The sequence below is a fragment of the Lactuca serriola genome, chromosome 2 (assembly GCF_051521515.1).
Source record: "Lactuca serriola cultivar US96UC23 chromosome 2, Lser_US96UC23_V15, whole genome shotgun sequence".
NCBI classification, from domain to species: domain Eukaryota; kingdom Viridiplantae; phylum Streptophyta; class Magnoliopsida; order Asterales; family Asteraceae; genus Lactuca; species Lactuca serriola.
In genome coordinates this window covers 138,060,869-138,132,957 of record NC_136409.1, presented here as the reverse complement: position 1 = coordinate 138,132,957, position 72,089 = coordinate 138,060,869, and the positions used below count along the sequence as shown (strand labels likewise).

Genomic DNA, 72,089 nt, shown 5'->3' with positions numbered 1-72,089 from the left:
TCGACTAACCTGTTTAAAAGATCAGACTTGTAATGAATTAAATTAGGGCAAAACAAATAAATACCGAGTTACGTCAATTATGGGATGACGGCTCAATAAATATTAGTAAATGCGGAATAACCCTAATCGTAATCTTTTTCACAGAAAAGAAGTGTATGAATTACACAGCCTCCTGCTCTGATACCAATTGATAAGTTATAAAATAAGCTTGAAGATCGATTAGATCTTTATAACAGGTGAAATAATGAACACGAAAACTACAAATAACACAAGTATGGATCAAAGTGTGTCGAATGATTAGATCAACAATCCTCAACAGAGCTCGATAAACAACTTCCACTGTAGAGGATTTAAGGTTACAGGAACGATAAAGATATAATACTCTGATCTATCGTAATAATCGTTTTCTATCTTTTTGATCGCCTGCTTAAGATGCATGCAAGCACCTATATTTATATTAAACTCTATCAAGCTCTCGGTTGGACAGGCCCAAACCGGAGTTACAAAACTGGACTAATAAGCGAGCCCAATAGACGCAATACATAACAAAACGCTACCCAACAGTTAGGTGTGCTGAAAACCTAGAAATTAGGAAAAAAAAGGAAAATTTTAGAAAAATATTTCTTTTAATCTGGAAAAATGGGAAAAAAATGTGACCTAGAAATCGAGAAATTGTCAAAATAAGGGAAAATAGAAAACTTGTTTGTTTTTTATTGATGAAAACATTTTAATTTAACACAAAAAATATAAATGTATGATGTGAGTTATCTAAAAAAAATCACTACAGTTACGTGTCTTGAAAACCTAGAAATTAGGCGAAATGGAAAAAAAAAATTAGAAAACTTATTGGTTTAATTTGCAAAAATAAAAATAAAAAAAAACCTTAAATTTTTTAGGTTATTTTTTTTAAATTAGCCCTTATTAATAAAACAAAATGATCTTTAAACAAAGCAATACTATCATATTTCAGTTTACCACCAAAAAATATAACATTTGTAATTTTAAACTATTATCTCATTTGGAATCACTACAAGAAATGAGAGTATTATCGGTCGCCGCTAAAAGTGGTGTTTGTCGCCTTTAATAGTTTTAGCAGCGATATGTTCTCATTAAATGGTTACCCTCCCCCCACCCCCGGGCATTCTGAAAATAAGTATGCACTTTATTTTTCTAGCCTCTATAAACTATTTGTAGAGTCGCATCAATGCTCCGCAACAACTGAGCACGCTCGGGGTCTAAGTTTACCTTATCCAAATCACTCTTATTCTAAAAATACAAAAAAGTTAATTAAATACCATCCACAACTTAACTTAAAATATTATCCCAAGTTACCTTTGGATGCATGATTGTGGCATTACTTAAAGCAGGGAAACATTGTCCCATCCAGATACGCTTAAAGGATGTTCATCCACGTATATGGCCTAATCTCATGGATAAACCAATTACTACGCTTCCCGACATGGGAATATGTGAGCTCCCCATCGAAATCCAAATCCATGTGCTTTCCCTTATTTGCTCGTATCAGCTTTGATAGTTGGATGTTTTTTTTGATAGACCTCTTCTGTTTTTAGGAAGCTTAGCTAAAAATTATAATTAAAAATACTAGTCACTATTGAATCATGAGAAGTGAACCTCTAGAAATCACAAGTACAAAGATCCAAAGTCAGCAGTTTCTGAAGTAGAGATGGAGTCAGAAATGAAGATCAATCTGAGGTGGTGTAAAGATCCAAGACCAATCTATATGTTTGAACATTTATTATTTCTTGTCTTAATCATGATGTAACGTTTCATAGGACTTATCTTTTTGTATCTTTTAGTTAATCTGATATCAGTAGTTGATTATTAACCAGTCCTAGGAATGTCTCTAAAGTTTGTATGATGTACCTCCTTAGTCTATTTTAAGGAGTATTTTGAATGACAAGAAATATGGTGTTGTTACTCCAAAGATAGAAAATTTTCTCTGTAATTCACTTTCACTTTTCTCTCAAGTCAAGATCTTTCACAACATTCTTCTTGTTCATTTAATGTATTTACATTGATTATACTCCTAGTTTTACTTCATTTAATATTGAGTACTTTGTTTAATATTTCATTCAAATCTTGACTGTTATTATCATACTCGACTGGAACATATAATTAAGAGCAAACATTGATCTTAAAGATTAACTCAAGGTTTGAGTTTTGAAACCTTTTCCTTGCACATTGCTTCTCGTACTCACAATTGGTATCCGAGCTTGAGTGGTTGTCCTTTGAATCCATAAGTACAAATTATAGTTGATTCGAAATTACCTCGGTATTTCGATCATTTCTATGTTTAGGATAAAAGTTCTTCTATATATCGCTTCTGCTCTAATATCTTAACTTCAATGGCTGCTCCTAATTTTCAACGAATGTATTCAATGCAAATAGCAAATAGTGTAGGGTGCCCTTCTCGTGTCCCATTGCTAGTTGTTGAAGAGTATGATCACTGGAAAATAAGAATGGAAAGGTTTTTACTTGGTAATAAAAATGGTGAAGCTATCTGGAGATCCGTAAAATAAGGTCTACATGTTCCTATTAGACAAACTGTAAGAGATGCTGTTGTAACTCTCATGGGACAGGAAGAACAACATCAAGCACCTCTCACAACTGATGAAATTGAGAAATTGCATGCAAATCAAGTTGCTTTTTCCGAAATGGTGTTTGGTGCTCCTCCTTCTCTCTTTGAGCACATTAATTTGTGTAAATCTGCTAAAGAGATTTGGGACACACTCCAAGACTTGTTTAAAGGATTAGAAAACATGAAAGATAAGCGTTTTCTTCTATTGTCAACGAGTTCAACACTTTCACCACAACTCCAGGTGAATCAATTGCGTCCGCCTCTAACAGCTATCGACTCATCGTCAACATCATGATAGCTCATGGGATTGTACGAACTCCCCTTGAATACAATATCAAGTTCATCATTTGTCTTGGTAAAGGATGGGGAAACGTGAAATCGTGCCTTCAAGTTAATGGATCTAGGAAGAAGTTCAAGCTTTACCAGCTGTTTGATGAACTTCAAGGTCATGAATCAAATGTTGAACAAACCTTAAGAGAACTCTCAAGAGGTCCTCTTGCTCTTGTTAGCTCTTTCGATCCTCATGTCTAGAATGCTTCTATTTCGAACCCCTTCAAAGCTCTTATCCTAACTATCCCATCTATTCAACCCTCTGCACAAACTTTACCAACTCCTACTAGTTCAAACTATTAGTTTGATGGAGACCTCGACCCTGAAGCAATGGACTCCGAACTATGCTTTCAACAAGAGTTTGCTTTATTTTCCATGAAATATAAGCGTCCCTTCAATCCTACTCACAAACCATATCACAACCATTTCCAAGATCCTCATCAAACTAAACCCCAACCATTTCCTTAACCTTCAGAAAATCCACCTGCTTATAAAACCAATATCTCTACACCAAACAATACCTAGGAATCTCACGATACTCTAAAGTAAAAAAACCAAAAATCATTTGTTACAAGTTTAGTCATGCAAATAACTATGCCACAGACTGCTTGGCTGAAGCACGACAAAAACCCAAGATCAAGGACTCTTCATACTATGCACGTCGAACTCAAGAAATGGCTACTAGTGACAAAAACATTTGTTATTACTATGTCGAGAGATGTGGAAGGATATTGGTTATCTGGTCATGAAGATGATGTGAGTACCGGTAGAAACATGTGTCTTATGGCAAGACAAACAATCGAATGTGATGATGGCTACTGGTCATCTAGATTAGAGGAAGATTATGATGATGCTGAACCAAACTAATGCTACATGGCAACTAACGACCCACCCGGTAGAAGCATCGTTCAATAGGTAAAACCTATGATTATTGATAATAATTTTGATTTATCTCTTTGTGAACCATATCTAACCCAGATCCAATCAGATATGAACATCATTTATAAAGCCTATGAGTCTGTAACTGAAGCTGGTCAGAAGATGGAGAGTGAACTAAGTCGTCTTAGATTATGTTTCGAGGATAAGGAGCTTAAGATTGAGTTTTTAGAGCATGAACTTGTAATGTTAAAAGATGAATGTATCATTCTTAAGGAGAAATGTGAAATAACTTATTCTGAAAGAAATGTTTTAATTTTTGATAACAAACGTCTTAATGCCAAAATAGATGCTTTGCATAATTCCATAGATATTCTTGAAGAAAATGAGCGGATGACTCATAATTTCCATCATCCTTGGTCTAAAGCACTTGGTCTCGGAGGCGAGTCTCATAAACGTATTGCTCATCCCTGGAAGGAATTACGAAATTTAACTTTTATGGGAGTCATGCGGATACCCTTGTCTCGCCATTGTCATCCCTTCCTGAGACTTTAGACCGATTCTCATCCCTGATTCCTGAGTTTCAACTAATAGTTGTCAAATGTCCTTACTCCACGCCTCTTCCGCCTTTGATACCCCTGGACCTGAATCAGACCTTGGAATTTCCCCTAGCATTCCCAATATTGTATTCAAATTCTGAACCACAATCCTCCTCATAATTGTGTTGTTGAATAAATTATTCTGGAGATAACTAGACCAGACTCGGATAAATCAGATTTATAATGGGCATCTTTTGATAGTGACGTTGAAGAAGAAATCATAGTAGAATATTCATATGATTCTTGTGTTTCTGATTTTCAAGTTATTTCAAAAACAACCTTAGTGCCAATTAAACCTATGTTTAACAACTCATCTACTGGCCAAATTCCAAGTCATCATCTGACTCTAGGAAGAAACCTTCATTGAATAGGAGAGATTTCGTTGTTTCTATGATAGAAGCCAAAAATGCCCTCAAAAAGGAAATTAGGTAAAGACATGACTCCAGGTTCATTGAGAATTCCAAAAAGAAAGTATCTTGGACTGTATGCTCGACTACTAGGAACCATAACACATTTGTGCCTGTTAAGATTCTTAAAAGGCGATCCATTCCTCCTAGCACGGTAGTTCAAAACAAAGCTGTCTGTCCCATTCCGAAAAATTTTGTTGACACTTGTCCCACAAGAAATAACTCTCCTTGGACTGTTTCCGCTGTTTTTATTGCTAAATCTAATGGTATGATTTTTAAACCACAACAACTTTCAAAACCAAATGTACCATCAACAGCAGCAAACAAAGAACGATTTGTTAAAAACATTGTCACTCAAAAAATTTCAAAGAATTCAAAACAAAATTTTGATTGGAGAGCTAAAAGTGTTGAAAAAGATATTACAACTTCAAGTAACACTTTGATTCCTACAACTCCAAAAATAGTATGTCCGGGAAAAGTTGTTCTGAAATACCCTGTTGTTGAATAAGATTTCTGGATCAATGAAAAGACTTTGGCAATTTTCTTCTTTCCTAAAGGATCTCGGAACAAGCCTTCTGAGACATTGGTTGCTCAAAAGTCATAATCCAAGTATAAAGCCCGTGCCCAAGTCCCAAAACCTAACTCGGAGCCTAAAATCTCCAAAATTCACTAATTTTTGCTGGCATTTTGTGCTTTGGAACAAGGTACAATATGGTATATTGATAGTTCTTCTTCCATGCGCATGACGGGGCAGAAAGATTTTGTACGTTATCTCAAACTCTCACCAAATATTGGCTATGTGACGTATGCCAACAACTCCAACTCTCAAATCTGAGGTTATGGTGTCTTCACCAAAGGAAACTTCTCTGTATCAAATGTGGCATATGTAGCTGACCTAAAGCATATATTAATTAGTGTGTCTCAACTTATTGATGCAAATCGTCGATTTGAATTCTGGAAGAAACATAGCTATGCCATGAGTAAAGACCGGAAACAATGTCTGATCAAGTCACATCGCAACAAGAACATGTATCCTCTTGACATCAACATGATCATTGTCAAACCTCAACTATGTCTACTCTCAAAGGCAATTCCTGATATCAGTTGGTTATGGCATCGATGGTTTTCTCATCTAAAATTTTCATATATAAATGATCTTGTTTCTGGTGAAGTGGTCAAAGGTCTGCCCCTCCTCAAATTTGAAAACGATCATCTCTAAATATGGGAAGAAATCAAAGAAAGACCATCTTGTCATCATTGAAAAATCAATCTCAGAACCGTTATAGCTACTTCACATAGATCTGTGGACCCTCCACAATAGAAAGTCTATATCACAAGAAATACATTCTTTTAATTGTGGATGATTTTACAAGGTTCACCTGGGTCTTCTTCATTAGGCTCAAGTCAGAAATAACCTCAGAGCTAATCAACTTTATCAAAGGAATTATAGTTCTCGTCCAAGTGTCGGTTCGACGAATTGGAAGTGATAATGGTTTGGAGTTTACCAATGTCACCATTGAGAAATTTCTATCGAGAAAGGTATTGACCATAATTTCTCAGCTCCTTACACTCCTCCAACAAAAAGGGGTGGTTGAAAGACAAAATAGAACCCTCGTTAAAGCTGCTCGATCGATGCTTAACCTTGCAAATCTTTCACTTTATCTTTGTGTTGAAGTTGTGTCCATTGCTTGCTTCACTCAAAATCTAAGCATTATCAATGGATGCCTCAATATGACACCATATAAAGCCGTGAATAGTCATAAGCCGAGTATCTCCATTCTACATGTCTTTGGTTATCGATGCTTTATCGAAAACAATCATGATATGCTTACAAAATTTCAGCTAAAAGCCGATGAGGCAATTTTTCTTGGATACTTAGCAAAATAAAAAGCTTACCGAGTTCTGAATCATCGAACTCGTGTCCTCGAAGAAAGCTTTGATGCCACCTTCGATGCCAATTATGATCAGAATTCTGGCCCAATCCAAGTCACAAACCACATCATGGAGTCTGATGCTCCATCTCCAGGATATCCAAATTCTCAAATAATTCATGAAATCGATTATGAAACCCTGTTCGGACCATCAGAAACAGCTCTTGAATTGGAATCTTGATCAAAACAATCCTCATCAACTGTAGCCCCAATTTCACAAAATGTTTCATGTCTAACACCCATTTTTCCTCCATTTGATTGTGAAATGATCCAACCTTCACATGTTGAGGGGGAGAATGGTTTTCCCTCTCTTAAGTCAAATGTTGAAGGATTCAATGATGTTGCGGATCAATTTTCTGAATTTGATCCCATTCCTGACAACAATGACGGAAACGCCAACTTCTTTGACAATCCGGAGGAAAATGACACTAATATCTCCGGCTCAGAAGTTCAGGGGGAGCATTATCCTCAAATTCAAGTTGTTTTGGGGGAGCAACACAACCCCATTATTGATGTCGAATCATCTCTTGCAGAAGAGCTTCCGAGACTACACATCTAGACTAAGGATCATCCTCCAAACCAAGTTATTGGAAATCTAAACGCCGGTATTCAAACTCTTTATGTCACTAACATTCAAAATGAATGTAAATTCTTGGAATTTATCTCAATGGTTGAACCAAAATCCATGAAGGAAGCACTTAAACATGCTGACTGGATTACAACCAAGCAAAAAGAATTGACAGAATTTGATCGAAATGAAGTGTGGACCCTCGTTCCTCCTCCTCAGGATCATCCTATTATGAGATTGGTGTTTCGAAACCAGCTAGACGACACTGGAGTTATCATTCGAAAGATAGCTAGACTGGTGGCAAAAAGATTCACACAGATTGATGGACATGACTTTGATGAGATCTTTTCTCCTGATGCCCGTCTTGAAGCCATCAGAATCTTTCTTGCTTATGCAGCTCACAAAGACTTTAAAGTTTACCAAATGGACGTCAAAAGTTCTTTTCTTAATGGTGAACTAGATACTAAAGTGTATCTTCAAAAAACCTCCCGGTTTTGTTAATACATCTCATTCAAATTATTGCTACAAACCCCGAAAACTATTTATGGCCTCAAGCAAGCTCCTCGCGCCTGGTACGAGACTCTCACCGACTTTCTCAAGTGTTCTGGTTTTCAAAGAGGAATTTTCGATCCTACCCCATTCCGAATATCAAATGGAAAACATCTCATGCTGGTTCAAATCTATGTGGACGTTATTATTTTAGGGTCCTCCGATCCATCAATGGTCGCTAACTTTGCCAAATTAATGGTTAGTCAATTCCAAATGAGTATGAATCATGAACTAAGTTTCTTCCTCAGCCTCCAAGTAAAACAAACCAACAGAGGAATCTAGTTGACCAAGAGAAATACATTTCTGAGCTCCTCAAGAAATACTCAATGGACACATGTGCCTCTGCAAAGGTACCTATGGGTTTCGGACACAAGAAGTATAGAGGAATGATTGCATCGCTACTCTACCTAAAAACAATTCATCTATACATCATGTTTTTACATGTCTGTGTGCCAGATTTCAGGTCAATCCAAAGATGTCTAATCTTTTGGCGGTCAAGCAAATATTCTGATACCTCAAAGGTACAAAGAGTCTCGGAATCTAGTACCTTTCCTCCTACAAGCATATTCAGATTCGAACTATGGTGGTCTTTAATTGGATTGAAAAAGCACCTCTGGTGGCTGTCAATTTTTGGGAGGAAGATTGGTCAGCTAGTCATCTATGAAACAGAACTGCATAGCACTATCAACAGCCAAAGTGAAATACATTCCTGCTGCTAGATGCACCTCTCCAGTTGTTTGGATGAAATCACAGCTTTTGGATTATGGTTACCGATTTCAACAAATTCCCATATATTGTGATTCTCAAAGTGCCATTGTGATTTCACACAATGCAACTCAGCACTCCATGACGAAGCACATTGATATACGATACCATTTCATTACAGATCATGTTTTTAAAGGAAACATTGAGCTTATTTTTATTCCATCTTACTACTAAGCATTAGACAAAACCAAATTTAATGGTTTTCTGAAGAAAACGGCTACGATGTTTCCTGATCCTCAATTCTTTCAAGAGGCTTGCACTCTTTGATGTTAGCATCAGAAAGTGAAACAATTCCGAAGTTAAAATTATTTTTCATCTTGGAATCATTCCTCTCGGAATAAATAGGATCGTTTTATGTGCCTTTTAATCCAACCTCTTCTTCTAGTTTATGTTGTATAGTTCACTCAATCTCTTGAAGTTCATGACCAATATAGTCACATTGGTATTTTGTTTGATCTCACCTTGGAATCTATATCAAAAAGTGTGCTTTAAAGTGCATCTCGGAATTCAAGTCCGAAATGGTAATGTGTGTTCACCTCTTACCTTTGTCCAAGATTTGTTCCTTCATGTCTTAGAATCTCAATTTTTTTTTAAATATGTCCTCTAAGATCTTCTCTCCTTTTACCTCTGATATTTAGTCTGAGTCTGTGCAATCCCGAACTCTATATCATATACAAGTATTTTCATTCTCATCTCGGAAGTATCTTAAGAATATCCATCTCGTAACTTTCATGCTTTAAGATCTATATAACAATCCATCTCTGAACTTTCATGCTCCAAGATCACTTTAACAAATCATCTCAGAATTTATTTGCTCCAAGATCATTTTCTTTGAAAGCAGTTCAAAAGGTTTTTTCATTGTTAATTCTAAAACATTTTTTTCTTAATAACTCAAACAATTATTCTTCTTTAATGATGATTATCGTTTAATCCTTGAAAATCACACTTTTTGCACACGTCTCAATAAAGTAAACATACTATTAATCAAATGATGGTTTCCATTTTGCACGTCTTGCCATAGTATTCTTTTATGCTTGAAGGTCATCTCATTCCACATGTGGCAACATATTTAATACACTTCATATCCATATTCAGGTTACATCATTACACTTTTTTTTAACTCGACCCACTTTCATTAAACCAATAAAAAGATCACCAAAACCCATTAGATACTTTACGCTCTCATAACCTTCATCTCTTTCTCTTTTCAAATTGTTCTTCAAGCACTCATAACTTGCAACAATGGCGTCATCTCAAACCGCCCCCAAAGTCACCAAAACTGCTCCCAAGAAGAAATCCTCCAAGGGTTCAGCCTTATCGTTGTCAAATGTTCTCCTTGGATCAAATGGACTATGACGAGTCCATCCGGGTTATGATTGAGTTCATATCTCACCATCCCATCTCAGTTCCTCTAACAAATATTCCTGGTCCAACCATTCCACTTCGTCTTCTTCACACCGTCGTTGACAAAATCAAGATCGAAGATAGAATTCCTGAGGTTACGATTACTGGTAACTGTATCATACTAGATTCAAATCAAACTTTCTTAAGGGCTATTGGTATTCCAGAAAACTTTAAGGTTCTCACAGTTCAAGAACCATCGTCTGAAGAGTTTCAAACGTTTCTCAACCACATTAGGTATGCTGAAGAGTTTAATTAGAAAAATTTCAAGAAATGTGCAGTACCTGGGCTATGGATAGTTCTTATACTCCTCATTAATCAAGTTCTGTCTGGGTAACATGGAGGAACGAACACTATGAGCAACGATTGGCTCTATGTTGTCTATAGTATCTATTCTAGATAGACGAATATTTCCGACTTGACCAAAGTCTTGTGGCAAGACTTTCAGATATTCCTATGAAGAGAAAGTCTCTGGAGACATCGAGTCCATGATTCTGGGGTCTTACCATCCAAAATTTGTACCGAGAGTAGTGAGAACCAATCCCAGTCGACACAATTCCAAAAAAGGTATTTCTATCTTTCAAAGCTATTAAGACTTATCGCCTTCCGAACTAGGCATCTTCCAGACCAACTTGTAGATTTCCTGACTATATTTTGGCCACCCTACCATCCGATTCCCTTTACATGAAACATCATTTGGAGTCTTCGATTATGTATAGCCCTACACAATCTGCCCCCGTCTCCATTGAGCCCACATCGGATGTGGCCAAGCTAGCCTCTACTAGCGGAAAGAAAAAGAAGGCCGCCGAAATAAAGACCCCTCCCTCTAAACCAAAATCCAAAAAGAGAGCCAAAGTTGATACTTCCTCTCAAAAGGAAACTATCAAATACATTCCGACTGACTCTGGTCATCCTCTCACCTCACTTGCCCACTCTTCCGAAGTACTCTTCGGAGTTTCAAAACCATGTACACACACTCACGGGGAGTCTTCACAAAATCCACCCTCACGTTCCTAACAAGGTGATGTAGGTGTTGAACAAAGTTCCTTGCACCCCCCATGGAACACACCTAAGAGTCATCTTGGATATCCCTTCCTCTTCTGTTCATGCATGATTTGAGACCCATGTCTAGGATCCTATGCTTTCCGAAGCTGGGGTAGTCCCTCCAACCTTGGAAGCCACAATTGGTCTAATACCTGGCTCGGGTAAAGGACGACCTACTACTAACGATCCAGATTGGCTGGACATTGTTGGCAGGGATCATACAAGGCATCCGGAGCTCACTCAATCTCAGGTGGAATCAAGTCTCATTTCTATGAGAAATCAAGAAATTCAAAGAAACACACCTTTTTTCCATCCATCAGACGATGTCAATGACCAAAATTTCATATCGGGAGAAACTAATCAAGCCAACATTCCAAACTGCTGACACCATGATGCATTACATGCTAGTCCTGATGAAAAGGATTCCATTGAATTAATGTTCGATGGCTATAGTGTCTTGAAGCCGGAGAATGTCGCAAACGAAGCCTTACATGGGATGGACAAGAATCTCACACTCAAAGATGTTGGGGCATACTATCTCATGGACCGGATCTGGACCCCAAAATTTGGAGGGTTCAGAGATGTGGTCATGCAAGAAGCACACAAGACAAAGTACTCTATCTATCTGGGTTTCGAAAAAATGTATTTAGACCTCAAACAACAATATTGGTGGCCGAATATGAAAGCTGAAATCGCTACCTACATAAGCATGTGCCTTACTTGTGCTAATGTGAAGGTAGAATATCAAAAGCCCTCGGGTTTACTGCAACAACCCATGATACCCAATTGGAAATTGGAGAGGATAACAATGGATTTCATAACCAAATTGCCTAAGACGACAGATGGACTAGATCCCATCTGGGTAATTGTCGATCGGTTGACCAAATACGCTAATTTCCTGCCAATAAAGGAGACATATAAGATGGAAGGACTGACGCGGATCTACATAAAGGAGGTGGTGAGACTACACGGAGTATCGATATCTATTATCTTTGACCGAGATAGTAGGTTCACCTCACCATTTTGATAGTCACTCTAGAAAGCATTGGGAACTCAGTAGGATATGAGCACTGTCTAGCACCCCAGACCGACGATCAGAGTGAGTGAACCATTTAAACACTAGAAGACATGCTCCGAGCCTGTGTGATAGATTTCGGCAAGGCTTGGGTGCCCACTTGCCACTGGCAGAATTCTCATGCAACAATAGCTATCACACAAGTATCAAAGTTTCTCCTTGTGAGTCCCTTTATAGACGAAAATGCCGATTACCTCTCTGTTGGGCTGAAGTAGGAGACACCTAACTGACAAAGGGACAAGTACAAAACAACACTCTCACAAGACCCGAGATCATCCATGAAACAACTGAGAAAATCTTCCAGCTCAGAGCATGGCTCCAGGCGTCTTGAGATCGACAGAAGTGCTATGCAGACCAAAGGTGAAAGCCTATGGAATTTCAAGTAAGATATCGCGTGCTGCTTAACATCTATCCATGGAAAGGGATGATACGATTTGGAAGGAGAGGAAAGTTAAACCCACGATACATCAGACCATTTGAGATCCTTGCCAGGATCGTTCCGTTGGCCTACAAGCTACATCTACCATCGGAGCTTAGCAACGTACACCCCGTCATTCACGTGTCAAACCCGAAGAAATGCCTATCGGACGAAACCCTCGTATTTCCACTTGACAAGATTGAGGTGAATGAAAATCTCTTTTTAGTTGAGGAACCGGTTGAAATCATGGATAGAGAAGTGAAACGTATGAAAAACATCCGCATTCCAATTGTGAAGGTTCGATGGAGTGCCAAACACAGACCTGGATTCACATGGAAACGCAAGGATCAAATGATGCAAAAATACCCCCATCTCTTCTCTAGTTCTTAAGGATTTCTTTCGAAAGAATTTCGGGACGAAATTCCCTCTAACGTGGGGATGATGTTACAACTAGTAAATTAGGGTTAGATCTTAATCCGTGTACGAGACGATTCCTCCATGTAAACTTATAATGACTTAGTGAAATTCAAACTACGATGCCATTTAAATTCATACTTTCGTATATTGTGATTCAAGCCGAGACAACCTCGTTCAAGCCCAAAAATCGATCCAATAAGCCAAGACCAATCATTTTTGGGCCTTAACCCATAAATTATCAACCTAAAGCCCCTATTGGGCCAAAAGTTCTTAATTGATTTTTATGGGGCCGAAAACCCATACTTGGGCCATAGTTGGACCGAGAATCTTTCTTTTGCGCTCTTTGAACCGAAAACCATTTATTAAGCTTTAGTGGGCCAAGAATCCTTATTGGGCCAAACCAAAAATGGAACTACTCTTATTGGGCCACTCTTTTGGGCCAAGGGTGCCTCTTGGGTCGGTTATCCCACCTAAGCAAAAAAAAAAAAAAAAAGAGAAAAGGGGAGGAATTATCTATGCATGCCACCACAACATTGACTACCATGCCTCCAAGCAATTGACCACCATAAATCAAGGCAAGGCACATTTTTACAACATGTATGAAAGCTTCACTCCTCCCTCTCTACCCTCTTGATTCGACCGATCTCACCCCCAGCCTCATTCACAACTTCATTTCTCAACTCATTTTTCCTCTCACTCTCAAGAACTTCCTCATTTCCTTATCTAAAAAAACTGTGGGTGTGTGTGTATGTTCTCCAAAGAAGTTTCCTCCAAAGATCACAATCTTGGTAAGTTACAAGTTAAACTCCATGGTTTTGTTCCAAGTGTATGTTAAAATCTTTCCCTTACTCTCTCATTTTTCGTGTATATGCTTCTTAGAACACCCCTTACTTCGAGAGTTCCCTCAAGAAGGCAGTATAGGCTCGAAAATCCTTCTCCTTCTTCATCTACATCTTGAAAACCCCAAGGTGAGCTTCATACCCCTTATTTTTGAGTTTTCATTCTTTTGGGGGAGGATACAAGTCTAGTCTTGTGTAAAATCTTTGTATATTTGCATGTATTTGTGTGTGTATGCTTATGTGTGATGAAATGTTGATATTTCATGATTAGAATCCAAGAACTCGAGATTTTTGTTAAGTCTCTAGTTGTTGGAACATAGTTATCTTGGTGTTGTTTCATTTATTTTTGTTTTTTGTTAAAAATGGAAACAAGTTTCTAAGTGAAAAATGGTTTCACTTCATGTGTGTTAAAAATCACAAAAAATATGTGAAAACAAATTTCAAAACAATTTTTGATTATGAAAGCTTGAAAAATGGTAAGATATGAAAATTTACACTCAAAATGGTAATTTTTTTAACATATAAATACCACAAACACTTGTAAAAATGGGTTATTTATGATAAGTGTGGTAAAATCAGGTGATTTATGAAAAATGTAGTAAAAATGAGGCAAACCCACTTTTCCACAAAATTTGTATAAATAAATAAAATATAATGCAATTTTTGAGTTTTATGTGTATTGTGGAAAAAATCAAGATATGTAAAAATTATTATTATTTTGGTGTAAAATCTTAGGTAATATGTTATTTTTACACAAAATTTTATGAATATATTAGTCTATTTTTGAATATTTATAAAAATAATTTAAAAATAAACTTACTAAATTGGTGGACTAAAAAGACTTTTACGACACAAAAAGTAGCGTGTCCTGGTCCTATGTCATAAAACTGCAGGAATTATTGTGTGTCATAAAACTGCAGTCGTAAATATACACTAGAAACGTTACTTGTAATATTCAATAAATAGGATTCATAATTTGTGTAAATTCTGTTAAGGCTCTTGTGAGACACTCCTTCACCCTACCTATTTAGCATATATGTAAGTACTGTAATTATAACCAGAGTCTCCTGGAGGGAGAGCGGGATATTGTGTATAGATCTATACGGGGTTGACGTCCCCACACCTCAGGTGTTCGCTACAGCTAGACAGGCTAGTCTAGGGTGACAATTTTCTTATTAGAAACCGACGCCTGAAGAAAGTCAATACTGGCACTTTAGTCACATTAGTATGGTTGTAATGACCCACGTAGAGAATAACAATATTATTTTTGAATTTACGTGAAATATACACTCTACTCATTTTATAAAGTACAAAACTATGTGCCGTCTATTTTATAACTATTTTCCCCACTCGGGTCTTAGGGTTTTAAGACCACAAGTCCTCGTATGACAGAAAATATAGGATTTTATTATTCTTCCTGACCCACAAGCTCAAAGACTTGAAAAGTTCAAGATTACTCAAGCCCTACTTGCAATGAAACATAAAGATGGAAGACATGTGTCTACTCATGTCTTAGAGATGAAGTCATACATTTACGGGTTGAGAATGTTGGGTGTCGTTGTCCCAAGGAAGTTGTTTATTGACTGGGTCCTTCAGTCACTTCTTGATTCATATAGTGAGTTCATTAAAGACTACTATGTGACAGATCATGACATGACCCTATTAGATCTTCCTTATTTGCTTGTTGCTATTGAATTGGCAACGATTTGGCGCAATAGTCAAGAAAATTTGGGTGGAAGTTCTATTACTCAAACTTCCATGGGCATTGATAATGGAAACATTGGAAGTCCAGAAAAGCTTTCTTTTCCTAATGGAAAGGGATCGGCCTTGGTCAACCCGGTTGACCAAAAGGTAAAGGAAAAGGCTAAGTCTTTGATAGTCTCGTGTACCATTCCCAAAGAGTCTATATGTTTCTATTTCCAAGAGAAGGGGCATTGGTTGCGAAGCTGCACTAATTACCTGAAAGATCTGAGAGAAGGAAGAATCAAAAAGTTTGACTCTACTTTAGGTAAGTCCACCATCTAACTCTGTTAAGTTCCTAATTGTTGATTCTTAATACATGATGTGACTAGGTTGCATTTTGATGTTTGGCATGATCAAACAAAGGGAAGGAAGCTTAAAAGAAGAGTATGTTGAATCTGATCGCGAAGATGGATTTCAATCGTATGGTTCGAAGATCGGATTTTTGAACTGCTGCTTAGGAGTTATGATAGATTGCTATGAAATATGTAATAGCATAGTTTTCATTTAAAGGTGCATTGTAAGGAAAAAGTTTTCCGCATTTTATAAATAAATAAAATTTGTTTTTTGTTTTATTTTATATCTCCTTGCAATGACATTTATGGAAAATTGATGTTTGTATGTTTCTAGCAATAATAGAAATATGAATTTGATTCTTTCATTTATGGTAGTGTCTAAATTTACCCAATAAGGAAATATTATCATCACCCAAGTTTCAATTGGACCGAAACATGGAGTCATGCAAGTTGTATTGTATAATGAATGAGAATTTTCATCTTTGGAAAAGTAAGACTAATTCCTTGTTAACATGTATATGTGAGTCAAGTGAAGGACTAAGGGATCGAGTACACATTCTTGTGCATTGGTCATGCCTACCACAATGATCGATAAGACTGTTCGTCATGATTTACTAAAGTTTAGTAATTATGGTTAGACTTACAAGTTTAAGAATAATTCTGAAACATTGGAAAAGTTTCGATGTATGGCTGAACGAATAAGAAGAATCAAATTAGGCAGAAAGATAAAAGTTTATCAAATCTGAAAAGATGGGAGAGTACTTTAGTATCATGTTTTGTGATCATCTTAATAATTAAGAAACCATATCACAATTTGTCCTCTAAGGACATATTAGTGCATTCCTATGGCTAAGAAGAGGAATCATGAATTGTTGAAATGGTTAAATCAAGAAGACAAGTCATACTTCGTTCCAAAACAATTCTTAGAGTCATACTCCAAGATTGTAACTTGATTGACATATCTTAAAGAAGGTTTATAACACTTGTCAAATGTAGAGTAAATGGTTTTCTACTCTTGTAAATTTGAAATTGGTATGTTGTGATGTTTTGGATAAAACAAAGACCAACTAAGGCCAATTGTGTGAAGTGTTTGTCTTGATAAAGAATCTGCACTATCTCTTGAATATTTGTCTGTCAAGGAATGGTTCTTGGCAAAAGAGTCTTATATGTCAAGAGGACAGTGGGAGTCTAAAAGTTCCTGAAAGATTTTCAAGAACTGGTCAAGAATAAAACCTATAGTTTATCTCTAGCGCATGACTTGAGGTTTGTAACCTATCGTGTTGACATATTCCTATTTCTGTGCCCATTCCAATTAAATTTGACTATGCATCTGAGTTCTACAAATTCTCAGTTGTTTACATAACTACTTGGAAGCAATGGCAGGCCCTTGTGTTGCAAGGTGGCAAGAATTTAAGATTGCACAAGTTCAGTCCATATGAGTTTGCATTTGTCACTAACCATGTCTTGTGATTATGGTTTTGACAAATTCACATGGATAGGAACACATACACCATAAAATCTAAGTGTCATAAAGTTTCTCTCTTATTCATAAAAATGATGATGACGAAACGCTTTCACTAATTAGATTTTAAGTAGATAGCAATTGTGATATTTGCATTCTCAAAGTCGTTAGTGGAGCATGTGAGGGTAACCGGCACACTAACATGGACTTGTCATAAATGGAAAAGGTCTAAACAATTGAGACTATGATTACGACATCCCTTTTCATAGTTCTAAACTTGTTTAGACACACATGCGATCTATCTAAGGAAAGGCGTATGAGTTTGATAAAGTTTTATCAAAGCATCTTTTATCAGAAATCTGAACATTGGTAAGAAAGTCAATAAAGTATTGATTTCGAGGAGTCAGCTGATTTCTGAATACATGTCAAAGCTAGTGGGAGCATAAGTGTTATGCTAATAATTATCATGTTAGTGGGAGCATTATAATTATGATAAGTATTGCAAGTTAGCAATGTCAATTATAGAAAACAAAAGTTTCAATTGGGAAAAGTTGTTTTCTATAATTAAGGGAGAGGAAATTATATATCATTTCAATTTCTATAAGCTTAAAATTGAGATTTTAATCATCTTTAGTCAAGGATATATATATATATATATATATATATATATATATATATATATATATGAATTTTGTGTTGGAATGGTTCCACATGAGGAAATTCTATATATATTGCGTTCTCAAATTCGATTATGATTACAACATCCCTGTTCATAGTCGAATTATGAAAACATGGAAAATTAAAAATATTGTAGCAAAGGACTGGTCTGGGATCATGTCTTTATGTGAGACACCATGAATCGTGTCGCATATACTTCGGATATAGGATCGATTACATGTTCTATAATATTTATCCTTTCTAAGTTTTTCCAAATGCCTAGGGCATTAGAGGGGAAAAGGTCTAGAATTGGATATGACTAAAATGATTAAGCAATTGTTGAGGACAATCTGAGGTTTTACCAAAGAATTGGTTGTTCAAATGAATGTACTTTGAATTTGAGACTTCGTTTCATGGAATTGATCTCCATTGGAATACTATGTAATGTCTGTTGCCAAGTCTTTGTGGCTTTGTGCATAGTCATTACAAGAGGATCAATGCATGTAAGTTTAGAACCTAACAGATTTCGGTAAATGGCAGGAATTTGGAATTCTTAAACTTACGATAAGGATTTGGGATTGTGAAATGAGAATCAACGGAATTATGTTCAATTGATCTATTCCACAAAGTAAGGATCATAGACAAACATAGTGTGCATACTTGGTGTATGGCATAACTATTGTTTGGACAAACATAGTGTGCATGTTTGGAGCATGGCATGACTATTGTTTTAATTCAAGTATTAAGTTGATTATTTGAAACATTAAGTAATGAACAATGTGTAATCAATATGGTGATAAGTTAAAGGTGTTTTATTTTTATTCATAAGTTCTGAGACCATATTGGATTCGGTTATTCTTGTGTTTCACTTTGCATGTTTTGACTTCCCGAATAACTAGGTTATTCAAACTATCCACAGTCGATCATACTTTGGAAGTAGGTATTGAGGCAAGACTGTCATGAAGGGTCTCTAGTTTGTCTGGGACAAAGTGGTTGCAGTGTTTATGAGTGCTTTTGGAATGAGATTCATGTATTGGATTCAACCCATGCTCATTTGAATCACTTCATGGATTTTATCACGTGTGAATCATGAGACGATAATATCTTATATTCTTCCAATGGAGACGTGTGAGTTTTAGTTGCGCGTCAGTTGCACATTGACATATGTAAACGCAACTAGTAACTTGGATGCTATAAAACATATCGTTGTGTGTAATTTAATGAGTAGGTACAAGTGAACACTTGGCTCAAAGTTTATCCATTCCTTTTACCATTGGAGGGAAAAAGTGATATATGTTGGCCCCTCGAATATTTAGTGATGACCCTCCTAAGTGTTTGGTCAAGCCTAGACTGATTTGATTTGTTCAATTAGTCAGTTGTTATAAATCGAAAATCGGGAAACAACAAATGGACAGAGAGAATGATTATAATCCATGTCTCAGTCCCTATGATATCTAGAATGGAGGAATATATGATCCCTTATCTAATGGACACGTCATTTGACTAGGTCAGAGTTCGGCAGCGGCTTTAAGAGCTACGATTTCTAGTCGGGATCTTGGAGTCATACACAATAATAGTTTTAGACTTATTCAAGTGGGAGACTATTGGATTAGATGTATGTGCCCATAACTATTATTGGTATGTACTCGACCTGAGAGTAGCATGGTCCATTTGGGTTGCATGGCATCGGAACAATTGAATAGACAAAATGAGAAAAATGATACTTATAATTTATATTAATATATTATAAGTTCTAATATATTAATATGAAATCACATTATTTAATTAATCTTTATCAATAATTAAGTGTGGACTCTTATATATATAGGATGGGCCAAGTTCATTTAGGTTGGGCTAAGCTTTCATGGATAGTCCATAGAGGTTCTATCCCATGGATCCTATGGAAATGAAAGGTCATGGGTATTAGGGTTTACATGAATGTAACCCTAATCCTCCACACTATATAAAGAGGTGTATGGTTCATGAAATGGCACTAGTGCATACACAAAAAAAGGGCAAGGCCGATTTCATAAGAGTGAACCTAAGTAACCTTCAAGTTATTCCAAGGGTTTTTGGCATTGTGTGAACCATTTGAGTTGCAAAACTTGGGGTACTAAGCTCTTAAAGGTTCAAGACTTCTAGCTCCATCCAAAGGTATGTCATTCTACTAGATTCTTGTATTGTATATACTTCATATTATGCTAGTTAGGATGAAACCTTGAAATATTGAATATTTGAATGTATAATAGAGAAAACATAGATCCAAGGTTTATAGGGTTGCATGTACACCATAGGAGTGTCAGAATTCTCAAAATCCCTTCAGACATACAATACTAAAAAACTAACTATACTCGCGCAAGCTCTGATATATACACAGGACTCATCCTCGCTTTTTGAAAAGCCAAACTCTTTGAGTTTCTCATCAAAACAAAGATTCCATCTACGAGATGCTTTTTCAATCCATAAATGGATTTCTCAAGCTTACACACTCTATTAGGGTACTCTACATTGACAAAACCCTCTGGCTGGTTCATGTAAACATCCTCAACCAACTTTCCATTAAGGAAATTAGTTTTGACATCCATTTGCCATATTGCATAATCATGAAATGCAGCTATGGCTACCATAACCCTAATAGACTTAATCTTAGCTACTGGTGAGAGAGTCTCATCATAGTCAACTCCTGGAGTTTAAGTAAAGCCCTTCGCAACCAGTCGCGCTTTATAAGTGTGTACTTTCTCATCCATGTCGGTCTTCTTTTTGAAGATCCATTTGCACCCAACTGTCTTACGACCCGACAGTTTGTCAACCAAGTTCCAAACATGATTGTCATACATGGACTGAATCTCGTTATCCATGTCCTCTTTCCACTTTGCAGACTCGGGACCCGCCATCGCTTCGTTGTAAGTGTTAGGTTCATCCAAATTTACCAGTGTGCTATCACTGATAAATGTATCACCTTCTGTAGTAATACAGAAACCATAAAACTCAGGTGTATTCCTAACTCTTGTGGAATGCCTCAGAGGTACAGACTCGTCAATCGGCTCAACGGGAGTTTACTCCTCAGGTTGATCACTAGCATTTGAGGTTCCCTCTCCACTTGACTCTTGAAGCTCTTCATGTTCAATTTTCCTCCCACTGTTTCCTTGACTTATGAATTCTCTCTCATAAAAGACTCCTCTTCTCGCAACGAAGACAACGTTGTCACTCAGTTTGTAGAAGAGATAACCAAAGAATTTTTGTGGGTAGCCGATGAAAATACACCTCTCACTCCGAGTTTGAGCTTTTTGTGAGTCTCGCATCTTACAAAAGACTCGCAACCCCAAACCTTGATATTTTCCAACGAGGGAACCTTCCCTGTCCATATCTCGTGAGGTGTATTGGTAACCTTCTTGGTAGGGACTAGATTAAGGATATGGTGGCAGTCTCTAAGGCACACCACCAGAATGAGATTGGTAATGAAGCTCGACTCATCATGGAACGAACCATGTCAACCAAGGTACGATTGCTCCTCTCAGCCACACCATTAAGCTGTGGTGTCCTAGGAGGTGTCAATTGTGAAACAATTCTACATTCCTTAAGATAGTCTAGGTACTTTATACTAAGATACTCTCCACCTCGATCGGATCAGAGCATCTTTATCTTCCTGCCTAGCTGACTCTCCACTTCTTGCTTAAACTCTTTGAATCTTTCAAAGGTTTCTGACTTATGCTTGATTAAGTTGACATAGCCATATCTACTATAATCATCAGTAAAAAGTCACATAAAAGCAGTTAGCATCCTTTGTGGCGGTTCTGAAGAGTCCACACACATCTATGTGTATGAAGTCCAACAAACCTTCATCCCTCTCACAAGTACCAATGAAGGGTGATTTAGTCATCTTTCCAAGCAAACAAGATTCATAAATATCATCTGAATTTAAGTCGAATGATTCCAAGTCCAGCCTTTTGGAGTTGGCCTATGCGCTTTTTATTGACATGTCCAAGATGACAATGCCGCATAGATGCTTTATCCAAACTAGTGGAAGAATCAATATGCAATACATTATTTCCTAATTTGTCTACAACCATCACAGTTTCATATACACCATTACAAGGTAATGCTTTAAAATCAAAAAACACCATTAAAATTAGCGTTTATTGCACAAATTTCATTATCAAATGAAAATGTGAAACCTTGTTTGTACAAACCATGAAAACAAATAATATTTCTCGCTATTTCAGATGAGTAACAACAATTATTCAAATCTAACTTTAACCCACTACAATGAAATAAAGAATAAACTCTAATACTGATGATAGGTGAAGCTTTCTTATTCCGCATGATTAAGTTTATCTTCACATGCTCCACATCCTCACCTCTTTTTAGTCCTTGTAAATCACAACAAATGTGAATACCACAACCTGTATCAAGGACCCAAGAATTAGTATGCGGTGAGTTATTAGACAATATAGTGTGAATACCTGCATGGGTGGGTTTTAGTTTCCCATCCTTAACATCCTGCAAGTACTTTGGGCATCTTCGCTCCTAGTGCCCCTTATCATGACAATAGAAGCACTCTGCTTCTTTTATGTCGGAGGATGGAGTAGCAAGACCGACTTTAGTCTTGCTAGAAGAGGACCTATCAAGAGACTTTCCCTTGTGACCCTCGGAAGGGGTCTTCCTCTTCTTTCCCTTGCCTTGCCCGGTTTCCAGGACTGGGGCAGTAGCAGTAGGAGTGGTTACAACAGATTTACCTTTGAGACCACTTTCAGCAATCGTCAAAAGGCCTTGAAGCTTGCTCAAAGTGACTTCCTCCATATTCATATGACAAGTCACGCGGAACTGATCATCACATGGAGTTAAGGACTGTAGAATAATATATATAGCTAGCTCCTCATCAAAGCTCACATTCAATTTGAGCATATAGTCCACAAACCTTTGCATTTTCTGCAAGTGGCCCGTGATGCGTTCACCATCCTTCATCTTTATTGTAATCATGGAGCATATGATTTCATACCGCTCTTGATAAGCAGTCTGATCGTATCTTTCCATCACGTCCTGGTGCATCTCAAAGGGGTAGAAATCCTCATAGGACTTTTGGAGTTTAGGAGACATAGTGGCAAGCATGATACAAGCTACCTTGATGGTATATTTCTCATGTGCCCTAAAATCAGCAATCTCCTGTGGAGTGGCAGCAGACTCATCAATTTCCTCAGCTCCTTGTCAAGGACATATTCTGTGCCCTCCTAATGAGTAACCATTCTTATGTTCCTAATAGAATCACTAAAATTAGTTCCATCAAAGATGACTCTCCCATAAAGGTTCATGAGAGAGAAGGAGTCGGTAGGGTTTGAGCCAGAAGCAACATTGTTGGAAGACATCTGAAAAAGAAGAAAGACAAAGTTTATATTAGATATAGAGTCCTTAATATAACACCCAAAATGAAATATTAAGGCTAGGACCCAACATAATATTTTACAATTTGGAAGAGGGATGTCGTAATCCAGGTTGCAAAATATTTGAAGGTAGGTAAATGACGATTTACCAATTTCCACCATGAAATACAAAATTGATTATTAGGTTTTAGATGAATTGAAATTTCTAGATTCTTTTGAGATTCATTGAACTTTTTGATGGCATGTTTAAATCTCGATTATGCCCTTCAAGTTTGTGACTGGGATAACGATGATCACAAACAACGTGTGAATAACCATGCAAGTATACTTGGTACTCTTAATGTCATTTATCACCTAGTTGATGTGTCGGTTAACCACACACGCTCCATCAATCCATGACAAGAATTAAGTTACCCATTTCCACACTTACTAGTCTATGTTAGTGTGTCGGTTAATCACACACGCTCTACTAATGACTTGGTAAGGTGCAAAGTGTAATTTCATGGGTTAACATCAGTTTCACATTTTCCTAAAGTAACTAAGATTGGGAATTTGTAAAACATTTAGTTACTTTATATCTATCATTATACTTTTAATGAGAATTATAGTCTTTGTCCTACCCGTTCGGCTAACGACCCACCACCAGTCAATGAAGCGGTGGGTGAGAGTGGACACTCATTAAACCACCATTTTATAAGCAGTAACCTTATACCCCCTTATAGATCGGCTTCGTGAATGAGGCCTGCTAACTGTAAGACTGACTTGTTCTTATACATATATATATATATATATATATATATATATATATATATATATATATATATATGTATAATTAAACTTATAATACTATAATAGCGTAAGGGTTGAATTTTAAACTTTGAAAATTCTAGGGTTTGAAATTAAAGTTTTAATGTGTGACTTTACAAATTCCAAAACTTGAGGGAAAGTTTTGAAACTCTTCAAAAGTTTTCAACTTCATAACATATGAGTTTAATTGTCTATTAAAATGAGACTCTTTATTTTTCTATAACCTATGACTCTTAATGATTCATTTAAATGAAAAACTACTGGAATTTCATAACTTGAGGGAAAGTTTTGAAGCATATTCAAGTTCATGATTAAACTCATATGTACAAGGTAATTCAAATCAAACAAATTCCATGTAATTAGAATAATCATATTAACTAATACAAAACATGAAATTTTGACAATCACCTTGCAAATGGATGAGCATGATCATTACCATATCTTAAAAAACATATTTTTATGATTCAAAATAGTTTGGGGGTAATGATCTTATCCATTTGTGGCCAAAAAACGGTTTTTCTGCACTTTGACCAGCCAACTCGGCGAGCCCATGAACTGGACTCGTTGAGTAGCTCATTTTATACATGTACTCGTCGAGTAGCTCATTTTATACATGGACTCGTCGAGTAGCTCATTTTATACATGGACTCGTCGAGTCCATCAGTGGACTCGACGAGTTCATCAGTCAGAATGCATAAAACTCGATTTTTTTCAACTTCAAACAACAAGTAACATCAAGTATAATTGAAAACAAGTTAAGGCTCTGATACCACTGATGGGTTTTGAGCATTCAAACACTCCTAAGGTGTACATGCAACCCTAAATACCTTGGATCTATGTTTTCTCTATTATACATGCAAACTTTCATTTTCCAAGGTATTAACCTAACTAGCATACAATACTTTGATACTTAGGTAATAAAACAAGTTGGATAACATACATTTTGTTGTAGCTTGTTGCTTGGAGCTTTAAGAGCCTAGGACCAATAGTGTGAATGCCTCAAGTTGAATCACAAATCACCACTAACACTTGAAAACTTGGAAGAGGACTCTCTCTAGCTCTTAAAATCGGCCACACTCTTGTGTATATTCTAGGTGTCAATTTCTTGAACCAAATGGCTTCTTATATAGTATGGTTACATTAGGGTTACACCATCTAAACCCTAATGTGCATGACTTTCCACATTCCTCATGATCCATGGGTTTTAACCTCTATGGAGTATACATGGGTCACCTCATAGGTTAAGCCGAACATAAGGAATCACGGATCATTAGCCCACATTATAAGAATGAATGATTTACACAATCAATCCCTATATATTTAATTAGTCTCTTTTGACCACAAAATTAATTCCAAATTAATTCTTGATCAATACTAATTAAATAATATGATTTCATATTAATATATTATAACTTATAATATATTAATAAATCATACATATCCTCTTCTCAAAACTCCAAATTGTTCCGGTGAAGTGCAACTCAAATGGACCATGCTAAATCAGGTCAAGTACATACCAAATATAGTTGTCGACTTTGACACCTTATCTAACAGCAACAAGTACTCATAACACTCCTCCGAGTCGGCTGGAATATAGTGCATATTCTAAACAATAAGTTGGATGAAATGCTTTCCATCCTGCCACTTTATTCAACCACCTTAAAGCTCAGGCTCCGACTGCAGAAGCCTATGACACCCTTACCTTGCAGATGAGCAACAACTTTCATAAGGTGTTTGAGCGTCTCTCAGAGTTTTAGCATTCAGCTTTTCTTGCCTCGGTTTCCAGCCCATCTGATGCAAGAGAGGGAGAAGGCACAAGAAAAAGAGATCACTCTATCTCTTGGAAGCCCGCCTCGGAGTTCAAACTCTGAGATGAGTCCGATGATGATTCTCTTCAAATCACTCCTACGGGTACTCCATCTGATGATGATGATGATGATGATGATGACAAGTACAACACAACTATTGTGATAGGAATTCAAGCTCCAAGGAAGTTTCCGACAAAAATTCTCTCCAAGGAAGAGCAAAGGATATGGTATGTTGTCTCATGGACATCATCCCTAGTTGACGTTCTAGAAAGAAGCCATGAAATGGATAATACGAAGACTAAGCTCACGATTGATGCATTCCAAGCCACCCAGTCAACGATTCCTTCAATTCCCTCACCAAGAATAGCTCCATTAGATGAAGGTTCTCCACTTCGCAAACATGATAATATTTTAGCAGATCCCCTAATTCCTCCTCGTCCTCCAAAGTTTACCATTGATTAGAACATGCATCATGTGATTTCTGTTCTCAACAAACATCAAGAAAAAGACAAAAGTCCTATCTCGGAATTTCACATATCCGAACCGACCACCAAATAGTCTGAAGGTTGGTCCCAGGTTCAAATAGAGTAGGCCCTAGAAGAGAGCATTCAGATCCTAGCTCTCAAAGACAATCCCAATCCAATGGTAGGTCTTTCCCCTCTATGTCGTGAAGGAATAATCCATGACTTGGACATAGTGCCATTCATGTATTATGATCTACCAGCCCAAGACTCGGACCAGTCTGATCTTCACATCTCTCCATACGACAAGTTCTACAACAAATTTGCTCCTCTCCACCCAAAAGATGACCCTCAATGATCATCATAATTGAAAGAGAATGGTTGCAGACTTTCTACTGCTTGAACGCATGTCCCCAAAAAGAAGTGTGGTCTCGGAAGAGAATAACCAAGATATATGGGTTCAGAAGGAAGGGTTTGACAAAATTGACTTAGACTGTCTGTTGCATATGTACTATCTCTATCGGAACAAGTCAACACAACTCACAGTCATGGATGCTGACTTCCCCTCAATTAATCTGATCGACATACTGACCATTACAGCTCATTCCGACCTCATCAAGATGATAAGATGAACATTGATGCCTACGCTGCTGCAATGAATTACTTGAAGGATTATGTCGCTAAGTTTTGGGGATGCGACTTCAAATTGGCTCATTTGTTCGGAACTAAAAAGTTCTTGGAAAAGATTGATTATAAACTATCTGAAGCTGAAATCTTAGTCGAAGGGCCTATATATTGATGAACCGATGTTCGGATACGTATACATGCAAAAGAAGACAAACAAGAAGGACTTCTTCAAAGTCTTAGACAAGCACCTCGTACCCTCCAGATTTCTTCAGAAGTTTATCTCAAATGCAGCGAATTCAGAAGCTCCAGAGCATGTGAAGACAAACTTCATGAGTCAACTTTAATGGTATCTTGAAGTCCAAAACTGGTTGTACAGAGCTCATGTGTTCATCCAAGAAGAAGTCAACTGAGCTGACCAGATTGCTAATTTTAGTTAGGGGGAGACTTTTGAAACATGAAAAGTGAACCTCTAGCAATATCAAGTATGAAGATCTGAAGTTAATAGTTTCCGAAGTGGAGATGGAGTCTTAAGTGAAGATCAATCCAATGTGGTGTAAAGATCCGAGATCAGTCTGTCTGTTTGAACATTTATTTTTTCTTTTCTTATTCATGATGTAACGTTTCATATGACTTTTCTTTTTGTATCTTTTAGATAATCAGATGCCAGTAGCTGATTATTAACCCGTCCTAGGAACAACTCTAAAGTTTGTATGATGCACCTCTTTAGTCTATTTTAAGGAGTATTTTGAATGATAAGAAATATGTTGAATTGTTACTCCAAAGATAGCAAAATTTCTCTTTAATTCACTTTCACTTTTCTCTCAAGTCAAGATCTTTCACAACATTCTTCTTGTTCATTTAATGTCTTTACATTGATTAGACTCCTAGTTTTACTTCATTTAATATTGAGTACTTTTTTGAATTACCAAACTCAACAAGAATATCTAATTAAGAGCAAACATTGATCTTAAAGATTAACTCAATGTTTGAGTTTTCAAACCTTGTCCTTGCACATTATTTCTTATACTCATGGTCACGATAGCTTATAGTAAACGAATAAAAATAGTTAGTAAATATATCATAAAAAGACTTACCATCATGTTCGTGTTGTGCATGACCAAATCATGCTGGAGGTGGTGGATACTCGGCTCGATTACCTTTATGTCATAGGCCCATAATATCCATCATCATGTAGGAAAGTATCACCCAACTAAACCCCATATATAGCCTCTAAAATTACAAGATGTACACAATAGTAACACAATATGAATAAAAGTTAGCCTAAAAAATTACAATATGAATAAAAGTTACATATATTGCATATACAAAACTAATACACTTTCTATTTAGCACCCTACTTTGTTTTTTTTTCTTTGTTTTTTTTTTCATTATAGCATTGTAGTTTCCAAATTACATACAAATACATATACAAAAATAATACTTTCCATTATAGCATCCTATTTTATTTTTGTTTTATTCATTTTTTTCATCTATAACCTTATAGTTTCCAAATTTCATACACACAAATACGGATATAAAAAAATAAAGCTTTCCATTATAGCATCCAACTTTGTTATTTCACTGTTTTCATCTATATCATTATAGCATCCAAATTGGATTCAAACACACAAACTATATACATAATTTCATTACATACAATTACACATATACAAAATTAATACACATTCCATTATAGCATCCTACTTTGTTTTTTTTTTTTCATTTTTTTCATTATAGCTGTAACACCCCTAATTTCAAAAGTACGATTTAAGAGTTTAAAGTGTAATTCTGAAGCAAGGACTCAACGAGTAGGTACGCTTACTCGCCGAGTCGGAGCGGGTTTGGATCGCGAATTAAGTGACCAACTCGCCGATTCAGAAGCTGGACTCGATGAGTTGGTGCAGGGATGAGAAAAACCCTAATCTTAAGGTTTGCACCCTATTTAAAGGGTTTAATGTCCTCCCCTCGGCTCCCTTAGCCCCTTTGAGATCCATTAAACAATAGCTCATTTTATAAGGCTATTGGAGGGAGATTGAAGCTTTGAGAGGTGTACTAGTGGAAGACACTTGAAGATCAAAAGGGTTTGCATCAAGAAAGTAGTGTAGATCCAGAATCTACTACAGTTTTGGGCACATCTTGGAGGTAATGAGTTGTTACCTTTCCTTGTTGCTTTCTAGATTTATTCTTGAATGAGATTTGGGGCCATTTTGGTATGATTGAGATCCACTTCGGGTTTGGAGTCCAGATCTGAGGTTGCTACTTCAGATCTAGACTTGTATTGGTCTAGAAAGTCATAAAGCATCAGTTATTGGATTGTTGGTGAAGCCCTTTTTGTTTAAAACCCAAGCCCTAGTGTGTTTTGGGCCTATATCTCTTTGGTTTCATGTAAAGTTTGCGACTTTATGTGAGGGATAGATTATAGAAGGGTGGATCTACATTTGGAGCCTTAGCATGGCTCGAAAAGCCTCTGAATGGATTGAGAACTGGAGAGACTCGACGAGTCACATGGGTGTACTCGACGAGTTGTATGAACACATGCAAGGACTTGACGAGTTGGAAGAACAACTCGGCGAGTCTGTTGAAGATTGCCTTGGACTCGGTAAGTCTGTTCTTGGACTTGGCGAGTCAGGTCACAGAACCCCAACCTCTTTTGGTTAAAGCCTTGGATTAGTGAGTCGGTTGGCGACTCAGTGAGTGGGACAGGATGGGACTTAGAGATCATTGGACTCGGCGAGTCTTGGGGCGACTCGGCGAGTTAAGTTGTGTCATGAGAGTTTTCTGGGTAACGGAACTCGACAAGTTGACAGGGTGACTCGGCGAGTAGAGTCAACCAGGAAGGTTGACTTTGACTGAGGACTTTGACCTTGACCAAAAGTTGACCAGTTTGACTTCCAAGGGTACTTTGGTAATATTGGTATTTATGGAATTGGTTCTTTGGTAGTGTTTAGTGGCGGTGATCGTGTCGGAGGCCGGAGCAGCTTGGTCTTATCTTTTCAGTTAGCAAATTTCAGGTGAGTTATCATCACTATATCAATAGGGTCTAAGGCACCAAGGCCGGCCCTTTTAGTTGTTATCTTGGTTACAGTATGCTACCTGTGGTTATGATCTGTTAGATTGGTATCAGAATAGACAGTATGTTGTTATGCTCATGTGATCCGTTAGGATTGGTATGTTAGTGACCTGGTTAGGTCGATGCCTTAGTCATGAGAGATTGCTATGATCGATGATCTGTGAGATAGTTATATCTGATATCTGTACTTGTACTGTTGATGTGCTTATTGATCTGTTAGATCGGCGTCCTGGTAATTAAGACATTATTATGTTAGTGACCTGGTTTAGGTCAGTATCCTGGTATATAGGATGATTCTGTGTTAGTGACCTGGTTTAGGTCGGTATCCTGGTATATAGGATGATGCTATGTTAGTGACCTGGTTTAGGTCGTTATCCTGGTATATAGTATGATGTTATGTTAGTGACCGGTTAAGTCGATATCCTGGTAAGGATGATGCTATGCTTTATGATCTGCTAGATTGATTTGTTTGCCTATGGACTGTCATGATTTCCTGTTATATGTACACATGGTTATTTGCTTGATGTTTGGGTTGAGGCGGTCCTGCTTTGTGCTGAAGGCCAACATACCCTACGAGCGATCCGGATAGATTGTAGGCCCGTATGCCGGTCCAGTCATACTGAAGGCTCGGATAGATCCAGATAGACTGAAGGCCCGGTGCTGGCGGTCCAGTCATACTGTAGATTCAGAGAGTGGACCAGGTGAAATGAAGGCCTGTTGAGAGCAGACCAGTCATGCTGCAGACTTGAGAGGCGTGGTTGTTCTGTATTGTGATACAATATGTTATGATTATGGATGTATGTGGTTGGTATTTTGGGGGTAACTCACTAAGCTTTCGGGCTTACAGTTCAGTGTATTGTTTCAGGTACTTCAGGAGATTGTGGCAAGGCGCAGGCATGATCGTACCGCTCCTCATGTTTTATGATTCATGTGATATGGTTCTGGGGGATACTCTGATGTTTAAACTATTTTGAAAATAAGATGTATGAACTTAATGGTTTTTGTATGAAATAAAATGTTTTAAATTGGCTCAAATTTTTGGTCGTTACAAGTTGGTATTAGAGCCTTGGTTTGACTGAATTGGAGGAACATGCGTGTGAATCCAGTCTCAAATCAATGAAGGATTTACAAAATGGTTTTCATAATAAGTAAAGGAGGATGCAGAGGGTACGATCAGCCAGAGCCAGTAAGTAGACCCCAAAATACCACACAAGTCATTTGATTATGTGATATGTTAGAACAACATGCTAGTACTAGGCTAGGGATCTTCAGGAATTGCATGACAGAATTGCCTGATTTCATGATGCCTATTAGCCTAGGGTTTTCCTTATATGAAATTGACATCCTTACTGTAGTTGTTTAGTGTATGCATCACGGCTGTGCATCATCAAGATCTTATAGCCTTAGAATGTTTGATTCGACCTTAGGGTAGAATTGGATATTCGAAAGTCTATCAGGTCCAGCGTTATGTGTGGCTAGTATACACTAATGCTGCAGGGTCGATGGAAGTTTCATGGATTGGGTGGGTAGTAAGAGGCCGGGAGGCCAGATATGCACTACTAGAAAAACAACCTTTTACGACGCTCATTGCGTGTCGTAAAAGGCTCAGACGACGCGCAAATGCGCTTCAAGGAAGGCTCTGTCATAAAGGAAGACGACACACTTTTGTGCGTCGTCTATAGACGACGCTCATTTACGACGCGCATTTACGACACACAATGCGTATCAAGGAAGGCCCTGTCATAAAGGAAGACGACACGCATTCGCGTGTCGTAACCTTACGACGCGCGTGTTAATGACACGCAATGCGTATCAAGAAAGCCCCTGTCAAGAAAGGCCATGTCATAAATGAAGATGACAAATATTTTTGCGTATCATAATTATAAATGTTTAAAAAAAGTATTATTTATAGATTTACTAATTGTCAAATTAAATAATACATTAAAAATCTCATAATACAAAATAAAATACCATAAATAACAAAGATAATTCATTTCACTAATATGTCAAATACAAATCATTATTCCAATAGTGAGTAAATGTTATAAAAAAAGAACTCATTTATATACAATTGCATTATCTAGCTTACTATGTGCCAACAACTCTCTGTGTGTTCACTTTTTCTTGAGTCTCGTTTCCTCCAAAGCTTCTAGCCATGCCAAAATATGATATCTTAGGGTTCATGTCCAAATCAAGTAAAACATTGCTAGCTTAAATTCATCAAGTCCTTGGCGTGAAGTCTTAGATAGAATCTTAACTGCAATCTCCAATCCTTCTAGAAGGCCCTAAAGATCATTATTGGCCATGTACCAGGATCAACCTGCAATCTCTTATTACTTGCAGCATCTTCTGCCTGTTTGACCAAGGTTGTGCCTTCAGCAGCAACATGCTGCATTGCGTCAAAAAGATAAAAACAGATGACAACAAATACAAATAACTGCATTCTACTTTAAAAAAATAGAATCCAACTCCTAAATCACAAACCTTTTTAAACATACAAGAGACAGGATCCAATCCATGGGGGATTTTTGGAAAATAGTCTGAACATTCTTGACAAATCATCAACCTGCAAGTGAAGGGTAGAAAGGGAATTGGAGCTTGGTGATGCTCATGCTGGTAATTGAAGCTTCAAACGCCAAGCCAGGTAGGTGATGCTCATGCTGGAAATTGAAACTTGGAATTGCTTTTCCAATAGTACGTACACATACACATGAGATGAGAATAAGAAACTACTGTATTTGACTAGATTTAGCTAATAATAAGCTAAGGAAGGGGAATGTTCTAAGAAGTTATTATGTATAGAATGAGAAAGAATAATAACCAAAAATCCTGTCTTAGACTTATTAAGTTTTCACCTATTTGTCTTTCTTCCTAAAAATATTCATTTGATCTGAATAAATATTATAAAACTTGGTTCATTGAAAGCAAGTATTAAATGGTCATGGTCATGGTCATGGTCACGGTCATGTAATGTAGTAGTAGTCTTATTCAATCTGGAAAATTGCAAATTTTGTCCCACTGCCACCCAGGCGAAGAGTAAAGACGTAAATGCCCTTCCTCATAAAGCCTGTGTTATTATGATTATGCTTAAAGTAAAAGACAGAACAGAAAGAATGGGAATGGAGGTTGAGTAGCTTATGAAGTAATACTAGAAGAAATCAGCATAAAGAGTTGTTTGTATTAAGCCAGAGAAACAGGATAAAAACAAACAAACAAACAAACAAACAAAAGTCAAATGAAATACATGTATAGACAATAAGAATAAGAGAAAAGCTTTAACTTACATATCCATCCATTGAAATGGGGCTGTGTGAGATACCGACAAATCCAGTTGACAATATTCAACGCACGGTATGCCCTAACAATACAATGCAAACAAACAGATTTTCATTCATAGCATCCTATTTTCTAAATGATTATTATACTATTTTTGATCATTTAAAAAACCATTTTTCATGGTTATCCAGCTTCATAATGATATCATGCCAAAATATAGAAGGGAGAATACCCAAGAAAGAAAACATATTGACCGATCAAATTGTCAACATTTCCACTTCGCTGCAGCAGAACCAACTGTGGGAGAATAGCAATAGCTTCCAAATAGATAAAAAATGCCCAACATATCTGCACATTCCTAATAATATTAAAACTGTACAACCTTATCTATTGCTACATTTTTATATCTTTATAACACTCCAATTAGGCTAAGCTTTTTTTGAGGAGGGCATTCAGGTCTTTTGGACAAGAGCCAGTCCATGTTCTTTTCAAATCTTCTTAATAATCAATATAACCACACTTATTCTCATATATAATTTTGTAATGATTAATTGATTATAACATGTTTCAGCACAAATACAATGAATTAACTTAACTGTAGTCTGCTTATAATCTTGGCACAAGGTGAAATCTTTATAACATCGGGTGGGTCCACACTGATATTCAAACATAAAACAAGAGCAACACATCTTGTTTTCATCTGCAGTTAAAAAACATCATTTTAGAGCTAACTATAAAGAAATACACTACCAATAACAACCCAACAAATCATAGCCTCTGATTTCAAATGCATAGCTGTATTCGCAACGAATGATCACAATTACAAGAACAACAACACTAATAGCATGTTGGGTTTAGCATATAGCAACAGAAGCCTCCAACAAATCTCTAAAGCAAATTACTTTGACGATCATGTGAACTCAAACTAACAAAACTAAACCACCCACTACAAGCTTTTTGCTTAATAACTGTTGGTGCAAGTAAGCCAGGTATGGCAAAATACAGCTTTATGTGGCAAGCATACATGATTACAGGTTATCCTACTCATCTAATCAGTATTAGTGGGAAACTAATAGGTCCAACAGAAACAAGGCATACACCTTGTCTGATAGCAGATTATCTCATAAGCATATAAAATGCAAAAGGAAATCGAAAATGATGAAAGGGTAAATGCAGGAAACAACAGATTACCCGGTCCTTAGGCCGCCATTTGGAGACCAACCCACTTTCAGCAGGAAACAAGATCACCACTAGCAAATACATACTTATAAACTTCCTACCCAAGAATCTCTTCATTCAGTTTCATCAAGTGGCTTACATATACTTTTTAGCCATTGCAACTCTCAATCAACTTCCTCCTCTTGTAGTCTTTGGAAGAACAGTCTCTCTCTTCCCTCTCCTTTTTATTCTCACAGTAACTGCTATAAAAGATGGGTACGAGGATTGGAGAAGACATAGATAAGACAGAAATGAGAACAACAAAGAATCTCTTGTGACAATCCCTTGTGACATGGTACTTATGTGGACAAGTGATCCTAGTGGCATTGCTTACATACAAACCATGAATTTAGATGGAGAGTTGGATTTAAAGACACGTTATGCTAGACAGGAAACATCCTTAATGCCATTAGGGTCAATATCAGGGGTAATTAGATGTGAACAACCTAATAGAAACATATATGAGTTCACAGCTAATAGAGTTAAATGGTCATAAAGTTTCCCTTAGTCAATCAAACATTATCTTACATGGGTGTTAGGTGAAAAACACGAAATGGGTTATAGGCGTTGTTGTGTATGCTGGACAAGAGACAAAAGCTATGCTAAATAGTGCAATTTCCCCTTCAAAAAGAAGCAGACTTGAACAAGCAATGAACTCAGAAACTATCTGGTTATCTGTTTTTCTATTCATATTGTGTCTTGTTGTTGCTATTGCGATGTGTTTATGGCTGATGAGTCATCAGGATGCAATTGATACGATTCCTTGTTACAGAAAGAGCTATCTTATAAAGGGAAAGTTTCCAGGAAAACCGTATAAATACTATGGGATTCCAATGGAGACGTTTTTTGCGTTTTTGAGTTTTGTTATTGTGTTTCAGATCATGATTCCGATATCTTTATACATCACCATGGAATTGGTTCGATTAGGTCAATCTTATTTCATGATAGAAGACAAACACATGTATGATAGCAGTACAAACTCAAGGTTTCAATGCAGATCCTTAAGTATAAATGAAGATTTAGGTCAAATTTGTTATGTGTTTTCTGATAAAACTGGAACACTTACTGAAAACAAAATGGAATTCAGAAAAGCTTCTATTTTCGGGAAGCATTATCATAATCCACCAATTTTGGATAAAGAGAATCCAGGTTTGACTTTTTGACATTTGACTTTCTTTTAGTAGTTTTATTTTATAACATTCTTTTTGTCAGTTTATAACATTCTTGTTTCAATAGAAGCAGACATGAAAGGAAAGAAGATAAAATCTGATATTACTGTGGATCCTGATCTCATGGGGTTGCTTCATAAAGGGCTAACTGGGAATGAAAGAATTTTTGCTCATGAGTTTTTTCTAACACTAGTAGCATGTAACACTGTGATTCCAATTCTTAGTCAAAGACATGCTACCCCTTACAATTAAGATATACACAATTAATTGCCGGAAAATGTGAGATTTTGTTACCATATATTGAGTCGACGCACCCAACTCACAAATGATGTTCAAATCGGCGTTCCAAAACATTAATCGATGTTCCCAAACTTCAATCGGCGATCTAAATCATCGTATAATAATTACATAACCAAATTATGTAGTGAAATCACACATTAAAGCAAATTCCAGCTGTATGAACACAAAATAAAGGCAAGTTAAACAAAAGTATGCGTAGATTGCTGGAAAGGGATATAGATACATGATGAACTCACCAATTAAAATCATAAACATAGATAGTGACATAGCGAATTTGCAGCGAGAACTGAGAAGGAGAGAAAACCTTATCAAAGAATGAAAGGATGCATCTCTGTGGTATGAGCTGATTGTGAGAGAGGTGTCGTTATAGAGCTGAATGGTGATGGCGGTTTACTTGATTTCTTCAATTTTACCCCAGACCATGACTATTGACTAGCCTCTAATAATTAGGTGTACATGCTGAAATGGTGTTGCCACGTGTATATATACTCTGTGTGTGTGTGTGTGTTGAAGAATAGTTAAAATGAAAAACTTAAATGCCAACTAGAAATGGCTCTACATAAGAAAACAAGTGAACTTAAATCCACTGATGTGTTCACTTTCACCTGCAAACCAAAAAAACATAAGTAACTTTCTGCTTCAAATCAAATCAAAAGTCAAAACCAAACAAAAGCAGATGCATGCCATTGCATAGAGACCTCGAAAAGCATCCTCCTTTTGAATATCATCCCGAATTTTGTTGACATTAAGAAATTTAAGTATTGTCAAATGATGTTTTAAGTAAAAATTCTAAGAAAAAGGAAATGAGGTTGAAGTTGTAAAAATTTTGGGACTTACATGGCTAAAGCAATATGCCATGCTTGCATGAAATGCTCCGTGTGAGGTGATAAAAGTTGAGGACAAACTTATGCAAGTCTACACAGGGTGATTGCACTATTTTCAATGACTTATTAAGCCCTTCACAAATAACATCAAAAAATACTAGATGATTCAGATGATAAACAAAAAAACAAATAAATAAATAAAGGACATTTGACACTTATAAAAAAGATAACTGATACTTGTCGCCATATCGGTTACTTAGCAGCAACCTCAAGAAACTCAGCTAGGCGGGGGTGCAAATGAGTTGGACAAACCTAATAAACAAAAAACACCAAAAAAGTTAATATATAGTTAGCATAAACCATTGTTAACAACTAGGCGTAATGAAATTGGATGACTATATTCCCAAATTACCCTTGCCAGGTCTCCAAGCAATGCAAATTGATATCTCGTACAATAGTTTTGAGTCCAACTCCATCAGCGTGTGCTTTTGAGTGAATTCCTTGGGATAAACCTTCCATATATGCTCTGTTAGCCCTTTCCTTTTTGAACAAAACACCATAGCGAGACTCCAAATATGTAATAATAATCGATCGATAGAGTTTCTACATAAGTTGCAGGTGATCAAAAATGGCGGAAATCAGGAAATGTAAAGTGTACCTTTAGCGAGATTAGGGTAAAGCCATCACGAATTAGAGCCATCATTGCCTATGGGAGACCTAGGGGAAGTTGATCGCCTCTATCCACCTGCCAAAAAAGTGAATCGTCTTCCCGTAAGTTTTCGGCTCTTTCTGCCGATCTTGCCGCTCAACCGGACCAGGGACGCCGGGAAGGAAAAGGACGTTGTTCTTCACCTCATACTCGTGGATGTGCCACATCGGCTTTTCTGAGTCCGGCAAGGTTAAGAACAGTTTTTATGTTATGATGTTTTCAACTCCTATTAACCAGGCATCGGCGACTGGATGATCGTAGATCAAGCACTGTCTCATATCCTTGTTTTGATGGCGACGGAGACGGCGGCATAAATGGAAGGGGGATATCAGAGCACAAAAGAGAGACAGGGGAGGCGGGAGAGAAAAGAGTCGAATGAGTGTTTAAAAAAGCCCTAGAAATTATCCCAATGATTTTCTGATATATGAATTGTTGAGATATACAGCAGAGATGGTATCGTGATTAGGGTTTGCAGAGAAAAAGGAAGAATAGAACGAAGGGGATCTTAAAGCGGGGTATTAAAAATTTTAAGAATTTTGAGGGGATTTCATTTCCCCCCTTTCAAGAACGTGCGTTTTAGTAAAAATCATAAACCGATAATCACAGAGGACGCACGTTTTAGATAAAGTACCCTCGGTGTTTTTATTTTGTTTTACATTAGACACTAATTTAAGGGCACACAATAATGTGTGACCTAAATCCTCAAATTTTTTGAACAAATGACACGTTTTTATTGTCACTCTCTTTTGCATAACATAAATCAGTGAGCGTCGTGATTTGCGCGTCGTAAAAGGGTCTTTTTCTTATAGTGATGAGATGTTTTGCATTCCTCTAGGAGTGAGGATTTAATCGCTGGCTACATCTATGTATATTGTTAGGGCATTATGATGATACTTGAGACAAATATGGGTAGGTGTGGAAGGTAGTATGGGCCCGTACTACTGAAAGCATAGGACCCATATGTGTGGCAAGGAAGTCACAACCCCTAGGGTCGGGTTTTGGAATTGTTTCCCTGTCATTGTATAGGTTATTAGAGACCTGTTGGTGTACTGCCTGAATGGTGGTCACAAGACGTCTTGTGACCGGATCCAGGTTAGGATCGGGAGCTGGCAGCCAGGATAAGCCAGCATTGTCAGGGGATCGTGTCAGGGAGATCCTCCGGGAGGAGACGATCGAGATTGTTCGGGGATAAATTCCAAAGATGATTGGGTCTTTCAAGACCGCCATGCTTGAGTATTTCGTCGAGCGTCATGCAGACATTGCTGAGACGATTGCCGCAGCAACTTAGGCAGCTGTAATGACGACAGGAAGAGGAGCTGGACGAGCTTCCCAGGACGGGGACATGTTATTGGTACATAATCAGATGAGCAGAAGGATACGGTTTTCTGGGAGCATAAAGATGAACTGTACTTGTTATATTTCCGCGGGTTGAGCGGGAGAGTCTAGCTTGTGGGTTTATAGATTTGAGCCTCGGGGGTTTGCTCAAGGTCGAGTTATGAGTTGTGGGAACTCCGGAAAGGAGTGATGATTATGTTCAGCTGGGGTTTTGCAGTTGGAAGTGAAATGGTTGATTGGTGAATTGGACCATCGTTTGGTACGGCAAGGATTACACCCTCTCAGTTTCCGAGCTCGAAGGAGTGAGCAGGCTTGTGACCCCAGGATCAGGTGTATTCCAGCTCGGGGTCTGTTGGTTACAGGAATAGGCAACATTATTTCAGTGCGGGTGAGCTCAGGAAGGTCGACGTGGCATAAGTGTTGTGAGGTTCGGTTTTCCTTGGACCTCTTTTATTGGATGGAAAGGATTGATTGTGCGATCTATTGCACTTTTGGGACCGTAGACTATGTCTTGGGAGTGGTTGTAGCCCGGTTTAGGGTAGAGGTTGTTTCAGCTGTGGGCATTTGAGTTAGTGAGTGAGTCAGGGTGTGAACCGTGAAGAGAATGATTTCTAAAGCCCGAAGGCGGGAAGCTTGTTTGGAACACCTTTCGAAAAGGGGTTTTATGTGGGAGGACTGTGGGTGCAGTCCCACATAAGGGTGATTCATCATTGTCAGGATTTAGTGGTTAGCAACCATTAGTGGTTGACATATTAAAAGCGCCAAGAGAAGTAACTCGTTGTCGGGGTATTAGTTGGAGCATTTATATGGTGGTCTTCAGGAAGTGAGTGTAGAGTCATTCACGCATTAGTGATTGTCGGTTTCACTGGGATTCGGGAAGTGATCATCTGATTCTTAGAAGTGTGTGATGAGTCGGGTCTAGCTAGCAATGGAACACTAGTGGGAAGGGGATGGTTGTCATCAGATAAACCGTTGGGAAGTGAGGAGGATTGAGAATCCCCCAATCTTCATGTATTATGAAGGCTTAGTTGAATCTAAGTGGGGGAGTGTTAACCTGAGAGGCTGAAGTGGAAAGGTTTTGAAATGGGGATAAGTTTCACAACCTGATAGGGAGAACAGAGGTCCTATTGGCTGCTTAGTTGAGGGTTGTGTTGTCTGGGGATCGGCAAAACTCCCCAGCATAAGAACATGTCTTTTGGATGCTTGATAGCAGAAGTTGGGTAACCATGTTGGGGTCCTAGTCAAGAATCGAATTCAGTTCGAGTTTTCGGTTGAGGGTGTGCTCGACTCTAAAGGTTTTGGATTGATAGATTGAGGGTTTTGTTAGATGTCAGGGCTCAGCAGTGCATTCAGCACAGGAGTGTGGGTTACTTAGGGTGTATGGTAGACACGCGGGCCAGGGACAGACCTCGTATTTCCGAGAAGGTGGACGATTGACTGAAGGCCTGGTATGGTGGTCTAGTCATGCTGAAGACTCTGTTTATGTTGTAGATCTATGTTCGGGTATTGAGTAGGTTGCTATGCTTTGGCACTCAATAGGTATGTTCCACGTATTGAGCATGTTGCTAGGGTAGGCTGAGGACTCCGGTGTATCTTGGTTGATCGGAAGTTAGTATTAGGGGTTGGGCGGAGTTCAAAGAATCTTGGTGATCTCATCCGTTCGGAGTGTCTCCGAGGTTTCATCTTCTTGGATCGGGTAATACTCTAGTTGGGGATCGAGAATGGATCCGAATGGGTGTTTAATTAAAATGTTGGATCCAGCGGTGTTGTTAGCCGAGAGTGTGGCATGATCGGAGCAAGTGATAAACAAATGGGGCAGGGAACAGACCATGGTTTCAGGAAAGGTAGTTGGTCGATGTGAGGCTTGGGTTTAGGCCATGGAAAGGATTCCGGGAATGGAACTGGAGTTCAGAACCCCAAGAGGGCTAGAGCAGACTGCATGGGAGAGATTCCCGGGAAGGATGGTTCAGGGTGACGTACGACAATTTTGAGCGGTCCGGATAGACTGAAGGCCGGAAGGCATACCATTCAGGCCGAAGGCTCAGGGAACGGTCCAGACAGGCTGAAGGCCCGGGAGGGCGGTCCAGACATGCTGAAGGTTCTGAGAATGGTCCAGATAGGCTGAAGGCCTGGTAAAGTGGTCCAGTCATGCTGAAGACTCTATATGTGTTAAGTGGATCTATACGCGAAGAATCATGCAATAGCAATCGATGTGGTCTGGCCCCAAGTATTGATCATGATGATGGAGTTGGCTGGAGGCCGTGCGTGGGCCTTGTTGGTTATGTGATCGGATTCGAGGTGTATGGGAGTTCGAGAATAGCAGTTGCTCTACATGGTTAGTGTAGAGTGGAGTTTAGCTCAGTGGCACTTATAGGTGCGGTAAAAGTTGTTAAGTAGACTTCCTGGAAAAGAAAGTTATGTAGCTCCGAAAGGAGTGTGAGTCCTCTAAAAGGAAGGAAGTAGAGTAAATGGATGATCGAAAGTGCTCTAGTTGATGGTGCTAAGCACTAAGATTGTACCAGATGTGTGGAAGCACATACGGGTTGGATGCCCGTTGAGATTGTGGAACGGTTAGCACTGGCGCGGAGTCAGGGGAGATCGGAAGTGATGCATGGGTAGATCCTTGGATCCCGAATTATGGTTGTGGTCATGAGTTATGTGTGTAGTGGTGTTTCATCCTAGGGATGGATGGACCATCGTAGGCATGCCTGGTCTTCCAGCCCGAGGCTGAGTGGGCCAGGTATGATGTGTATGGACGTTACGGCTGGATGTTCAGGAGGGTTGCTTGGAAGCTATGAAATGTTCCATCTTGTCAGTGCGGTAAGGGTTTTGACCCAGGGAGGAAACGAGATGAGTTTCCATCGGTGCAATTTAATAGAAGTGGTGCCTGATGGGCGAGAGATAGCGGGATAATACTAGGTCAAGACCCGGTGGTTTGGATTGGTATCTAGTTTTCGCAGGTGGCGAATGAATGCATAGGATGGAAGTAAGGTAGCGTCTTCTAGTGGCACTTAGTGATCCGTGTTGTTATCAGAGAAAGGAAGCCAGTGGCCGGCTTGAAGCAATTATCAAGACCCAGCAAGGGAAGAGATGGATTTTAGGGATTCGATAGCAGTGTTTGAAGGAATCTAGGTCGGTTTAAGACTAGTGGATACATTGTGGGAATATCATTCGGAAGTTTGTGTTGCAGCAGGCTTCGAGGACAAAGCCTAATTTAAGTGGGGGAGAGTTGTAACATCCCTAATTTCAGAAGTACGATTTAAGAGTTTAAAGTGTAATTATGAAGCAGGGACTTGACGAGTAGGTACGCTTACTCGCTGAGTCGGAGCGGGTTTGGATTGCGAATTAAGTGACCAACTCGCCGAGTCGGAAGCTGGACTCGACGAGTTGATGCTGGGATGAGAAAAACCCTAATCTTAGGGTTTGCACCCCATTTAAAGAGTTTAATGTCCTCCCCTCAACTCCCTTAGCCCCTTTGAGATCCATTAAACCCTAGCTCGTGTGTATAAGGCCATTGGAGGGAGATTGAAGCTTTGAGAGGTGTACTAGTGGAAGAAACTTCAAGATCAAAAGGGTTTGCATCAAGAAAGTAGCGTAGATCCAGAATCTACTGTAGTTTTGGGCACATCTTGGAGGTAATGAGTTGTTACCTTTCCTTGTTGCTTTCTAGATTTATTCTTGAATGAGATTTGGGGCCATTTTGGTATGATTGAGATCTACTTCGGGTTTGGAGTCCGGATCTGAGGTTGCTACTTCAGATCTAGACTTGTATTGGTCTAGAAAGTCATAAAGCATCAATTATTGGATTGTTGGTGAAGCCCTTTTGTCTAAAACCCAAGCCCTAGTGTGTTTTGGTCCTATATCTCTTTGGTTTCACGTAAAGTTGCAACTTTATGTGAGGGATAAATTATAGAAGGGTGGATCTACGGATTGGAGCCTTAGCATGGCTCAAAAAGCCTCTGAATGGATTGAGAACTGGAGAGACTCGACGAGTCACATGGGTGTACTCGACGAGTTGTATGAACACATGCATGGACTCGACGGGTTGGAAGAACAACTCGGCGAGTCTGTTGAAGATTGCCTTGGACTCGGCGAGTCTGTTCTAGGACTCGGCGAGTCAGGACGTAGAACCCCAACCTCTTTTGGTTAAAGCCTTGGATTAGTGAGTCGGTTGGCGACTCAGTGAGTGGGACAGGATGGGACTCAGAGATCGTTGGACTCGGTGAGTCTTGGGGCGACTCGGCGAGTTAAGTTGTGTCATGAGAGTATTTTGGGTAAGGGAACTCTGCGAGTCGAGGGGGTGACTCGGCGAGTAGAGTCAACCAGGAAGGTTGACTTTGACTGAGGACTTTGACCTTAACCAAGAGTTGACCAGTTTGACTTCCAAGGATACTTTGGTAATATTGGTATTTATGGAATTGGTTCCTTGGTAGTGTTCAGTGGCGGCGATCGTGTCGGAGGCCGGAGCAGCTTGGTCTTATCTTTTCGGTTAGCAAATTTCAGGTGAGTTATCCTCACAATATCAATAGGCTCTAAGGCACCAAGGCCGACCCTTTTAGTTGTTATCTTGGTTATAGTATGCTACATGTGGTTATGATCTGTTAGATTGGTATCAGAATAGACAGTATGTTGTTATGCTCATGTGATCCGTTAGGATTGGTATGTTAGTGACCTGGTTAGGTCGATGCCTTGGTCATGAGAGATTGCTATGATCGATGATCTGTGAGATAGTTATATCTGATATCTGTACTTGTACTGTTGATGTGCTTATTGATCTGTTAGATCGGCGTCCTGGTAATTAAGACATTATTATGTTAGTGACCTGGTTTAGGTCGGTATCCTGGTATATAGGATGATTCTATGTTAGTGACCTGGTTTAGGTCGGTATCCTAGTATATAGGATGATGCTATGTTAGTGACCTGGTTTAGGTCGTTATCCTGGTATATAAGATGATGCTATGTTAGTGACCGGTTAGCTCGATATCCTGGTAAGGATGATGCTATGCTTTATGATATGCTAGATTGATTTGTTTGCCTATGGACTGTCATGTGATTTCCTGTCATATGTACACATACACATGGTTATTTGCTTGATGTTTGGGTTGAGGCGGTCCTGCTTTGTGCTGAAGGCCAACATACCCTACGAGCGGTCCAGATAGATTGTAGGCCCGTATGGCGGTCCAGTCATACCGAAGGCTCGGATAGATCCAGATAGACTGAAGGCCCGCTGCGGGCGGTCCAGTCATACTGTAGACTCAGAGAGTGGACCAGGTGAACTGAAGGCCTGGTGAGGGAGGACCAGTCACGCTGCAGACTTGAGAGGCATGGTTGTTATGTATTGTGATACAATATGTTATGATTATGGTTGTATGTGGTTGGTGTTTTGGGGGTAACTCACTAAGATTTCGGGCTTACAGTTTAGTGTATTGTTTCAGGTACTTCAGGAGATTGTGGCAAGGCGAAGGCGTGATCGTACCGCTGCTCATGTTTTATGATTCATGTGATATGGTTCTGGGGGATACTCTGATGTTTAAACTAATTTGAAAATAAGATGTATGAACTTAATGGTTTTTGAATGAAATAAAATGTTTTAAATTTGCTCAAATTTTTGGTCGTTACAATAGCATTGTATTTTCCAAATTGCATATAATACATACATACATGTACATACAGATACACATATTACATATACATACAAATACACTTTACATTATAGCATTGTATTATCGAAATATCATACAAATACACAAATATTTTTTTTTACATTATAGCATTGTACTTATACATACATAAACATATGTACTTATACATAATACACATCTATATATAAAAATCAACATCTTAAAATACACTTATAAGTACATTACAATCACAAATGACAAACGTATATACATATATAAAAATATACACTTATAAATACAAATACTAATACACATATATAAAATAAATAATTTTTCTGTTTTCACAATAAATACGTGCATTTATACATATATTATACACACTTACAAAAACACATACAAATACATACATACATACACATAGTACAAATACACAAAAACATATGTTATAAAGGAACCAAGTTGTGTAATCTGGCGGAAAAGGGTGGTGGTGACGGTATTCTGGTTGCTTTCCGGCCAAATTCCGGCACAAAACAAGAAAAAACCAGCTAGATGTTGCAATAATCTACAGGCTGCAACAATCCAACTCTTAAGTCGGTGGGAGAAGAAAATAAAACTGAAATCGATGGAGAAGGTGGCGAAAACCCACCTGTGGTCACCACCGATTCTACTTCATCATCGCTGGTATTATGATTCCTCGTCGTCGGGGATATGAACCGTCGACGGAATTAACGGAATTGGAGTAAGAGTCGACGAAATTGACGGATTGTGTTAGTATTCGCTGGTGGAATAGTCAGAGAAAAACGAACGAAGAATACGAAAGGAAATCAACTTTGTGTTGTGTAATAGAGAAATGAAATTGATGGGTATTAGTGGCAACAAAGACGTATCAGCGGCGAGAGATACAAATTAGCGGCAACGAGTTTTAGAGGTAATTTGTCGCGGTCTTTTTTCGAGTATCAGCGGTGACAGTCATCACCGCAAAAGGCGTCGTCGCTGTTGCTATGTACGACGTCTATTATGAGTTGTTGGATTAGGAACAAATCAATGTCTGGGGTTTATTACTGGGTTTTGACAGGGTTTATCACCATTAGCGGTGACAGACCCTCCTTTAGCGGTGGCAAACCCCATTTAGCGAAGACATACCATTAGCGGTGGCAAACCCCATTTAGCGAAGACATACCATTAGCGGTGACAAACGCTCTTTAGTGGCGACATACAACGCGAAAGTCGTATGCGCCGCTAAAGGCATCGTCGCTAATGGTGATTATTCTTGTAGTGAATAGATTTAATAGGATCGAAAATGAAATGTAGTTACGTATTCGGCTTAAAGAAAAACTCTAGTGGCTCTAAATGAACCAACAATGGACAATATTGCTACATATAAGTTTAGCTCATTCTTGGATGATTCAATCTCCAAACATCAGTCACACAACTTCGTCTTTCTACTCTCCAACTTGACGAATGTACCAATTACCAAACAACCCCGTTGACCATCCTTATCTTTCCTATGTTTGTGCTCTTTAAATATTCATCGATCAATTAATGACTTTTCATTATAATGTATATAAATAATTATAAGTCTACAGACCAAGTCAACCATAGGAATTCGCTGTCACACGAACCTGCATTATATGGTTTGTGTGTGTGATCAGTTTTTCTTGCCACTCGGAAATCTCCATTTTACTTTCAGAGATGGGCTCAAGAATCCGACAGTTACTTATAATCTTTTTCATTCAAATTTGGATAACCACAGCCCAGAATCGAGATGGTAATTATTTCATTAAATTTGTTTCCATTCTAGTTTACTTGAGGCAAGTCAAACCAGGGTCCTAGCTTGGGTTTGTGAAGTTTTATGGTGTTTAATTTGTCGTTTTTGTGATGGAATAGGTGCTGCCCTACAGGCTCTCAAGGAAGCTTGGAAGAACACCGTACCACCGAGCTGGAATGTGGGCTCAGACCCATGTCGCGATGGTTGGGAAGGCATCATGTGCACCAATTCACGTGTCACTTCCATGTAAGTCCTTCGGTCTTCGGCCTTCGGACTTCTAGGGCTATTTCCACAGGGACTACTTTGACTTTCATGTGATTGTTGTAACAAGTTTTCCCGTTTTTCATCATTAAATTCAATGAACTTTTCAGATATTTGACAAGCATGCAGTTAACTGGTGGGCTCCCGGGAGACATAGGGCAGCTGGTCGAATTGCAATACCTGTAAGTTCCTGCGTTTGATTGTCGTTTAATTTTGAGCTTGTTAGCAAATCTTTTACTATTGTTTCTCTTGGTAGAGCTCTATCTTACAACCCAGGTTTGACCGGATCACTCACTCCAGCAATCGGAAATTTGGGGAAATTAACAAACCTGTAAGTAATCATATGTTCCTTCACCCTTACAAAATTACGTATTAGCAATGGGATCCCTGCTAGTTCGTTAAAACCTAAATGTCGGATCTTTGTTTCAGAGTTCTCGTAGGTTGCAGCTTCAGTGGACCAATTCCTGACACCATTGGAAATCTTCCACGACTTATCATTTTGTAAGAAAGTTTCTTGCATACATAATACATTACTAATTACTACGTAGTACCTATTAGTAATTCACTATTTGTGTAAAAAGAAATTGTTAAATTCGGCAATTGGGATTAAATTACATGGCGTGAATATTTGAATATTTGAATTATTCCAAAAACTGAATTATTATAATGGATTGCAATTGGTTTTGGTTATACAAGAACCAATAGTCTATACAAACCAAAGAACAATTATTTTTATTTTATTTTAATTTATATATTTTATATTTATCGTTAGTTATTTATTACTTTATTAGCATTGACTTTTGAATCAAATTAATGTAAAATTTTTTTTACAAGTGCTTTTATTTCTTTTATTTGAGTTATTTAAACACACTCACAATCATTGATCTCATATCTCTGACTTTTTTTTATTTTATTTGCCACTTTAATCTTTTTTTCATTATAATCTTATTTGTTATTGCTTTTATTATTTAAAAATTAACTAGTTTACCTACGTTAATCTGCATTAACCATTATGAATTTAATATTTCATATTGGAGATTGAAAAACACATTAATTAGTTGACAAGTAATAAAGCGTTGAGAATTAAAATAATTAGGGGAGTAAAATGGAACATTATGAAAGAAATGTGGTCAATTGTATATAAAATAAAAATAAAAAAAAAATTAGAAGAATAAAAATAATTGATATAATTGACACGAAAAGCCTTTATCCAATGATAAAAGTTTTTTATAGATATGTTATTAATAATTGACCTCAGACATGCTAGGAAGACATTAGGGATGTCAACGGGACCAAACGGGAGCGGAAATGGTTGCCCCCGCCCCCGCCCCCACTCCCGAAATCCCTTGTTGCCCCTGCTCCCGGTCCCGCCCCCGGATCCCCCGCTTACACAGCCCCCGGTCCCGCCTCCGGTCCCGCCCCCGTTCCCCCGGTACTCCCGGTTTATAGGCTTAAAAATGGATTTTTTTTGCTAAAAATTGCTTTGTTTTTGGCTAAAAATAGTTTTTTTAATAACTTTTGTATATAAACAAACATGTAAGCCATTGATAAATCAAGAATTGATCAAACATAAAACATCACTAAAGTTATAAACACACACACACATATATATATATATATATATATATATATATATATATATATATATATATATATATATATATATATATATATATATATATATATAAATATAAACGGGGCCCCCGCGGGAGTACGGGACGGAAATACTCACTCCCGCCCCCGGTCCCGAAAATAAACGGGAGTTAATATCGCCCCCGCCCCCGCTCCCGCTTCTGAATTTTTTTAAAAATTAGTCCCGTACAGTATCGGGGTCCCACGGGAACGGGGTCCCACGGGGGGTTTTGACATCCCTAGAAGACATCAAATAAATAATATGTGAATTTAAACGGGACAACCAAGCATTGCTAATGTTAAATTATGAACTTTTATGTAATGTCAAAGACTCCTAATAAACTAACTGTTAAAACCGATCAAACTGATCTTATTTGTTATTGCATTTTTTTAAAATTAATTAATTTACGTACGTTAACCTGCATTAACCATTATGAATTTAATATTTCATATTGGAGACTAAAAAACAAATTAATTAGTCGACAAGTAATAAAGCTTTGAGAATTAAAATAATTAGGGGAGTAAAATGGAACATTATCAAACAAATGTCATCAATTGTATAAAACATAAAACTCAATAAAATTAGACGAATAAAAACGATTGATATAATTGACCCGAAAAGCTTTTATCCAATGATAAAAGTTTTTTATAGATATGTTATTAATAAATGACCTCAGACATGCTAGGAAGACATCAAATAAATAATATCTGAATTTAAACTTGACAAACCAAGCTTGCTAATGTTAAAGTTATACAATTTTATGGAATGTCAAAGACTCCAAATAAACTAACTGTGAAAACCGATGAAACCGAATTATTATTTTGTTGGTTCAAATCAAGTTTTAATTTATTTCAGCCTTATATGTATCAATGTTTTGAAAAACAAAACAATTTAGATTCACTTAATCAAATCCGATTAAACCTATACATTCAAATGAGCACCCGAATTAGTTGGCTGCTTTTAACAAAAACCGAATCTATAGCTAAAACTTAGCTACAGATTTTACATTGTACACCTAGGCCTATATCTTTGACTAAATGATTTTTGCTTATAGGTCTCTGAACTCAAACCGCTTCACCGGATCAATTCCAGCTTCCATTGGTAATCTTAAGAATCTTTATTGGTTAGATCTCACTGATAACCAGCTCACCGGGAATATACCAGTTTCTGATGGAATAAAGCCTGGTCTTGATATGTTGACTCATGCGAAACACTTGTACGTCTGTGTCTATATCCTTTCTGAGCTTAAATCCTCTCTTAAGATGAAATTGTATGCCTGATTTTCTAGTGTATATTGACCCTGTTAGCTTATTGTTTTTACTGTTTTCAGTCACCTAGGAGACAACCAGCTTTCTGGCAATATCCCACCTCAGATCTTCCACTCGAATATGAGTTTGCTTCATCTGTACGTTTTGATCAAATGAAAGATTAACACAAAAAGCATACACTCTAGACAACTTAACTTACTTGAGATTTTTATTACTTGACCAGGTTACTTGAAAACAACAAGTTTACGGGTCCTATCCCTTCCACACTCGGACTGGTTAGGTCACTGGAAGTTGTGTGAGTATCTCTGTATACCCATCTTTATAAGCTGCTTCATAATGGTTTTTGTCAACTACCTAGCAGACTACTATGCACTTGTGCATATTGTGAGATAAACTTTGTAATCATTCTTTTTAACAAGAAATGTGTTTTTTGAATCAGACGACTTGATAGGAACGCTTTGACTGGTGATGTCCCATCAAACATCAACAACCTTATCAACGTGACTGAGATGTAAATTCAAAAACTTTAGATACTTAGTTCACTGTTATTTAATTTGGATGTATGATTGTGGATACATTTGTTTCCTAGGTTCCTATCATACAATAAACTGTCCGGTCTGGTGCCCAACCTTACTGGCATGAACGTCCTCAACTATCTGTAAGTACCAAGGAATCACTGTATGATCAGTTTGATTATCCCTTAAAAATAAAAATAAAAATAAAAATATAACTCTCATGTGATCTCATATGTGCAGGGATTTAAGCAACAACAAGTTTGGCCCATCGGATATTCCTTCATGGTTTTCAACTCTAAAGTCTTTGACAACACTGTAAGCAAAGTTTTTCGAATAATTTGGCCCGAAATCGAGCCAGGGAAGTGTAGTAAACTTTGTTATGCTGAATGGGTAATTATTTTTTTTGGCTTTTGTTATGATAGGAAGATGCAAAATACAAACCTTAGAGGACAACTGCCTGCTGCATTGTTCGAGATTCCTCAGTTACAAAATGTGTAAGTTCATATACATTGGTATGATTGCATTATACTATGACTAGCCTGGACTACACTTATAAAGCCATCTTCAAAGATAAACTGAGGAGGGCATTTACGTGTTTTGTACCTATCCAATTTTTTTGTCTCAATGATATCAATCTGTCCACGTTTTATTGTCTCGTTGATATCAATCTTTTGGTCCAATGCACCACAAATGGCACCATAAATACAGTCCTCAAACGAACTCAACAAGCTTTCTCAAACTATTTTGATGTTGATGATGAACAAAGCATATACTTCTTTTGCACATGTTCCAAATTTTTTGGGGGAACAAAAAATTTCAATTTTTGTCCCTCTATATCATTCTCAGTCTTAGTCAAATACACGCTAAATGCACTGTAAGGTGTGTTGTTATGTTGTGTCCTCTTAAACCTAATAACTTGCAATGGTTCTTTGGCAGTGATCTAAGTGACAACCAAGTAAATGGCACCTTGAATATTGGCTTAAACCCAAGCTCACAACTTCAACGTGTTGATCTGCGGACAAACAATATTGCCGACTTCACCCAACGACTTCAATATACAATTGGTTTAATGTATGTTTTCAAATATTCTCCACTCATATAAGGCATTTCTTATTTCTAGTTGAAATGGACTAGAAGTTTTGAGTTTAAATCCGGCATCAGGTATAGCCGAGATCAATGGGTACATTAAGGCTTTGCTTACAGAATAGGACAAGATTGGACAGGCTTTCTAGGGCTAATTTAGATGACGATGATGAGGAAGACATTTATGTCTTTTGCACAGACGAAAGATAGAGCTCGAGTCCCTATCCCACTCTATTCCACCTTTTGGGTGGGATGAAAATTTTCATTTAGAGAGCAAGTCTCTATCCCACCTCGATCCACATTTTCAGTGAAATGAAAAAAAATTCAATTATGTCCCATTAACATCGGTACATGTCCATGCCTAGATGCGATACACATTTCTTGTGCTGCATAACAACCGGGATAAAGAGCATGGATCTCTCACTTATTTGTGATTTATTTTCTTTATTCTCGGTTTATATGTTTAAAGTATGTTTATTTACATATACAGACTCGTTGATAATCCAATATGTATGGAGTCGGGGGTGACAGATAAATTTTGCTCTCTTCCAAGCAACACTACCACATCATACTCAACACTACCAAACAACTGTATTCCCACCCCTTGTGGTTCAGGCCAAGTTTCAAGTCCCAACTGTAAATGTGCATTTCCATACACAGGCTCATTTATCTTCAAGGCTCCTTCGTTCTCTTCGCTCGGAAATACCACGATCTATGAATCCCTTCGTCTTTCATTAATGACATTCTTTCAAAAAACACAAATGCCAGTCGACGCAGTTTCGTTAATGAATCCTTATAGGAATTTGGATGATTACCTTGTGTTAAATCTTGAAGTTTTCCCATCTGGCGAACTGAGTTTCAATAGGACCGGGATTCTTTGGCTCGGCTTTGTTCTTAGCAATCAAACTTTCAAGCCTTCAAAAGATTTTAACACCTACGTTTTCATTGCTCAAGACTACGATAACTTCTTGTCAGGTAAATGCAAGAATACCAACATACATTCATTTATTTGTATATTACAATATTATACTTTCATTTCCTTCCATTACAATGTCGTACTTACAATTTTATTGTTTATTACGACACTCTACTTTGATAACTATACCCAATAATAGCATATAATGCTTCCAACTTTTTTCTTATTGGAACATTATACTATGAAAAATCTACCCAATTAGAGTTAGTGAAAATTAATCTGTATTTAGATGATATTGCTATAACTGGGTAGGTTTTTTAAAATCCAATTCCGTAATACAAATAAATGAAAGTATGATGCTATAATAAATAAATACATGAAAGTATGTTGCAATTTATTGCATTTAACCCTTTACATTATCAATCCTCTATTCATGTTTTTATGAACAGAAGTACAAGTCACGGAAGGAACAACACACAAATCATCGAACACCAGAGTCATAGTAGGATCTGCAATCGCTGGTTGTGTGTTTGTGGTATTACTGGTGGTTGCTGGAGTGTACGCTTTTCGTCAGAAAGGGAGAGCAGAAAGAGCCACCCAACAAAGTCGTCCTTTTGGTAAATATGCTCATAATCCTTTAGGTTACTTTTGATTACAAAGATGACGAGGGTATTTATGACTTTTTCACAAATAGAGGGAGTTAGTGTCGTAGGACAAAAAATTATAATATTCTCTTATCTAACCGAGTCCGGTATAATTAACATATGCTTAAACTTAAATATAAAATTGGGATCTAATCAATTTAGCACAATACTTACAGCACTTTGGGATCCAGCTAGTGGAAGTGGTGGTGTTCCACAGTTGAAAGGAGCCAAATCTTTCACCTTTGAAGAACTTAAGAAGTACACAAGAAATTTTTCTGAGACTAATAACATCGGAGCTGGTGGATATGGGATGGTTAGTTGTGTGTTGTTCATAGTTTCGACCAAATTTCAAATGTTCAACAGTGTTTGAATATTGTGTAGGTATACAAAGGAACTCTTCCAAATGGACAACTAATTGCCATCAAAAGGGCCCAACAAGGATCAACTCAAGGTGGGCTCGAGTTTAAAACTGAGATCGAGCTTCTTTCAAGAGTTCATCACAAGAATGTTGTGGCTCTTATTGGTTTTTGCTTCGATCAGGGTGAACAAATGTTGGTTTATGAGTATATTGTGAACGGTACCCTCAAAGACAGTCTTTCGGGTAAGAATAAAATAATAGTTGCATTTCATTTGGTGTGGTTAGTACTCCAACTAAAGTCAATGGGACAAGCATTTCATTTTTTTCGTCTTATTCACCCAAAAAACGTGGGACAAGGACTCACTCTCAATCTCTTTTCTTTACAAAAGACAAAGATGTCCTCCACGATGAAAATGAGTTATAAAGTTTGTCCGTTCCCATTAGTAAATAACCAAGATTAGCATACAATGATATGTGTAGGGAGATCAGGGATTAGGTTGGATTGGATGCGAAGGCTAAAAATAGCACTAGGCGCAGCAAGAGGGTTGCAATATTTACATGATCTTGCTGATCCACCCATCATACATAGAGATGTCAAAACGAATAATATCTTATTAGACGAACGATTAGTCGCAAAAGTTGCCGATTTTGGCCTTTCGAAGCCATTGAGTGATGCTAATAGGACTCATATTACCACTCAAGTCAAAGGGACCATGGTTGGTAACACTTCTCCTTGTCTTTGTTGTTTCGTTTCGGTCTTATTTGTTACACAAGACATTACATAACTTTCATTTCATTTGGCATGAACTAGAATAATGTCAAAATGGAACAAAAATTGCAATTTTTTTTCTATAACTTGCTCTCGATTTTTCATTCATTGTCGTTCAGACAAATGACATGAATGTCCTCCTCGTCCTTATTACTAAACACAACCCTATAAAGTTGGTCAAATAAGAATTTTAAATTGTGATGTATTTCCAATTGGCCATATTGATGGATGTAGGGGTACATGGATCCAGAGTACTACATGACACAACAATTAACAGAAAAAAGTGATGTTTATAGCTTTGGAGTAGTTATGTTGGAATTGATAACAGCAAGAAACCCAATCGAGAAAGGAAAGTACATTGTGAGAGAAGTGAAACAATCAATGAACAAAAGTAAAGAATTGTATGGCCTGCACGAGGTCCTTGACCCGACCATTGGTTTAAGTAGCCAACTCAAAGGTTTAGAGAGGTTTGTGGATGTGTCATTAAGATGTGTTGAAGAGACTGGAAATCAACGACCACCAATGAGTCAAGTTGTAAAAGAACTTGAGAGAATCATGGAGTTGGTGGGACTTAACCCAGGCACTGAATCATCATCCTCAACTTCAGCAAGTTATGAAGTATCTGGTACAGATTACAACCATCCTTATAGTAATGACAGTCTTTATGCTTATAGCGGAGGTTTTTTGCCCGCAAAGTTGCTGCAACCCAAGTAGGATCCTTGGTTCGCTGTGTAACGTTGTCTATATTTTTATTTGTATCTATATTGATATTTTCATCTCCATTTATATACATATATGTGTATGTTATCCGTATAAGAGAGACGATATATGATGTTAGTAGTATAAAAACAATAAAACAAATGCATACCCTTTTTCTGTGTATTTTAAACTCAATATAGTGTTTCTTTATCTTAGGTATGTATATGTTTTCCTATTATGTGTTGTAGATACTCTTTTAAGTTGGTGAAATCAACAAGCGTGTTGTGCCCCATCATCATCAACCTATTTCTTCAGTACACATCATCTTTAACTGTTCTTGATGTTATGAACCCAATACTCTTAAATGTAATAACAAAAGAAATCACTCAAGGTAATATTGAAAACTTAATAGAAATCAGTGGTTGCGAAACAGACATAAGGTAAACCAAACAAATTTGAGAATGCTAGCTTCTCCCAAAAAGATACCAGACAACAAATTTCATGCCCATTCTCTCCCCACTAACATTGTCTAAATAATTCTCACGTTACCAACATTTCTAGACTGAATTTACCAAGCTACACCTTTCTCTTACGTACATTATTTAGCCAATGATGTATTATTACCTTTTTGCACCTTCCTAGAATAAGTGAATCTAATTGTGTTGAACATTAATTATTCATGTAAAGTTTCGCATTTCACCCAAATCAAAAAGAAAAATCGGGTTTCTACTAAAATTTTGAATCGCAAAATGATATAAAAATCCAAATGAATCCTCAATTATGGATATGTAGTTGATGATGGGTTTTGGTCATAAGACATCCTATGTGCTCATACAAACCCTAATGCTTGGATCTAGGTTTCTCTATTGTACATGCAAGTTATCCAAGACTATAAACCCTAATTCTAGCATACAAGTAATCATATTAACATGAGAATAGGTTTATAATATTACCTTGATTGTTATGTAGCGATAACAATCCCAAATCTCCTTTGTATTGACTTTGGAAGGCTTAGAGTCACAAGTGTCACTCCTCTAATGGCTTACAAACACCATAAGCAAGAGGATGAAGAGGAGAGAGGATGGAGGATGCCCAAAACGTGTTCTAACCCTAGAAAAGAAGTTCCCCCACATTTTTTAGCCTTAAGGGTTCTATTTATAGTGAGGCTATTAGGGTTATCTAACAAGGAAACCCTAATTTGGTTGCTTAAGCCCTAAGCAACCCATAGACTCCTTTAATCAAGCCCTTGGACGATTTCCTTATGGGCTTCCCATAAGAATTCGTTCACCTCTTGATTTAAGACAATCCATGGCCCAAATTGCAATTATCTTATAATTACAATTCCAGTCCCTTAAGTTTAATTAATCTCTTTTAGTCACAAAACTAATTACCAATTAATTATTGACTAATATTAATTAAACAATATGATTTCTCCTTTAATATATTATTCCCATAATATATTAATAAATCATATTTAATCTTTTCTCTCCATAATTCATCCTATCAAGTTGCTTTGGTGAAGGCAACCCAAAAGGACCATGCACCATCAGGTCAAGTACATACCGAAATAGTTATGGACTTAGACACTAATCCAACAGTCTCCCACTTGGATAAGTCTAATAACTATTCTGCGTATGACTTCAGATCCTGATCTGCAATCGTAGCTTTCCAAAGCCGCTGTCAACTCTGATCCTATCAGATACGTGTGTCCTTAGATAAGGGATCATATATTCCTCCATTCTAGATATCATATGAGATATGATTTCAAATCATTCTCTTTGTACTATATCTCGATTTCCGATTTATGACGACTGACTAATTGAACAAATCAAATTAGCCCTAGCCCGGCCGAGCATTTACGTTTGTCATCACTAAATCATCGAGGGGCCCAAAGATATCGCTTTTATCCTACCTTGGATAAAAGGAACGGATAAACTTTGATACAATGCTTTCTTGCACTTACTCACCGAATCACACACAACAATATGTTTTATAACACCAAGTTACTAGTGCGTTTACATATTATCAATGTGCATCCGATTTGCAAGATACAACTCACACATCTTGGTTTCAAGAATATAAGATGTTATCATCTCACCAATCACTCGTGATACAATTCATGGAGTGATCCAAGTGAGCGTGGGTTTAATCCAATGCTCAAATCATATTCATAAGCACTCATGAACGTTGCAGCAAACATTTGCTTATGTCTAATACTCTTTTAGACAATCCACACACCAATTCACGATAGTCGTTATTCATATCTACTTCCAACATATGAACGACTGTGGCCCGTTTGAATAATTTGATTATTCTTAATAAACTCAATTATTCTAGAAGTCAAAACATGCAAATGTGAAACACATGAATAATACTAATCCCATATGGCCTCAAACCTTTGAGCATAAATAAAACACCTTTTATTTATCACCATATCGATTACTCATTATTTTTTGTTTCGGGTAATCAAATTTTTACTTGAATTATTACACTTGTCCCATGCTCTTAGCATGCACACAATGTTTACCTATGGTTCTTACTTTTGTGAAATAGATCAAATTGAACACATTTCCAACCATTCTCATTTCACAACTCCAAATCCTTTTTCATAAGTGTAAGAATATCAAATACTTGCCACTTATAGAATATGCTAGATTCTAACACTTTATGCAATGATCCTTTTGTAATGTTACTGCACCAACGTCACAAAGACTATTACCAATGATATTACAAAGTTCTCTATCGGAGATTGTTACAAGACAATTCCTTAGATACGATGTCTCTCACTCAAAGTACATTATTTGAACATCCTTTTGCATAAAAGTTTCTAATCTAGACATAGATTTTCAATATTCAATTCCCAATATGGACACACTTCCATGTTTTCCATATGACAACTCATTCTTAATAGAATCTTATCTATTCGTAATGATGTCGATATGGTCCATTCAATATGGAAACATTTCCATATTTTCCATATGACAACTTATTCTTAATAGAATCTTTTCTATTCATAATAATGTCGATATGGTCCATCCAATACCATGCTTCCAACTACTCACAAGCGACCAATCCTCGTCGAACTTTGGATTGTCCTTTGATAGTTGTTTAATTATTTTAGTCAAAACCGATTCTAGTCCCTTTTACCTCTAAATGCGCTAGACATTTGGAAAATTTTAGAATGGTCAAATATTAAAGCATCTGCAATCGATCCTATGTCCGAAGCGTATGGGACACGACGCACGATGTTTTATTTCCTATGTTCTCAAAATTCGAATTGTGAAGAGGAATGTCGTAATCATAATCGAAATTTTAAGAACACACTATGTACCTTTGACTAAATTTATTAACATTTCTCAACCTAATCCTTTAGATTTGAAATGAAGCATAATATTCTCTCCCTTAATTATAACAAAACAACTTTATAACCCTTACTACTTTGCAAGGTATAACTCTTGTTTTCAATAATTAATATTGCCAACTTGCAATACGTGCCTTAATAATCATACAATCATAACATTTATGCTCCCACTATCATGATGATTATTATAAAACATAACACTTATGCTCCCACTAGCTTCGACATGTATTCATAAACATCTTAACTTTCAGAAAAACAATGTTTATTGAATTTCTTGAGTTCATGTTTCTAATACTTAGTGATTTGATAATCTTTTATCAAGGTTTCTTGAACTTATACACCTTTGCCTTCGATAGTTCATATGTGTGTCTAAACAATTAAGACTAATTGCCAAACCTCACAATTCAAATTATGGAAAGGGATACCGTAACCATAATCGAATTCGAGAATGCAATTTTACAATCACTATCTTCTTAAACCTTTCTTAGTGAAAGCATTTCCTCACAATCATTTTTATGAAGGAGGAAATCTTATGACACTTAGATTTGAGCGGTTTATGTGTTCCTATCCATGTGAATTTGTTGAAACTAAGGTTTACGACAAATTCAAACTCATATGGACCGATCTTTCTTAATCTTAATTTCTTGCCTTATGGTAGCACAGCTGCCCACCATGTCTTCCAAGCAGTTAAGCAGCTCACCCTTTCCTATCAATGTACCTTTCAGATTAAGGTGCTTTGCCTTTTATGCGTTCAAAATGAGAACTCATAGAACTCACATGCATAATTAACTCAATTGGAACAGCATAGAAACAAAATAATGTCAACACGATAGGTTGTAAACCTCAACTCGTGTGCTAGTGATGATCGATAAGGTTTATTTGATTTGTTCTTGAAACCTTTCAAGACCATTAAGGCTCCCACTTACTCCTTGTCATATAAGATTCTCTTGTCAAAACATTTCTTGACAAACAAATATTCAAGAGTTAGTGTAGCTTTTATCAAACTCTTCATAAATTGGTCCTAGTTGGTCTTTGTCTTATCCAAGACATCACAACTTTCCACATTTGATGAATGTTATAAACCTTTTAATACTTGTCACTCATTGTCACAATCTTAACTCTAAGACTTGTTTTGGAACGAAGTATGATTGACTTCTTCATTTAACCATTTCTTCAATTCTTGATTCCTCTTCTTAGACATACAATTGTACTAAGACTCATTTAGAGGATCAATTGAGATGTGGTTCTTAATCATTAAGACCTATCATAAAGCATAAAAGGTACTCTCCCTTCTTCTTAGAATGGAGAAACTTTTATCTTTCTGCCTACTTGATTCTTCTTATTCGTTCTGCTATTGATCTAAACCCTTTAATCAATTTAGAATTACACTTAATCTTGTAAGTATAATCATATTTACTAAACCTTTAGTAAATCATGATGAATATCTTTGTTACTCTTATGGTGGACTTGATCAACACGCAACTTTGTGTATTCGATCTTCAAGTCCTTCACTTGACACTTTGTCAATGAAATAGTCTAATTTCCAAATATGAAATTTCTCATTCATCGTGCAACCAAGTTGCATGATTCCAAGTTTCTGTCCAATTGAAACTTGGGCGATGAGAAACTCTCCCTATTTGGTAAATTCTCGACTTTCCATAAATAACATAATAAGAACCAAATCCATTATTGCTAATAATAGAAACATCCAAACATCAATTTTTCATATACGCCATTGCAAGGATAAATAAATAATATAAAATCAAAATTTATTTTATTGCGGAAAATTTTGTCCTTACAATGCAATTCATTGAAAAACTATGTTAATACATCTTTCTTAGCAATCTAATTCTAACTCTAAGTAGTAGCTCAAGAATCTAATCTTTGAGAAATGCGATTGAAATCCATTCCTTCTCGGTTAGATTTTGCTCACTTCTTCCCTTAAGCTTCCTTTCTCTTCTTCGATCTTACAAAACATCAATTGTAATCTTATCACATTATGTATTAAGAATCTAGAATAGAAGCTTAAAAGAGTTAGTTAATGGATTTTACCTATATTAGAGCCATACGTTTCGACTCTCCCATCTCTTAGATCTTTTAGGTAAATAGGGCAACTTCGTCTCCAATGCCCCTTCTCTTGGCAATAAAAGCAAATTGACTCTTTTGGAACAGAACATGGAACTACTTCAAACATTGCCTTTCTCTTATGATCAAACTTTTCGATCATAGCACGTCTTTCGTTGCCATTCTCTTTATCCATAGAGGTCTTGAAGGCAGATTCACCAATCAACTTTGCTTTTCTTTTGCGCCAAACCATTGCTGATTCAGCAGCAACAAGCATATAGGTGAGATCTATAAGGTTCACGTCGTAGTTCATCATATAGTACTCTCTTACGAACTCACTATATGAGTTAGGAAGTGACTGAAGAACCCAATCAACAGCTATTTCCTCACAGACAACGGATCCCAACATTATTAACCTATCAATGTGTGACTTCATCCCTAGGACGTGTGCACACACCGTCTTTCCTTCTTTATGTTTACTTGCCAAAAGGGCTTGAGTGATCTTGAACTTTTCAAGCCTTTGAACTTGTGGGTTAGGGAGAATAATTTGAGGAGGAGGAGGAAGTGAAGTATGATCTCTTGTTCCTCGGTCGAATCATGGAATATCATCTTCATGTGGAATGATTGTTCCACGGGATTTGGGGAAAACATAGTTGTCGAACTTTGACATCTACAATACGGGAGAAAACGAATTCAAGTTAGTTGATTGATTGAGTCCTTAATAAATCACCCAAATGAGATACTAAGGCTAGGACCCAACACAATATTCTACAACTTGGGAGAGGGATGTCGTAACCCAAATTGCAGAACATTTGAAGGTAAGTGAATGACGATTCACTAATTTCCACCATGAAAAACGAAAAAGAAATTTAAGTTTTAGATCTATGAAAACTCCTAGATCCTATGAGATTCATTGAACATTTCAATGGCATGTTTAAATCTCGATATGCCCCTCTTGTTTGTGACTGGGATGCCGAGGATCACAAAGCGGGTGTGAATAATCATGCAAACTTACATGGTGCCCTCACATGTTACAGTCACCTATTCGATGTGCCGCTCCACCGAACTATGACAAACATTGAGTCACCCTTTGCTACCTTTGCTTAGAACCATTTAGTGTGCCGGTAAACCACACACGCTCCACTAACGTCTTCGCAAGGGCACAAAGTGTAATTTCATGGAATTGCATCAATTCACTTTTGCCTAAGTAACTAAGATTGGGAATTTTATGAAAACATTTAGTTACTTTAATAATTCATTATACTTATAATGGAAGGTTTCGTTCTATCCTACCCGTTCGGCTAACGACCCTCCACTAGTCAAGAGTGCGGTGGGTAAGAGTGGATACCCATTCAATCGCCATTTTATAGGCAATTTCCTTAAACACCCTTATAGACCAGCTTCATGAATGAGGCCTATTAACAGTAAGACTGACTTTTACTCATACATATATATAATGTTAGACTTTTAATGTTATATATATAGTATAGGGTGCATTTTACACTTTTAAAATACTAGGTGCTTTAATTTAACAATTATACTTTTAATTCAATTAAATTGTTAACCTAAACTTTTATGGATTTATTAAACCTCTTTTAATTATACACCTTAATTCATTAATAAAACCATAAGGGAGTAATTTGAACTTTTCAAAACATTACTAGGGTTTTAGAATTTAACAGTCCTAATTAAACATTTAATCAACTTTTAAATTCCAAAACTTGAGGGCAAGTTTTGAAACATTTCAAAATATTTGGGTTTAGAATTTAAATATACATCAAAATTAAACAATTAATCAAAATTTAAATTCCAAAACTTGAGGTCAAGTTTTGAAACCTTTTTCAAAACATTAGGGTTTCAACTATTTAAATTTCAAAACAACAAAACTTTTGAGGTCAACTTTTGAGGGTTTCAACGACCCTTGTAGGCTCGAGAGTAACCAAGTCACAGGGTTGTAATGCCATACCGGGAATCCATAGCCAAGCTGGGTGAAGGAACAAGATGATTTAAAAAGATAACTCTAAAATAGGAGATAGAAACCTAAATTTCCTTTTAGGTTTTGAAAACATGAATTCAAGGAGAGGAGGAAACCTTGTTGGGCTTAGAATCCCTAGTTCTTCATCATAGAGCCCTCAATCGTAATGATTTTGTAAGGTCTATTTTTGGGAGCAAAAAAACCTCAATCTCAATAGTCTTGTTCCAACTTAAGATTTGACGAAGGTGAAAGCTAAACTCAATCATCTCCAAACGATTCCATACGATTTCAACCCTTTGTAATAGCCTCTTCAATTGTTCTATTATGTCTCGTACCCGTCGATCACCAGCAAAAACCCTAGCACGTACTAAGTCGATAGAAAAAATGAGAGAATCGGGATTTTAGAAGAAAATAAAAGACCTCCCGCTAACTACAAAGAAGGAAGACGCACGTTAGGGTTCTTCGTCTGTGTGTTGTTTTGATTTATCTATGGGAAATTAGAAACAAACGAGAATCAAGCTTTGCATTCCATACTTCATAACGATAACTCATGGAATTCACAGAGCTTCAATAAGCCAAACCATGTAAAAGAGAAAAGTAGAAACGAAGGAAGATGAGAAAAAGGCGGAGTTTTCTAATTTTTGAGGATTTCATTCCCGCTTAGCTATCAAAGATTGGAAAACGCGCGTTCCATTAAAATTTATAAAGCGACATCCTTAGACGACACACATTTTAGTATAGGTGCCCTCCGTGTTTTTTAGTTAGACACTAATTTAAGGGCACGCAATAATGCGCGACCTAAATTCTTAAATTTTTTTAAGAGATGACACTCTTTTAATGTCACACGCTTTTGCGTAACATAAATCAAGGAGTGTCGTGGTTTGCGCGTCGTAAAAGGGTCTTTTTCTTGTAGTGCAAATTTAAACTATAAAACCTAAAGGGGAAAATATGAAACTTTTCAAAGCACAGGGATCAAATAAAAAATAATCTAAATTAACATTTAATCACATAATTATCCATATTTGATTTATTTAATGATTTCTTGCAAAACAATTTACCAATTTAATCAAAATAATTAATCAATTATCACATAAGGAAACAAATATTTTATTAATTGATAAATATCTTCAATTAGATCAAGAATATAGTCAAATATATCATAAAATCGGATTTATATTGATCTAATATGATAAGGCAACTATCCTTAAGCAAAAACAGCAAGAAATCTCGGTTTTCCCTCTCACTGACCAGCCGACTCGTCGAGTCAGGCATGGACTCGTCGAGTTCATCATGAACTCGGCAAGTTCATCTAAAAAACTCGACGAGTTCTGACCCCAGAAGCCCAAAAATCGATTTTTTTTCAACATACAAAGCATCAATAAAATAGAAACAAATCTAGGCTCTGATACCACTGATGGGTTTTGGTCATAAGACATCCTATGTGATCATACAAACCCTAATGCTTGGATCTAGGTTTCTCTATTATACATGCAAGTTATCCAAGACTATAAACCCTAATTCTAGCATACAAGTAATCATATTAACATGAGAATAGGTTTATAATATTACCTTGATTGTTATGTAGTGATAATAATCCCAAATCTCCTTTGTATTGACTTTGGAAGGCTTAGAGTCACAAGTGTCACTCCTCTAATGGCTTACAAACACCATAAGCAAGAGGATGAAGAAGAGAGAGGATGGAGGCTGCCCAAAACGTGTTCTAACCCTAGAAAAGAAGTTCCCCCACGATTTTGAGCCTTAAGGGTTCTATTTATAGTGATGTTATTAGGGTTATCTAACAAGGAAACCCTAATTTGGTTGCTTAAGCCCTAAGCAACCCATAGACTCCTTTAATCAAGCCCTTGGACGATTTCCTTATGGGCTTCCCATAAGAATTCGTTCACCTCTTGATTTAAGACAATCCATGGCCCAAATTGCAATTATCTTATAATTACAATTCCAGTCCCTTAAGTTTAATTAATCTCTTTTAGTCACAAAACTAATTACCAATTAATTATTGACTAATATTAATTAAACAATATGATTTCTCCTTTAATATATTGTTCCCATAATATATTAATAAATCATATTTAATCCTTTCTCTCCATAATTCATCCTATCAAGTTGTTTTGGTGAAGGCAACCCAAAAAGACCATGCACCATCGGGTCAAGTACATACCAAAATAGTTATGGACTTAGACACTAATCCAACAGTTGATTGGTGAGGGTAATTGAGGGGGCAATTTAGTGGAACAATTCTACTTTCCAATAGCTAACTTCAGTTGGGATACATAAAAAATAAGTTATATACCATAGGTTTCGGGCAATTGCGTATGATAGGCCACCTTACCCACTCAGTTCAATACTGTAATGGGTAAGTAAAACCATGGTGCAAATTTCTTTTAGGTCCGTTTTGCTAATGATGATTTGTCGGAAAGGTTGTAACAGCCATTGTGCTCAGGTTTTCGACTTTCTTTGAATAAAACATCTTAAGTAGGTCTCCATTATCTTGTTCATTACCTCTGTCTGACCGTTGGTTTGAGGTGGTAGGTAGTGCTTCTTTTCAACACTATGCCTTGTAACCCAAATAATTCTTTCTAGAAAATGCTCAAAATAATCTTGTCCCTATGGAATACAATTGAGCTTGGAAAGACATGAACTCGTATTATTTCTTGCATAAAGACCCTTGCTACAGTATCTACGTACAAATAAATAGGTGTTTTAAACTAATTAGGAAGTCCCCATATTCGGAGCCTCTATCTACTACCACCAATGTCGTGTCTACGCCATGTGATTTTGGTAGTGCTTTCATTAAATCTAATCAAATCTCATTCTACATCTGATTAGGGAGCGCTAGTAGTTGAAGTAAAACCTAAGGGATGCATCATGGAAGGTTTTTGCTATTGGAAGATATGGCATTCTTGAACATATTTCTTGACTGTCTTCCTCATTCCCGCCTAAAACCACTATGCAACCAATCTTTGGTAAGTTTTTAACTCCCCCAAATGACCTACTACAGTTATGATATGATATTCTTCTGGTAGCTTGAGAATATATGTTGAGTCTTTTGGTATTACCGATCTTCCCTTATAGTACAATAGCCCCTCTTCCGGTATATAGACCTTGGGGGTTGCTTATCTAAAGTTTTTAATTCTTTCTCTTTCTCAAAGGCCACTGATTTACAACGAAGACAAACACAATTTAAATAGCAATTGGCGGGTTTTATGAGATAATTTAAGACTCGGTAGTCCAGCAAATGGTTTTTATTTATTTTTTTTGTTTGAAACTAACTTGTTAAACATTTATTATATTTTGTATGTAGTTGTCTTAGACATCTTTAATGTATTAGAAAATTTGTATAGTATGTCTGTTAAGTTAAATTGTTTATCTTAATAATGTACACGATGTTAACCAAACAATATTTGGCATATAAATGATTTTAAGTTGTTCACCAATTGTCATGACAAACAAAAAAGTGTGATTGAATGTCAATAATAGTCACTATTTAATTTATTATGTGTCCCTAAAAGTCAATAATAACTATAAAAAATGAAAAAATGTGTGACTAAAAGTAGTTTATAGTCATGAGTTAATATATTACGTGTCACTAAAAGTTAATACTCCCTTCATCCCATATTTATTGTCTACTTTTTACTTTTGAAGTTTTTATTCTTCAACGTTGACCTTAAATATTTTTATTTGTGTTATAAATTACTTTATGAAACGTATAAAAATGAAAAAGACATTTAAAACACAATCCATTCATATATTTTTCATCAAATATTATATATCAAAAACAAAAATATTTAAGGTCAAAATTGAAGAATAAAGACTTTAAAATTAGAAAATGAAAAATAAATACGGGACGGATGTAGTAGTATTCATGACAAATGAAACAACATGTGACTACTAGTAGTGTATGATTGCAGTTTAATAAAAGATGTGTCACCAAAAGTCAATAATATTTATGATAAACGAACAAAACGTGTGACTAAAAGTAGTTTACGGTCATGGTTTAATTTATTATGTGTCACTAAAAGTCAAGAATAGCCATTTAAAATGAAAAAAATATGTGACTAATACTATTTTATGGTCATGTATTAATATTTTGTATGTCACTAAAAGTCAGCAATAATCATGAAAACAAAACATCTTGTAAGGGAGAATAGTTTATGGTGACGGTTATCGAAAAATGATTGAAAGAACTACAAAAATTGGTATCGTATGGTGACGATTTTTACCTATAGTAACGGTTTTTATAGGTTATAGTCACCACAATTAAACATCATCATAACATACCTTTAATGATGCGAACTTTCCTTTCACATTGACTGAAAAAAAAAATAAAAAAAACACAAAAAAAAAACAGTCTATAGTGATAGGTTTTTTGCATGGCTGTCTATAGTGACAGGTTTTTTGCATGGCCAAAGACTAGTTTTGTACTAATGAATACACATATTTCACTAACTTTTTCTATAACAACTTAATAATTGAAAGAAAATTATTTATATACTAGCTTCTAAATATAACCTTTTCGATTACTAAAATCCATATATTTAAATAAAAATACTTCCTCTAAATTTTTGAGGTGCAAAATTATTAATGATATCTTAAAGATCGATCTTGTTTAACATATCATTACAAAAGTCCATAAAATTTTTGTTCCTCTTTAAGAGATGGGCCCTGGTCGGTCGCCCCTATTGCCCATCTTCTAGGACGGGCCTGTGGATGTGCCATTTTGGAGGAAGATGTGTCATTTATGGAGAATATGCACAATTTGGAAGGTGTATGGATGCAAATGGGGAGCGAATATTGGTGGAGGCTGCAATCTCCGTACCCACGCCGAAGATCCGATCCCCATACATGTCCCATTCTATGCCATGCCTAATGCCTGACGTGTTTGGATAAAATAATCCCTGCGGGTACGAGGAACCCGATGGATATCCCTTTAGTTAAAAAAAATCCAGTTTTAATATGAAAAGTATAAAATAACATAACACTATTCACAAAAGTTAAAACATTCATACATGATTCCCACAAACGATAAAGTAAAATAAATGATCACCACAAACAACGTTCTCGTGTTTGTTGATAAATGAAAATAAAAACAATAAAACTCTTTGTAGAAGTGTAAATTAGCAATGCATAAGGTTGTATAAATTTGTATAAGGTTGTTTTTCCAATGCCAATGCATTCAAGATATGTGTAAATTGGCCTCTTTCTGGAAGGGAAACTAAAACTCCAGTTTCTTAACCCTTGCTTACAAAACCTAAATGGTAATTGATCATCTTCTCCATAAACATGTCATTATAAATTTAAATGTAAACACAATAACCACCTTTAGTGCCTAAGTTTGAAGAAATAAGGAAGGTTCTTTCTTTTTAACAAGAATATATGAAGTTTAGAACCAACCAAACTTTAGCATGTTTTATTTATAAAGTGAAAACAAGCAATAAAATATCAAAATGTCTAAAAGTTATCTCTAGAAAGGGGTGTGTGTGTGCCACTTGGGAGTTGGATACGACATCTTCGGAAAAGGACATGAAACATCCCAAAAACACAGTCTGAAAATTTCGTTTAATTTATTAATATTAAAAAAAACCATAGTCGATAAACCTCATATAAAAATCATAAGCAATGTATCTCAAAATATTATAACAATTGTCAAGTATATCAGAGTATAAACATCTCAGGCTGAACAAATGGTGTGTGCACTGCAATCTTCCCGCGCTCCTCTTTTGAAAACTGAGTACCTGAAACCAAAACTGAAAACTGTAACCACGAAACTTAGTGAGTCTCCCCAAACTACCACATACCATACAATAACATATAAAGCACATACTGGGCCTTGCCCACTGCATCAGACCTAAATCTGGAAACTGCATCGGACCGAAGTCCGGAACTGACTACATCGGACCGAAGTCCGGAACTGACTTGGACCTTGTCCCCTGCATCAGACCGAAGTTCGGAACTGACTGAACATAACATAGCATAAATATATCAACTAGCATGAACACATACACTGCATACTGCATTGGACTAGGGTCCGGAACACATGACACAAAACATGCTTGAATCACAAAGACATCAAACAATCTAACTACTGCATCGAACCGAAGTCCGGAACTACTACTGAGTAAACGGGCCGGCATTGTGGCCGTAGACCCCTTCCTACTGGAAGGAAACTCACCTCACACTGCTGAAGTCCCGCAGACTCAATCCCACACTACAAAAGTCCCGCAGACTCGACCCCAGCTGCTAGATGACAGATTCTCAAACTGTCAACATCAAAATAACACCCAATTAATAATTGGGTTCCACTACATAACTATAATTACATACTTTGGATAATTACTACATTACCCCAAGCTTGGCTTACCCAAGCCCAAGGTCCAATCCATGGGCCCAAAGTCAACTAGGGATCAAAGCCCAACATATGGCCCAATTTTCCAAATTGGACCCAAACCTCTACATGGGCTTCCCTTAGATCCCAATTGTCCAGTCCAGTCCAACATGTCCCATTCTAAGGGCCCAATATCATACAACCCTCTAGGCCCAAACTATGGCCCGATTTTCCAAATTGGGCCCAATCTTCCATTTGGGTCTTACCCTAAAGCCCAATTAATTACCCTAGTCCATTTGATTATTCTTGGATGGCCGCCCATTAACAACCCAATCATTAAGGCCCAATAATATCCCCAAGTGAAATTAGGGTTTCTCACAAAATGACGATTAGGGTTAAGTGTTTCTCACTTAACCCATTAAGGGCTTAACCCACTAAGGACTTAATCCATTAAGTCCATTATTGCTTAGATTAATTTCTGCCAATGATTATTATTTAAAATTTCACTTATTAAATAATTCTCGTATGTGTCTTGATAAATTCTCAAATATTAAAATTTTCTCAATTAGCCCATTAAGGACTTGATCCATTAATTCCTTTATTTTACTAGATAAATGGCATGGAATAATTTGGGCTTAATTCACAATCGAATCTCAATGGCCCACAAGTGGGCCCAATAAGTCTAAGGCCCAATACTCATAATTAGGGTTTTCAACCCAAACATGGCGACTTGCGGTGACGGCCCAATAAGTGGGCCCAATAAGTCTTAGGCCCAAAACCAATCTCTAAGCCCATTAGGGTTTGCTAGCGGGGCACCACCTACTACCACCTCAGGTAGTGGTGGTCAATGGCGACTTGCGGTGACGGCCACCACCTTACGGTGGTGGTTATTATTATTTTTATTATTAACCAAAGCTAATTACAAGTACAATTTTTAATCCAAACATAAACACACATACACAGCCACACCATGGTGGCCGGCGGTAGTGCTTGGCAGCAATAGCCACCACCTCACGGTGGTGGTGGCGGATTTCTGATTTTCTGACCATACGTTGTGCAAACAACTTCACAAACACACCCAATCGAAAGATTTATTCAGATAGCCACCACCTCACGGTAGCTTGTGGTGGCAGGAACTGTTTCAAGGCAATAACCACCATGGTCGGCTGCCATGGTGGGTTTTTCTCTCTATCTCCAGCTAAACTATCCCTCACACATCACAAACATAATCACAGCCCACCTGGTGGCGTGCAAAGATGAAGGCAACAAGGTTTTTGGTGATGACAACCATGACGGTCAGGAGATACGGCGGCGGCGTGAGATGTCGATGGTTGTAGTGGATGGAGCAGCGACCTGAGTAGTCAAACCGAGCCAAACAATGCTGGTGGTCGTGACTGAGAAGAAACCACCGTGAAATGAGGCAGCGCCGAAAGCGCTGAAACAGTAGAATAGAAGCGGCAGGACAGTAGCGCTACAGCGGAGAGGCGGCAGCAGCTTCGCTCGTCTAACTCCTCATAGCCCCGCACAAGCCATTCACAACTCCAAAATCCGGTCTCGGTGGTCCTTGTCGCACATAGCGTCGCCGGCAGGGAATAGCGACCTGGTTGGATCGGGAAGAGAATGAGGAGAAGGCAGATGGCAACTAGGGAGTCACAAGGTGGTGGCGGCTACATCACTCCATCACTCATGGTGGCTGGAACATTTTAGGTTTAGGGTTTGACATGGTGAGGGTGGCGGGTTATATCCCCGACCACTTTAAATCTTTCGCATAATTCCAACTCTAGTCCCTCCAATTCCAATTTAATTTGAAATAGATCAATATTTTACCGTTCTAACCCCTGCCATCTAAAATCTTTACAACTCAGCTCTATATCTTACAATTTAGTCCATAAGCCTCCAGAATCTGTTCAATTTAAATCCCAATAGATTACCAAGTAGTCCCTGTCCTCATAATTATTTACAGACTCAATCCAAAACTTACACATTTAGTCCCCGACTTCTAATATTGTAAAATTTAACTCCTCAAGACCAACTCTTATTATATAATTATTGATTTTAGGGCTACTATCCATTCATCAACTTTATCTATTTATTTATTTTAATAATCGAGGTGTTACAACTCTCCCCCACTTCAATTGAATTTCGTCCTCGAAATCATTCCTTGCCCTTCGTTGCACATCCAACAACTCTAGTAACATGGTGACCATCTTGGGCACACCCTAGCCCTCCCAGGGTGACCGTGACCAATCTTCTCAAAACCATAAACTCTACAGGTGAACGAATTCCTTGCCACAAGATCACATCTATTTCATCTGAATTCTGCTGTCCTAAGATGGTCTGAATTCCTGACATGCCACTCTTACTGAATCATTATTGTCGTATCATCTTACTTGTCTCTCAGCTGCCTACTCATCCCCTAATAACTCAAGGCTCCTGCTAGAGAAACAAAATCGCAAATCCATTTATCCCTGTGATTCACTTATACTTGGCCAAAACTCATATAATCTTGATGCAAGTAACTTAGCATGCCCCAAGCTATTCATGACTCTAACCATACATGAAATCCTAAAATACCATTTCCATTGGAGACCCAAAACTGTCTGAAACATTGATCTGCCTGAAAACACTGAACTGCCTAAAACCCTAAACTGCCTGAAACACTGAACTGCCTAAACAATGAACTGACTGAAACACTGAACTACCTGAACACTGAACTGCCTGAAACACTGAACTGCCTGAACACTGAGCTGACTGAAACAACACTAAACTGACGGAAACACTGAACTGCCTGAAACACTAAACTGACTGAAACACTGTACTACCTGAACTCTGAACTGCCTGAAGCAGTATGTTGCCACATGGCTGCTCTCCAAGATCTAACGAGACCTCCTTGGTCTCAGTTCGTTCACCAATTATCTGAGATACCGAGTTCCAGGCCGACTATGGAGCCAAAGGACTCCCTACTTAGTCACCTCACACAACTTCTGAACGAAATCCTTCTCTAAAACTAACTGCTACTAGTTATCTTGTCACCGTGGCCCTACGGCCTTTTGACCTAACTGATCGATTCCATACATCGAATCCTGAGGTTACCCAAACACGGCTAAAAGTGATTACTACATCACCAATTGTAGCCTTATATAACAAGCAACCTTAAACAATCCATTGCTTTCTCGATCTTAAAACTGCAGTGGCGTTCCTACAGTCTTATCACTGGCTCAACTAGATCTTATCCATCCATATAATTCCAAAATCTGATCCGTAGATTTCCATATCCTTACTGCTACACCCAAACTGGTAGGTACTACTATTCCTTCCGCGTCCTAAAAACATTCTCATGTTGTCTACCAACCAAGGGAATTCTACGGCTACGCCTGTAGCCTCACAACACTCTAGCACTACTTGACTGCTAATGAATGCTACGGCTACACCCGTAGACTTACAACACTCTCTCATACTATCTAGCTGCTAGTGAATGCTACGGCTACTCCCGCATACTTACAACACTCTAACATTATCTGGCTGCTAGTGAATGCTACGTCTACACCCGCAGAGTTACAACACTCTAACAATGTCTACTTCGCTGATCACTAATCCGAACACATCCGTCGTCGAGCATACACGCGACCTAACATCCAAAATTGAACCCATGTCCTGATTAGAATCCCCAAACTGATTCCCTAAGGCTTGCCAGCAAACATTTCGAGAACGCGATCTCATCATTAGCAAGTTTTTCCGAACTTCCATTTCACACTACCCTCAAACTATAAAGCCGCTTGGTTTGTCTTCCTTCCTAACAAGGATGCAAAGCTTATCCTAGTCTCAAAACTGCTCCTGCTTCTGAATCCTTGGGTGA

The 72,089-nt window shown here is 37.3% G+C and overlaps 1 protein-coding gene and 2 pseudogenes across 1 annotated transcript; 2 read left to right on the top strand and 1 right to left on the bottom strand.

Moving 5' to 3' along the window:
- Window positions 1-34,910: 34,910 nt before the first annotated feature.
- On the top strand, window positions 34,911-36,039 carry LOC145089606 (phospholipid-transporting ATPase 1 pseudogene; annotated as a pseudogene).
- A 1,153-nt stretch (window positions 36,040-37,192) lies between these two features.
- LOC145089605 (oil body-associated protein 1A pseudogene) lies at window positions 37,193-37,928 on the bottom strand (annotated as a pseudogene).
- Window positions 37,929-46,246: 8,318 nt separating this feature from the next.
- LOC145086852 (leucine-rich repeat receptor protein kinase HPCA1-like) lies at window positions 46,247-54,779 on the top strand. The gene is made up of 19 exons (XM_079024691.1): window positions 46,247-46,344; window positions 46,464-46,590; window positions 46,716-46,787; window positions 46,862-46,936; window positions 47,035-47,106; window positions 49,293-49,454; window positions 49,569-49,643; window positions 49,730-49,801; window positions 49,946-50,017; window positions 50,096-50,164; window positions 50,262-50,336; window positions 50,444-50,515; window positions 50,958-51,092; window positions 51,595-52,079; window positions 52,470-52,637; window positions 52,841-52,977; window positions 53,046-53,265; window positions 53,503-53,738; window positions 54,026-54,779. The coding sequence occupies exons 1-19, from the start codon at window positions 46,269-46,271 to the stop codon at window positions 54,503-54,505; spliced, it is 2,880 nt and encodes a 959-aa protein (XP_078880817.1). The 5' UTR covers window positions 46,247-46,268; the 3' UTR covers window positions 54,506-54,779.
- The last annotated feature ends 17,310 nt before the right edge of the window (window positions 54,780-72,089 follow it).

Bases quoted from the DNA above. Each gene is read 5' to 3' on its own strand.
- LOC145086852 (XM_079024691.1), top strand. From the start codon at position 46,269: ATGGGCTCAAGAATCCGACAGTTACTTATAATCTTTTTCATTCAAATT. The intron at 50,337-50,443 runs GTAAGCAAAGTT...TTGTTATGATAG, and splicing joins CTAAAGTCTTTGACAACACT to GAAGATGCAAAATACAAACC. The intron at 52,638-52,840 runs GTAAATATGCTC...CAATACTTACAG, and splicing joins CCAACAAAGTCGTCCTTTTG to CACTTTGGGATCCAGCTAGT.